At 46.2% G+C, this 72,089-nt stretch overlaps 2 protein-coding genes across 7 annotated transcripts in view; one reads left to right on the top strand and one right to left on the bottom strand.

Moving 5' to 3' along the window:
- Positions 1-10,262, bottom strand: part of LOC135908395 (uncharacterized) — a 16,227-nt gene extending 5,965 nt beyond the window's left edge. The window contains exons 1-3 of one of the 3 annotated variants that reach the window (XM_065440329.1): positions 10,110-10,262; positions 6,168-6,357; positions 515-838 (exon numbers count right to left, since the gene is read on the bottom strand). In XM_065440329.1, the coding sequence (XP_065296401.1) occupies positions 515-772 (258 nt within the window). In that variant the 5' untranslated portion in view covers positions 773-838; positions 6,168-6,357; positions 10,110-10,262. Of the gene's footprint in view, positions 1-514; positions 839-1,304; positions 1,580-6,167; positions 6,358-10,109 lie in introns of those variants that run through there. The other 2 variants (XM_065440277.1, XM_065440205.1) reach the window with 2 other exon arrangements.
- A 10,963-nt stretch (positions 10,263-21,225) lies between these two features.
- Positions 21,226-49,422, top strand: LOC135912435 (oxytocin receptor-like). 4 transcript variants are annotated; one of them, XM_070531745.1, is made up of 3 exons: positions 21,226-21,302; positions 46,876-47,763; positions 48,520-49,422. In XM_070531745.1, the coding sequence occupies exons 2-3, from the start codon at positions 46,945-46,947 to the stop codon at positions 48,928-48,930; spliced, it is 1,230 nt and encodes a 409-aa protein (XP_070387846.1). In that variant the 5' UTR covers positions 21,226-21,302; positions 46,876-46,944; the 3' UTR covers positions 48,931-49,422. The 4 variants fall into 4 exon arrangements, with proteins under 4 accessions (XP_070387846.1, XP_065301301.1, XP_070387845.1 ...); XM_065445229.1 differs by lacking the exon at positions 21,226-21,302 and adding an exon at positions 21,916-22,287; XM_070531744.1 differs by lacking the exon at positions 21,226-21,302 and adding an exon at positions 21,917-22,291.
- Positions 49,423-72,089: the final 22,667 nt, after the last annotated feature.

Here is a 72,089-nt window from a genome sequence, read left to right as displayed (position 1 = left end):
CTAGAGCTGCTTTTTTTAGGCGCCATGCGATCATGTCCCTCCAGCTTCCGTGCTTCACGCGGTATGTTTATATAAATGCATGTGACACCTAATGCTACTAGCTGATTACTTAGCCACTTTTCAAACTCCACCGTGAATCTCCGCGAAGCCCGAGCCCTTTTCTTGGATTGCCGCCACAGTCGGCTAAATTCCTTCGCACGCGTCGCCAAGCAACAGACAACCAAGTATATGGTAAGGTGCAGCTTGACTTCCCGAGATTGAAAGCGCGCGAACGAGATATCGCGGATGTGCGCGAGGTCGTCGCGTCGGCTCATCTTCAGCAGGGTATACATAGCTTATGCTGCACTTCTACATCCAGGCTGCCAGAGATAAACCGGAAATAAGCAGATCGAATTTAACGCTCAGCCTTTCATTTCGCGCTGCTATATAGTCCGCGACGACTTCAGCGCAAGCCGTCGATCCCTGACGTGCGACATCTCGGTCGCGCATACTTAAAGAGGAACTCGAGACCCACCGTGTCGTTGCCGCTGTCATCTTCGCTGGCCGCAAGCTGCGTGTAGGTGCCGATGTCCGCGGGCTCTCCGCTTTCCGCGACGGTGGCTGGCATCGCGCCCGCAGGCCGCGAAGGTGCCGCCGACTCGGCCGGCGGGGCCCGCTCCACTGCTGGCGCCGCTTGCACCGGCGGCGCGGCGGCCGCCGGCATCGACAGGTAATCCTCCTCCTGCGGCTCCGTGCTCGTCGTCTCGGCCGTGAACGCCGGGGTCCCGTTCATGTGCACCAGATTCAGCGCAAGCGCGCATCCGAGCACCGCCACCGCAGAGACCAGGAGCACGATAACCTGTCCGCCGAACCATTGATCGCGCTGTTTCAGCGTTACCGGGAACGAAAACTCAAGAAGTAGCGCCGGTAGTGACGTTGGTGACATCGGATGACGCTGTGTTTAGTGAACCAGGAATGAGCAACGTTCTCCTGTATTGTTATTGCAACGAAAACAGGAAGTATCGTGGGAATTAAGTTTTCATCGCTGCGAAAACCTTTATGCCAAGGATAACTATATACAGAACGTAATAAGGGGACCGCGTGGCTTAGTTGAACTGTCATTTGGCAGTCTCCTTTTTCCACGTCCAAAGGCACGCTGCACTTGACGCGTATTTTGAACCGATCTAATTGATTATTTCTGGCATTATTTAGGAATGGCGGCCTCGCGATATTTCTGTGTCACCGTGTGTCAGTACACTCAGTAGTCCTTGAAACAGCCTATAAACTGATCCGGCGTCGCTGTTTAGCGTGTCCGAGATTCTCACCTTCTTGCTGGTCAGGTGGAAGCCGGCGGACGACGCAGTGGGCAAGCTTTCCATTTGCACACGCCTGGGAGAGTCCTCCTCCGCGATCAGCTGCTGCTGCTCTATTACAGTGCCTAGCTCCATGGCGCGGTATCACTTGTCGAGGATCGGCGCTGTTCGCGACGTGTCCAGTATACGCAAGATGGCTACAGCATCTAACGGCAGCAACGGATGGCACGTGGATTCCGCGCCCGTGCTTCGACCACCCAACAGCTCGCGCCGGCGTGCACGCTTGCCAGCATTTTTCTTCGTCTTCGGCGTAGGAGCACGCAAGTTTACCACGATACCCGCGAATCTAACATGCCAAACTGCGCAGACTCAGCACACAAGATGCAGTGTTACTACTCAAACAAGAAATCGTCGAAAGCAAGACACAAGACAGCAAAGTAATTCTGGGTCTCTATTTACAAAGTGCATTCGACAAACTCAAACACTCAGCCATATTAGGACAAGTATCAAGACTCAACATGGGGGTAACGAGCTACAATTATATTCAAGACTTCTTGACACGGTGGAACTGCACGCCGGAGACCTCAAGCTCCCGGAACACAAGCTCGGCAGTACGGGTACTCCACAGGGTTCGGTCATATCGCCGTTGCTCTTTAACCTCGTCATGATCGGGTAGCGAGAGCAGTAGCGTGGACCACCGTCCGGCATACGATCTACACCGACGACATTACCCTGTGGGCGGCCGACGGCACCGACGCCAGCATCGAGCAACAGCTGCAAGCGGCGGTTACCGCCATCGAGCAGCACCTTGATGGCACAGGCCTAATGTGCTCGCCCGCCAAATCTGAGCTGTTCGTCCTCACACCGCTTCGACCGGGACGGAAGCGCGCTCCTCTTCGGGAGTGTAATCAAATCAAAATTGTGACTGCATCGGGGCAACGCATCCCCGAAGTTCCCAAGATCAGGGTCCGGGCCTGCTGCTCAACAAGAGTGGCCGCAACGACAAGACCATCAACAAGCTTACCACCAAGGCAATGGACGCCATCCGGCTCATACATCGAGTCTCTACACGACGGGCGGGCATGCGTGAAGACAGTCTCGTGCGCCTTGTCCAGTCGTTCGTGATCAGTCACATCGCCTACGTTGCGGCCTACCTTAACTGGCACGTCACTGACAGGACCAAGATCAACACGCTGATCAGACGGGCTTACAAGACGGCGCTGGGTTTAATGGAGACTACGAGTACGGCTCGGCTCTTGCAGCTCGGCGTCCATAACACCCTAGAAGAAATAGCCGAGGCGCAGCTCACCGCGCAATTCGAGCGCCTCTCTACCACCAAGACGGGCCGCAGTATACTGACGTCCCTGGGTTACAACCCCCAAGCTCCCAGCCGGCAACCGTGCGAGATCACAGATGAGGAGCGGGCCCACATTTACGTGGACCCCATCCCGAAGAACATGCACCCAGAATACAACCAAGAACGGCGGCAGGCGCGGGCCAAGGCCCTCACCGAACAACACGCTCAAGACCAGCACGCCCGGTACGTGGACGCCGCGGAATACAAGCGGGAAGGCTTCGCGGCAGTGGTCGTTGCGGCGGCTACCGGCATCAAGACAACGGCAGCGAGCGTGCGGTGCACGAACGCCACAGACGCTGAGGAGGTTGCCATCGCTCTGGCGATCACCGAGGCCGAGTGTCACACCGTGCTCAGCGACTCGAGGAATGCCGTGCGCAACTTTGTCAAGGGGCGAATATGCGCGCCGGCGGCCGCCATCATCGGCAAGCTCCAACTTCAAGACCGGGCAGGACCGTCCGTATCAAGTGGTTCCCGGCGCACGCCGGCGAGTGTGCATCCTCACCGAACCACAACGAAACGGCCCATTCGGCGGCGCGAGCGCTTACTTTCCGTGCCCCCGAGAATGACCGTTCCGTGTGGTGGTTCGAAAGCAAGGACAGATTGACTAGTTATGCCGAAGTAACCAAGTGTTACCGCTTAGCTCGACGGACAATGCCGCCTCCCCACCCGGCACTCAGTCGGGAGGAGGCCGTAATCCTAAGACAAATACAGACCGCGTCACTCCTCGCCCCCGCAATGCTGCACGTGCTTTACCCAGAGCTCTATCCGAATGGGCTGTGCGGTGTTTGTGCAGCGGATCCGACGGACCAATGGCACATCATGTGGGACTGTGCCAGGTTCCCAACGGCAGCTACCTCCAGGACTTACCCGCCAGAACTTCAAGGTGCACTGCAGTCTGCAGACAAGGACTCACAACTATAGGCCGTCCAGCAGGCCCGGGGTGCGCTCGAAAAGCACAAGCCTCATGACCCACTACAAACGCGCCCAACTGGGCTAATGCAGAGTAGGGTATAACCCCGGGTCGACGCTTGGCCAGCGTCACGACTCGTTAAATCGTCGTTTGCCGGCACTTTATTAAAGTTATCCCTATCCTATCCTATCCTGCGCAATTCGTATATTTAGCCTATTCTTGCTATCCCGTGGGCTCAGCTACAAAACAAAAACAAGATTGAATAAGTGAACACCGTGCCGTGTGAGCATGACGTGGCTGTGGAGATGTGAAGATGACGTGGCTAAATAAGCCGAGGGTTCAGTAAGAGAGAGAGAGAAATGAGATGGAAAAATAAGGTTTTAAAGGGGCCATGAACCGCATTTCTCTAAAGCCTCAAAACGCATTGGAACGTGTATGGAGCCTCCCAAGTATATATGACCGAAATAAGTTTTCAAAAACCCGAGTGTGAGCGCACATATTAGCAGCACAATATTTACCTTTCTCATTTCCCCTCAACGTGACCTCACTTTAATGTTGTTTCTTCTTTCAGTGGAAATGGAGGGGAGCTGTTGTCAACCCATACTTCCAGTCACTCTTCATCACTTTGCTTTACAGTGTAGTAGATGGCTGCGCGTGGCTGTTCCTTGTTTTTTTTTTTTTGTCGTGCTCAGTAACGTGATTAGCATTATTCCTTTCGCACTTATCTCTATACTGCAATCACATCATTTGCGAGGCTCGAAGGAAATGTCTTTATATACGCTCGTGCAAGTACGTCGGCAGCGCACTCATCGGCTCAGCGATGGATGCCGCACTCCAGGCCAAGGAAGTCATATAATTAGACGTAACCTCTTGGCCCCGGAAATGCCTTCGTCGCAAACTTGACCAGCTGGACGACCAACCGCTATCGGAAAAAGGAATTCTACACTATCAAAAGGACCTAACATCACAGAAGAAGGCCGTGCAAGCGCTGACGCTTTTTGCGATCTACCGGCCTTTGTGAACGTCTTTAACTGGAACGCCTTTTGTGTGTGTGTCTCCGTGCGTGCGTGCTTTTTGTGTGTCTTTTTTTTAGCATTTTCCTCTCTGTCTTCTTGCTAACCCCTATCTCCCATCCCTAGTGTAGGGTAGCAAACCGGAGACTGATATCTGGTTTACCTCCCTGCCTTTCCTCTTATTCTTTCTCTCTCTCTCTCTTTGGCCCCGGAACCGTGTTGAAAGGATTCCTAACGTTACGGGCTTCGACCATGATGGCGACGCATCTCGAAGGTGTGCAACTCAGAAAGCAGACGACCTGCTCCAATCAGACGTTCGCATCTATAAGGATGATAGCGACTCATAGTCGCCGACCAAGGGGCGGGAGGGGGGGGGCGCTCCGGGGCCCGAGCCCCCTTCTGAGTTTTACGGGGGGGGGGGCGCACCCCCCACCCACCCCGGCGGCGATGCCGAAGCCCACCACCCCCCTCACACACACACAAAGTGTCGTTACCAGAGTTTTGTCCCTCACATCACTTGAGGTTTCTTTTAACTTGCCTCGACCCTTTCACTTGAAATTTTATTAGGGCTAATAGCTTACTGCATCACTGCTGTCGCGGATGCGCACGGCTTTTAATCCATACTTTCTTTTTATTTCTGAAAATCCGGACGATAGGAGGACAAGTGCATTAGAAGCACTAGCGGCGGCTGCCTCATCCGTATTTTCTCACTTCAACATTGTTTTAAATTTCCACTATAACCACCATGCACATATACAAAATATATTTAAATATTTACACAGGACAAAGTTTATTACATTTTTGAAAGAGATGGAGGTAGCCAATTAAAAGTTATTTATAAAGGTATGGATAGCCTATGCCAAGAGAATTAACAGGTTGCTGCATGTTCACCTCGTTTCAAATTGCTTTGCAATTTGAAATTGACCATGAAAAAAACCTATAGACTTCAGTGACACCTTCGGCAGAGCCTTATATCAACGGCGTGTTTGATGGCTTTCAACGCGTTGTGGCCCGCGAGTATCGGCGCGTCAGAGGGAGCTGTTCAACGCACTGTTCATTTCGAGAAACGAAAGCGATGCCTGAATTCGCTTTCTACGCTCTCTTCAAACGCACTTCGCACCTCCAACCGCTCTGCAACATTGCTACAGACGGCCTGCAGTGACCCGTTGTAAAAAATGAGACGCGCAGCCAGCTTGCCGTGCTGTTCTCAATCAGATGCGTAAGCCCTAGTCATCCTTGAATTAAGTATACATGCACCTATGCCACCGAAACACCGGATTATTGTTATTAGAACTACACGCGTTACATCATGTTTTCGAGCATGTCAGCGCGTTACAAAGCGTCACAGAACTCAATACACGCGCTCTCTCTACACGGACTCTTAACTGACTCGCTCGTTGCATTGAGTGAACTAAAGAAAGTGACAAAGAGATTTCAAATCTGCCCAACAAATACATCAGCTAAGCAAGTTGTCTCATTTTATCATTACGGTGCACTGGATTCGACGACTCAGTGGAAGTTCGTTCAACAAACTGGCCGACCGAATGGCTCACTCACCATCTGTTTCTGACAAACCATCAGCTGGGCTTCCTTACCTTTGAGCTCTCCTCCAGGTCCAGATGCCTGTTCTCGAAGGGGCCACAGGGGCACTTTTACCTCCGGGTGTCTGCTTCCTTCTCGGCAACCATTCCTGGGAGGACGAAAGTTTGTCTTCCGAGGTTTCTTCCGGCTGGGGTCGCCCTGACACCTCCTGTCACCTGCGCCTGGGCATCTCCCAGCGATAACCTGGCAGATGCCCAGGTTGTCGTCACATATACATTTAGGTCATCAGTGCCTAAATGTCGCACAGCATGAGGATGTAAACTTGCTTGCCCTTGTATTTAATCAATAAGTGTAAATAATTAAACCGGTTTTAAATAAAGTAGAATATCGCACGCATTATGTCACTGTTCTCCTATAGTATACTTAGTTGAAACGATTAAAAAAAAGCTTTGAGAAAAGTATATTCCAACAAGTGTGTTTTTTGCCGCAATTTTAAGAGATAGGCCGAGTTCCCTGTAACATCACGCTTCCTTGTAACGCCATCGCGAACGAAAATAACTTAAGAAAAAATTATGCGCAGGACAAACATGTTGAAATTTGTGTGAAGCGAAGCTTCACAGAAGCGCTTCGTTAAACGCTATAGGACTGATGGTAACGCATATAATTTTTAATTTTATCCTCTGCAACGTGCAATGTCATGCATGCAATGTTTGTCCGCCATATAGGTCCCACCTTCAATCACGTGCGCATTTTTATGCAATGCATTGCCCATAAGTTTGTGGGCAATGCATTTGCCCATAAGAATATACCACTTGTTCAGTTGTTCGAGTGGGGTTACAAATGGCTAGGTCGCGTTACGGAAAAACCTGCAGTGTCGCCGGTTACCGAAGTGTTTAACTTGGGGTTGCTGAATCTGTGCGCTCTTTATTGCTATAGTAATTGCGCCGACGCTCGTGGCGCATTTCCGCCGTTGGCGCCGCTATCGCCTCCGCCGTGCTGTCTCGCTACCGGCGTCGCATCTTCGTAGACGCGCAGTGGGCTTGGCTGCAAAAAACTACGAAGCGAAGTGAACACACCGTCAAAGCGCCACTCAATCGGCCCGGTGACGGAGCTAGCAGAGCGTTCTGCCTCCCGCGCTGCACTCATGAGCATTGTACGCGAACACGCAATAAACAGCAGACCAACGTTCCTACTAAGCTGTTCCGTGCTTGCTCTGGTCTACTACGCACTAAACGTCAAGCTAGCGTTATCTAACACTTCACTGGTGGCTGACTAAGGCCGACGGGTAATGGTCGGTCGTCGAAGTGCAGCGCACACGAAAGACGAAAGGCAGAGCTATCAAGAGAAGGAGATTCTTGATGACGGGAAGGAAAGGCTGGGTTAAAGTGCAGCGCAGTAACTGTCTCTCAGCAGAGGACACCTCAACCGCGCTGCACAGGGGGTAGGGAATGAAAGTAGAGGGAGAGAAAGTGCTATCAAGAAAGCGCTCCGGCGGCGGGAGAGGAGGATGGCAGTCACGTTACGCCGGCGCTTGCACAACGCGCACGTTATGACGAATCGGCTGACGTGTCCGTCTCTACTGCAGCCCGCCACAGACTGTGCTGGCTAACGGCGCTGTTCTGCACGGTATTACGCAATGAAATAACAAACGCTACCTAATTAGCCTCACTGCAACAAATATACGCCTTCAAGGGCATCACTCGTTTAATAAAGCGAATAACTTTCAATAAGCCTTCGGCTATTCGCTTACATTTAATCTTCGTCGGTGGCATCTGCACAGTATTTTTCGCTTGCGCTCGGAAGAATAGCGTGCATGCCATGCTATTATCGCTACATAAGCGAAGTTTTGTTAAAGGCTTTGCCATTGCGCTTCTTTTCCTTTCTATTTATCGCAGTCCCGCTCTCAACACTAGAAGTGACAGTGCGAGCGACAACTTTGGCGAGGCCACATTCGAGCTCGCGCTCTAAAACACGCCATTGTTGTTGACGTATGCATGGTGTATGCAGAAGAAGGCGGCATTTGATCCATGCGGTTTGATGGAGATCGGTGGCAATATGTTTCCCCTCCCCACGTACAGTGCCGCTCGAATATATTGCGACAGAGGACTTTCCCAACACAGCTGCGAAGCGGTTCGCTTCATACCTCTTCAGTTTTTCTTCCTCTTGTCGACGTAATCCTGTTACTAGCTGTCAATATTGCCATTATAGAAGAAAATCATGGAGCAACGCTGCGCCCGTAGGGCGGAATCGCTTCTGGCGCTGTCGGCCGACAATCTTTCCCAGCCATCTCGGCTCAGTGTTGCGGAGACGTCCCAGGGGCGAATCTCCGCTTGGCTGCCATTGGTTGTTTTAATGCAGAAGATCTTTCACACTAGCGCCAAGGTCCCCATCAGTTACGGCCCTAGTAGGAGGGCGATACTTTGGCGAAATGGCGGCGCACACGATTGTTTACGTTGTCATGTCAACAGGACCGCACGGCGCCTCCTCACCCTAGCACAGTTCGTTCTTTTTTTTATTTTTTGTTTTTATCGTGACGACCCGCTTCGCTAGATTTCCACCCTTTCATAATCCCGCGCACCTTTACTTTTGCTTTCTTTTTGCCTGTCCGTGGTGAGTATTATTTCGCTTTTTTTTTCGTACCGCGTGCGCGCGCTACGCCAGGCATTGGCGCGCGGTGGACCGTGGATTCTATATGTGTTTGCACGCACGCAGTCTTGTCCATACTTTGAGTATGGCAGCATATGCCGGAACATATACAAACTCCAGTTCAAACACAACAGATTTTTGGAATCGTTTTACTGACATCCGTTTCCGAAAACAATTATTTTCGTATAGCTTAGTATGATACACGTTCAGAAAATGAACAAAAGTGAAAAATGCATGACATGTACATGTCTACTAAAGAGCACAAAAGTTCACAGACAGTGAAATAACAAAAACATAAGACTCAAGAAAACACAAAGGCCGTTTCATGTATACGCACATCAAAAAAGATTTTATATAATGCCCTAAAGACCAAAGTGTAGAAGAGCTTCTGATATACTCACGAAGATATTGCCCAACACTGCACGACGTGTATGAGATAGTCATGGCAACAAAAGGAAGGGAATATTCTTTGGTAATGGCAAAAGCAGTTACCCGCAAAATACCTCAAAAATATAATAAAATGCCAAGATTGTTTCATTGACAGCCATACGATAAAAAAGAAATAACTTATATACCTGCACAAAAGTATATGAAACGCGTGACATGCTTATTGCTACTAAAAAAAAATCAAAAAGCCATGGCAGAACAAAAATAACATTGTACTAAAAATGGAGATACACATTATCACGTTATTTTGCACTTGGCCCCAACTTGAGTAACGGTGACAAGGGAGAGCAGAAGGTAGTCAGCTTTTGCAGCAGTACATAAAAAAACATTCTCAGAAAGGCCTATTCCTAAATCAAAGACCAGGTGAAATAAGCCAACAACACGACTTTTCTTTCACCACGAATACAATGCTTAGCAGTAACATTACGTTACTTAAGGCACTAATTCATACCTACTGGGCACTCCTTTGTGTAACAAATACGATCTGTAAAAATCCGCGTATAGGACTCCTGCAATACCCATGCTTTCTAGAAAAAAAGCGCATCATGTCTACACATGAAGGTTGTTCGCGCCGTTTTCCCATCGGCAATTACTGAGATAATACATAAACACGAACAGTTTACTTTCAGCTGTTAGTACATTTGCAGAACGGGGACACCCAGAAAAGGCCCTGAGGGCGGAATGGAAAGCTGGGCGAGTTACTAAAGTTGCAGAATAAGAATTGGCCCAGAAAAAGTTCATAGACCAGGTGACAATAAGGAGAAACATCTGTCAGCTTTCTCTATTGGTAAGAGAAAAGCGTAGCACAATCAAGGCGCAACGACGTCCGGAAAGTCATGGCGCACACACATGAACAGGGCCCTGTTTGTGTATATGCACCTTCCGACGTCCTTGGGTCTCACCTGTTGTCTTTAGGCACCCTTAAGAACCTTGCAGGGCTTGTTCTTGGGGTATTCGTGCACTACTACACAATGTCCGAGCGGTGCGAGTCGTGTAACGGGTGAACCATCGCGAAGCACAAGCACACAGCTATTGAGGACCACGAAACCGGTGAAACTGCCCACGCCGGTCAACGCACAGCAGGGCAGGCTTCGCGATAACAGAAGATAACGAAACATGAACGTTCATGGAGCGAGCTAAGCTGGGCCGGTGAGCGCGCGTGGAGACAGGCGTAGGTGAGGGAATTGCGAGGGAGAGCGCACACTGATGTGCGCATGCCTATGCTGAAAAAGGTATAAATGTCCGGTGAATTTCAAATAAACTTCCAGTTGGCAGTCAGCGCTTGTCTGTGGTGTTTGCTTCCTTGTGTCCTCGTCTTTTTCGCCCTGTTTCACCTCAGTTCTAAGTATGAACCAACTAGCCCTCATCAAGATCTTACTAAGGGGAGTGCAGTTGGGAAGAGGGGCGAAAGGGCACATCCTCCTGGATCGACGCGTGCCCGCGCGCGCCGATCTAGGAGGCCACGCAAGGGAAGCAGATTTGCTTTCCCGCCTTCCTGATGGATGGCGCCAATTAACTCTGCCACCGAAGCGGCGGAGATTCCGAGGCCGGGTGACGTGTCATACGCAAAGCCCCCTGCTGCTCTGACAAGCATCGTTGTACAGCACTCTTTCTTATACGAGCGCCATTTCACGGGTTGTTAATAATATTGCTTCTTTTTCGTGCACTGTTGTACTCTCTGCGTGCGGATTATTTAAACAGAAAAATACCTTCCCACAGCTCCGTCTTCTTAACGATATTGCGTTCCGACTACGACGACATTACGGAATTTTTTTTTTTAGCTGCAGCCAATTTTTTAGATTGTCTATGGCAGATAGCTTAGCTCTAACTTTTTATCTAAATTACTTGACCAGGTAACAACTACTTCTACGAGAAATCAACAATTCCAATTTAATTATTAATTTCATTACACTAATTAGCCTTTAAATTAATTACTCTTCAGCACTTATTTCAATCTACAAATTATAGCCGCTGAGTTCGCATGGCGTGCCCACTTGGAATTATTTCTCTGGACAGCACCAATTCCGGGATATTAACTTTCAAAGTGTTCGTCGAGATTCATTGGTGTTCCAGTTGCTTTTTTGCTTCAGTTCACAAAACAGTTGTTTCCTATATATATTATCCAGCTGTCGGATTTGAACAGGCGACATTTAGTACAGCAACCCGATGTCATAACCACTATGCCACGGGCGCATTCCTCAGCAGGCGAAATGGCATGTCCTTAAACATTTCCTGCGCGGCAAACCATCTCATTTTATTGTCATTTCAATTGTATGTACACTCCAGACAAATCTTCGCCGTCGTCGATGACTGCATTAAAAACACTGATTTATTTAGTTTTAATGCGTTTTCTTAAAAAATGAACGGTCACTCTCTTGTGTGAGTGACTGTTTTTTGTACTATTACACGCTGTACGATTTCCCTTTGTCTCAGAATTTAGACACAGGTAAGGAAGTTTGTCCAGGTGCATTCCAATTACGGCAGACTGGTACAGAGAAGGTGCTGTCTTCTGAGACCGCAGGATAGGCGACTTTGTTTGCTGAAACTGATTATAGCACAGCCTATGCAGGCCCCCAATTGTGCCATCGCTTTCTCGCGCGTATAGTAGCCATAGTAGTACCTATCGGTGCTGTCTTCCTGCAGCAAAGCAGCGCGTTTCTCCCGCGCTGCATCGCAAATACATGCCCCAGCGTGAACGCCGGCCGAGGAGCTCCAGCGAAGCGCTAACCACGCTGAAGGAAGCCGCGCCCGCATACATGCCACGACGCACGAACATCATTTGTGCAGGTATGCGGGCCGTTCAACCGTAGACGGGCGTAAGGGTATAATTTATAAGCATTTTAACTCTTAAGGATGCTTGAGGGTGCAGATTGGTTTACAGTGCATGAATTAAATTGGATTAGATTGCAGGGTTAGATCTAGTACTCGTGCACGAATATATCCCAGTAGGTGGACGGGAGGACACGCGCCTCTGTAGCTCAATGGCTAAAGGGACACTGAAGAGAAACACTAAACCAGTTTAGTCTGGTAAAGTAATTATTTATTTTATCGTCGTAATTTTTTTTTGTGGGACGCTGATTCTAATAAGAAAAAACGAAAGACAAAAGTTTCATTCCTGGCATTTCCCGCCGGAAGCCCAGTGCCGGTATGCGTTAGTATCACGCCACTGATTGCAAATTATCTTCTCGTGTTTAGGCCATCGTGACTGAGTCCAGGTAATTGAAAGTTGCTAAGTTCAGTATTTGGGTCTTTCAGAATACAATGTAATCCAAGTACTCCAAGTCGGCGCCAAAGAGTTTCTCGGAACAGCGAAACATGCCCAGTCCCGCGTCTACAGTGACCTATGTCGCCGTGATAGAAGTTTGTTGAAGTGCGGCACGCACCCGCCGTGGTTGCTCAGTGGCTATGGTGTTAGGCTGCTGAGCACGAGGTCGCGGGATCGAATCCCGGCCACGGCGGCCGCATTTCGATGGGGGCGAAATGCGAAAACACCCGTGTACTTAGATTTAGGTGCACGTTAAAGAACCCCAGGTGGTCAAAATTTCCGGAGTCCCCCACTACGGCGTGCCTCATAATCAGAAAGTGGTTTTGGCACGTAAAACCCCATATATTATTGAAGTGCGGCACGTATATACGCATTGCCACCTACTCAGTGATCTAAGTTGGTCCGATGCTTTGTTTCGAATCCTGTTACCTCGGCACAGCAGCCTGATAGGCTACCCATTCGACTACTGACCGCCCAGGTAGGCGGGAAAACGGTTAGATACTAACAAGCGAACATACAAGCATGAATACGTACAGCGCTGCGCAGTATCGAATAAACATGTATTTTAGATACTACGTTAAATACTCTTGGCTATCTCGTATCTGTGTCATCGTACGTCTGGCAAGACGTGTATCAGTATTTGCATTTCCGATACAGGAAAGAATGTGTCCTGTATCTTGATATACAAGATACCGGCTGCTGCAACATCACCGTGTGGAACTATAAACGTTCACTGGCCTCCGCTTCTCAAGCTGATACTGCTGCCACTAAGCCACCTTAATTTCCACAGGCGCTTAATTTTCTATTGTCTGACATAACAGGTAAGTTGACAATACTTCATGCTTAAATGTCATAGCTATTAATGTGGCTGCATGCATCGTGTTTATACGTATTCACTGTGATTGTGTACGGAACCGCCTTTCTATTTTGCGTAGATATATATATATATCTCTTTTTTTATTTTTTAGCTCACCTTAAATTTCTTACAGTTACACATCACCAGATAATACAAGCCAGAAGTGGCAGTAGTGTGAACAGCGGCGATATCCTGCAATGATTTCTGCCACTGCAATAAGTATTAGATCTTTTTGGGCTGCACAAGCTTTCTCTCGGAAGAAAAATCGTAAAAGGATTGCACGTTAATGAATGTGTCGCTAACGAACACTTTACGCAAGCATATAAGTGGAATATGAAAGGTCATTGACACTTTATGTGCTTTCTGCATACACGATGCGTCAAAAACAAAAAAGAAGGAACAAGTCCCTACCAGCGTTCTCGCTCCTGTACAACTGTCCGGTGATACGGTATTACGTAAACGGTAATACGTTTACGGACAAGGTAAAACACCGCAGCGCTATTTGCGCCATAGTGCCGAGGCTTCATATTGAAGTTTTTGTAGTTAGATGGTGACCTCCTATCTGTTCTGCATGCACAGTAGCGACTACCATCAATTACAAACGCGACATGCAACAACCGCTGACAGCCCGGCGAATAAAGAGCTTTTACGTTAAGCAGCTAAACAACCCGAATAAATTGTCTTTTTTGCTCTAAGTATAGTACTTTCATTCCGAAACAAAGATTTTGAGATACTAGCAGGTATTTCATTCAACTGAAACAAGGTTGGTCTGGGTTAAGAAATTTCCAAGGAAACATTTTGGTGCATACGCGTTTGCTGCTACATTATAAGATCTACAATAAGACACTTGTGAATGTATCGAAGGATGTTAAGATAGAAATGGAAAGTATCGTATCGGATACAATAATTATGGTAGTATCTTGTATCTATATCTCAAATACTTGTTGCCTGAGTATCTTGTATCGTATCATGATACAATTGCAAGGTATCTTTGCCCAGCCCCGGATACGTAGATTAAAACATGAATGGAAGGAGAGATAGCACACAGAAAGGGCGCGAAGTATCCAAAGAATGCGAACACATTAAAATTCTTTCAGCATAGGGCCAAAAGCGTGATATTAAAGTTATCCGTTGTGTTTTCTATATTGAGTGCCCTAAGAGAACTGTTGAAAAATAGATTATTAGCTTTTATGTGTCGCAGCCACGACATAATAAGATTATGAGCCGTAGTAGGGGACTACGGAAATTTCGACCACCTGGGGGTCTTTAGACAACTTTAAGCAACCGTATCCCGTGCTCCCAGTGCACGTGACACGTTTCTTTTTTTTTCTTTTTTTTTGCATTTCGCTCCCAACGAAATGCTGTCGCCGCGGCCGCGATTATATCCCGCGATCTCGTGCTTAGTAACGCAATGCCATAGTCACTAAGCCACCAAGGTAGGCCTTATAGGAGAACTGTACGTGACACAGAGTTCGTATTTGTTGGATATGGGAGCATTGTTAGGGGTGATGTGACCGCGAAAGTTTAACACTTTGGGCTGAACTGCGATCGTCGCAAATGCTTACTATACACCCTGCATATATCTTCATATACCCAACCTGGTAACCTAGAGGCTGTGACGTTACGCTGCCGAGCTTTAGGTTACGGGTTCGATGCCGGCCGCGGGGGCCGCTATTCGATGGGGACGAAATGCAAAAGGCTCCTGTACTTGGATTAAAGTGCGCGTTGAGGAAGCCCAGGCGGTCAATATAATTCCAAGAACCCAGCTACGGCGTGCCTCATGATCAGATCGTGGTTTTGGCACATAAAATGCCAAGAATTTCATACGGAAATATTCCTATATTCACGTCCTTGGTAAACCAAACAAGTGATTTTGTTACTTTTACGTGGTACAGAGGGCAGGGTATGGGTGACGTATAAGCAGCCACCGAAGATACATTTGGTCAAAACCGGGGACACTGCATGGCTGTCGTGCATGCGAAGTTATAAGCTTGCGCTTGAAATACCGTCTTGGTTAAAAATTCCTTAAGCAAGTGCTTGATAGCGTTATATGCGGGAAACATTGCTAACGGCTGGGCGAGTCATACGGGAGTAGCGTTTTAAAGTGCGTTGCTTATTTGCAGGCAATGCAACTGCTCGAAAGGACCAACTTCGCTGGGCATTTGGCTGTGATTCAGCGAGGTCGCTCAAATCAGCAATCTTCTTGCGCGAAGTCGCCCAAGCCACGCGAGCAAAAAAAAAAAAATGATCCCATGCATTCCTATTAACCCATTCGTCTCACCTGTATTACTCAATGAACTTCTTGTGTTTTTTTTTCTTTTTTTTTCTTGCTTTATCTTTTTTTTTTCGACACCTTCGTTGCCCTTGGTCAGAGCAAAAGCAGAGATGCAACCGAACAGCCAGCGGCTCTACACAAAGTGACAAGCCCAAAAGCGCGTTCCTCGAGACGGCACCGACGGCACCAAGGCAGCGTGATCTTTCCATCGCGTGGCTCCATTGTGGGCGCCCACGCTTATCGGCGGGCCTCTGGCGAGCGCTCGCCGAACACCGCGTTAAAAGTGAAGAGCATAAACCTTCAGCCGTGCCGTCCTCACCTCGATGCTTCATGTCATGGCGAGCGCGAGCTGTCTATTCATTCCCTGATGCATTCGCTCTTTCTGCGACGCCTCAGAGCTTTCGCTCTTGAATAAAATTTTCTACGTCGATAAGGAAGACGTGTTGTAAACATTGCGGATTCGGTTATTTATTGTTTCTTTCATTTAAAGGAGACCGATACATTCAAGTTGCCCGTTGGAAGCGCGCCGAGCTTGTATTTTAACTTGGGGCAGCGGTGCCATAAGTGCGGTTCCTTCCCAAGCGAGAAGTCCGTGCGTCATTTCTCTAATGCTACTTTCAGAAGTTGCGTATTATCGCACGTCTTTTGGACAACCCTCAGACACTGGCGACTAACCTTGCTCGCGCTCTCTGGTGATAATATTTCAGCACTGGTTTGCTTGCTTGTTTTTTTTTTCTTTCGCGGTGCTGACGGTGCCATTTTTGTTGATCGAGTGATCCCAACATCCGCAGAGTTCCAACATAGGTCAAGAATAAAGTGTGATCGCTGGCTCATGACTCAAGTTGAAAAGTGTGCACAGCTGATTGCCTCTTATATACGAGACATCTGCGCTTGAAATGCAGAGGCACACCGCGTAGCCTTCGCAGTTTGACATACTGCATGGCGCGTATGCTGCTTCCACTTTTCGTTTGATAAGCATTCTTCGGGAACTTTACCCACATTGCTGCATGTATCCAACCTCTTCCACCATGGCCAGTGACCCAAGTTGTCTACTAGTATGTGCTACCATGTACGTGCTATACTGCTGTCTTGCGAAGCAGACAGAATGGGCCTCCACGTAGGTGGCAGAATAGACGAATTGCTGCTGGCTGTCCTGTAGCAGACGACTTCACTGGGCATGTGCCCCAACAGACAGGCCAATTCCTCGGGAAGGATTTGTCAAGGTGACACAAGTGGCACGTAGCCTTAAATATCGTTATACGATAGCGCCCTGATAACAACAAACACCTCGGCGTCGAGCGTGGCCTCTTGATGTTTGTAGTTATTGCAACAAATGTGCGGCCAGTATACTATAGGGTACTATACGCAACTTCAACTGGACTACAAAAGGCCACAAAAGCTCTGCAGCGATATTTGAAAGCTACTGGATTGGGTCAGCGTCTGTGATCCGGACTGAGTGACCGAACGATAGCCCCAGTAGACTTTCTCTCCTTCTTTTATACTTTCCGTACCCTTTTTCTTTTCCCCAGTGTAGGGTAGCCAACCGTGCTCAGTCCTGGTTAACCTCCCTACCTTTCCTTTATCATTTGCTCTCTCTCTCTCTTTCAACCGGGCTGCAGTGAATACAACAAAATATACGATGTCATGGTATCATTCGGCATTTCGGCCGGCAGCGAGATTCGCACTTTCTGTGTCTGCTAATATGTGCCCATAATATTTGGCGCTTCACGTATGACATGGGGATACAATGGTTATCGTACGACTTATCATAACATGTAATACACGTCATCACCAATTAGACTACCTATTATAAGAGAGATTGCTAGTAGCATTAACCTCGCCAATCATTTCCAAAGGATCGATGCCATTTTTTTTTTCTGTAATCGATATTTTGCCTCTGCGCTCATTTATGGTATCCACAGCATAGAAAAGAACGCCTGTCATCACTGGTGAATACAGAGAAGGTCCTTAGGCACTTGTTTCCTAAAGCTCTCGCGAAAATGAGAAAGTATCGAACAACGTAAACTCGAGCAAATACTCACTCACTCGTCGTTCAAATTCAAATTCAAATTCAAATTCTTTATTTTTCCATGAAAATACAATAAAAGTGTGTCCAATACTGTTTGGACCCGTAGCCGTAGGCTAGTTATGGGTCCAAGAAATGAAATTACATAATGCAGACACTTCGTCACATAAACAATAAAAACTTGGAAAAGTGGAAAGGGGAATATATACATGATACATATGACAAAAATAAGGCATAGCAAGAAACAGTTGATTCAATTCAAAAACATCGTGCACGCTATATATACTATATATAGCGTGCACATATATCCCTTCAATCTGTACATTATTAGACGCTTTGCTTTCGTATTCTATGTTCCTGTTGTTCGTAGTTTATTTCTGTCATGAAGAATGTTATACAAGGTGTTTCAGCTAACTTTAGTCAGAGTTTAAAAATCTGCCGATGCACTCTAAGACGACGCGACCAAGTGCATGTTGCTAACATTTGTATGTAGTGTGCCACGCTATATTTGGTATTTTGCTTAATTGAATAATTAGATCAGAATAATTAACCACCCTTTGTAGCAACGAAGCCGGGCAAAAATTCTAATTAGGAAGTTGTAGAGTGCTTTGCAAAACGTCCGATTAGACAGTTTCGAACTTTCTATCTATTAAGTATTAGTTTTTTCAGCTTACCACGGATGCCCACGAAATTAAAAAAAAAATATTACTTGACATACCCGCTTGCGCGCCGGGATTGCAGCGCTCCCAAACTGTCCGCGTACAAACGAACATAGCATGTAGCAGGGCGCTCTGCCGTTTAATAGGCAGCATCTCAGTGACGAAGGCGTTGGCTGTGCGATTTACGCCAGCGATGTGCTTCCCTCGCGTCGGTTCATGACAGCGATAAGCAGAAGCAGCGGCAGCACACCCGGCTAAATGCTATGTTCTTTTGTGTGCCGAACGCTTGGGAGCAGTGCAATCACGACGCGCAAGCGGGCATGTCACTGGCTATCATTTATTTTTTCGCGGGCATGCGCACTAAGCTGAAAAGCACTAACACTTATTAGATAGAAAGACAGAAGCTGTTCATTCCGACGTTTTGCAAACCGCTCTGCAAGTTGCTTATTGGTAAATTTTTTACTAGCTTCGTTGCTTTAGAAGTTTCTTAATTAATCTTGGCTAATTCTCTAATTAAGCAAAATGCAAGAATTAACGTGACACACTACATACAAAAATGAGCAACATGCATTTGGTCGCATCGTCTTAGAATGCATCGGCATATTTTTAAACTCTGGCTAAAATTAGCTCAGACATCCTGTATATCTTTAACACGTCCTGGTCACAAGTAGATGGAATCAATAATTAATTTAATTCAACCTACTTCTCCTACTTTGTTTATAGCAATCGTTCTACAATAAAACGTGGTAAAGGAGTTAGTTCTGTTGCCTCGTTCCTTTATCTGGCGCACACAAATTTTGATTTCCTGCCCACGTATAAGTGTTGTTTTTTTATTATTTTGGAACCCGCTGTGGTGGCTTTGCGGCTATGGTGTTCCGCTGCTGATCACGGTATCAAATCCCGACCGCGGCCGCCGCATTTCGATAGAGGCGAAATGAAAAAAAAAACGCCCATGTCCGGTGCACTTGGGGCACGTTTAAGATCCCGTGGTGGTGAAAATTCCACCGTTCCTGTGGTGGAATCAGATGCATACCATCTAATATGGACATGTACGGGTTTACAATCGGAACGCTCGCGTCTCCTACTGCAAGCCGGCCTCCGCTACAGTGTGACAACCAGCTATGACCGCTGGATACATGACAACAGATTCCACAAAACACTGCTTCAATTCATACACAACACAGGCCTCACAGCACACATATAATACACATATACGCTCCAAGAATTATGCCTTAAGGGCAAGCCTTTATCGCAATAAAAAAAAAGAAAATTAAGCCGCAGTCGCCCCACGACAGCGTGCCTTGATCATGATGAAATCGTGATTTTGGCACGTGAAACCCCAGAATTCATTCATAATTTCGGAAACTGCGAATGAATAAAAAATATGCAGATCCGACACACTTGCTAGAGTCTATTTAATGGAATGTTTGATGTATAATGGCGCAAGAGCCAGGTATAGCCAAAGAGCGCCATGCACGTGAAGTTGATGTGACGTGGCTCTAAAGAGGCCTTAAAAATGGCCGCTCTAATGTGCGTAAAATCTATGTGTAATAATATTATGGCGATGCGAAATGATGTGTACTATCAGCTTTAAGATGCACTACGAAAGAATGATACGATATACAAAAAAAATATGTCAGATACCAAAATTGACTAGAGCACCACTGCCACGTTAGAGCCCTTGAGACACAAGGGCCTGGAGGCATGTGCTATACAATATTGCTATCGCAGCGGCATCCTCTGAAGAGAGGAAGCGCTCCAAATGGATGGGACTAATAACATGTAAGACAACATCCTTCAAGAAACCGAGGGCTGCACTGCTGGTAAAAAGCGGTTCTTTAACAAGAAACATTGCCGGATGAAGTAGGACACAATAGCGGTATGCCAGAGGAAAATGTTTCTTTCTCTCAGCTTGGGCTTCCCGACACCCCAGTAAGACGTGGAGGACGGTCAGCCTCTCTCCGCATCTACGACGGCTTGGAGGTTCATTTCCAGTAAGCAGAAAATTATGGGCCCCAAATGTGTGTCCCATTCTGAGACGACAGAATAGGACATCTGTTCGCCGTGATTTTGTTGCGGGGGGGCCAAAAACATAACTGTGGCTTTATAACGTGCTGCAGTTGACTCTTTATTTCTGCGTCCCACATGCGTTGCCAGTGCTTTCGCAGTTTATTTCGTAGAAAGGCTTTAGATCTGTGACAGTCTAGGTGAAGCGGTAAATAAAGGCTTTACAACTAAAGGCAATGCGCACTATTTTGTTTACTTACAGGCTACCATACAGAAATGATATAAATGCCTATCAGTCGACCTTATATGTTCAGGTTTTATGTAGGATATATTTATTCGGCTACGCAGGACGGAAGTGCGCATACTTGGTCAGCATACAGGGTTTATATAAGCCATTTTTGGGCTACACTCATTTAGTATTTGTACATATATTCAAAAAGATCCTTGCAGAGATAGCGACTGACGCTCTGTTTTCCCGCATCTTGAGATGTGACTGTGGCGAATAGCTGACCACTGTTGATTTGACATGTTCTGAAAAGTCGATTAAGCTCCTCCTTCCGAACCCGCATCCACGCAGCCACGCCAAACCCTCGAAAGTGGGCAAACTTTGCTTTAAAACCGAGAAAATGAAGTGATATAATATAGAGCGCAGACAGCAACAGCGCATCCATCTAGCTAATCGCAAAGATGGTGAGGTTAATGCAGTCACAATAATTCGTGACTGAGAATGCTAAAGTACACTTAAGGGCTAAGAACAACCTTATGATAGGCCTAAAAGTTAAAGCACGCAAAAAAAAAATAATTGCGACAGTAAAGATGAATTTCTTACCCGGTCGCATTTATACACCCACTACCGAGGCCAAGTTTCCCGATCATGAGATCGCAGGAACTGACGTCGTGCTCATTAAAGCCCGAACTTTTCGCCACGGCGTGCCGGCTGTCAAAGTCGAACTGGAGACCAAAATACGAGTCACGAATTCCAAGCGAAAGAGCTCAGCGTGAAGAAAGTAAGTATACGTAGAGCCCTTGCGCAATTTCACGCAGCAGCCCCATGAAACTTCGCACTGAGTTTAAGCTGACCAGAAGGAAAAAGCCCTAGAAGAGTAAGGAAAGTTTGGCGCTACCCGACGACGTGCGTCAAATATTTATATACTCCCTCCAATGGCGAAGGGAAACAAACAGTGAGGAAAGTGCACAACCCACGGCACAACCACAGTGGGCAGCCCTGCGCAGGCAAAAAAAAAAATGAGAAGAGGAGGAGAGCGAGATGTTTGACACAAACAAAAGAGAAGGGGTGAAAAATTGCGCGCCCGCCACTTTCCTCGAGTCATCCGCGTGACTTCCTTCCTCCCGCGTGCGGTCATTTTACAGGCATCCTTTCTCAGGGCACCCGGGTGCGGAACGCCTGGCAGAACCCGGCGTCTTTGTAAGCGTTTCAAGCCCGCGAACAGTCGGCGCCCAACCGCGAAGTGATTCGGGCGTCACGTGGACAGCCCACGTGGCATTGCCCTCCGCGCGAGGAAAGGAGAGAAAGAAAACTAGCAAGAGGAGGAGGGGGAGGATCTGCGCGCGAAAGTGGCGACGTCGTCCGCAGGAGCCGGCGGGCCGAGTTCGAGCTCCGAGCGCTCGCTCTCGAGGTTACAACGCGCGCTTTGGAAGCGCCGAGAGTCGTTGTGCGTCCGCGTCGCTCTCGTCGGGTGGGGTGGCGCGCGCGAGCTCTTTTGTCCCGCAGAGACCTCGCGTGCACCGGCGAGGCGGAAGCAGAACCGCGCGAACCGCCGTCGGACACAGACCAGTTCCGGTGACCTGGTTCCGCGCTTACCCTTTCATCGTGCGGTCCTCATCCTGGTGGCACTGTGCCCGCGTGTACTACATAATTAGTGGACGCCACAGCGTACCGGACCCTTAATTGTGCGGTGATTTATGCCGAGTGATCTTTCTTTCTTTTTTTTTTCCTCGGAGGAACTAACGGGCCGGACGTCCAGTGAACCCGTGAGTACGTTAAGTGTGAAATGCGCTATACACTAAGGTGTTTTTGCTTCTTGTTTCTGGTATCATTGGCGTGGCTGTTTTCATTTTAGTAAGCGTGTCGAAGTCACCGTGGTCCCGTGTTACCTATTCCCCACTGCCTTCTTTCTGTCCACTCTTTTCTAAACGGCAGGAAGGCTGGCCCTCCCTCGTTTTCATTGGGCCAGTTTTTATGCTTCAAATAATAATAATAATAATAATAATAATAATAATAATAATAATAATAATAATAATAATAATAATAATAATAATAATAATAGAGTAGTACGAAGAAGAAGACGGCGAACCTGAAATTCACACCGAAGTATTTCTTATTCCAATTTCTAGATTATATTCCTTTAACCCACACTCTGCCATTGAAATTTAGTTTTTAATTCTGATAAACATACTTGAAGCCGCGTGCTTCTCGGCCAATCCTCCGCAGTGGGTTCGAGCCAGCATTTGGAGACGGGACAATGTGAGTACATTTTCTCACGACAGCGCGCGGTGTCAATTACTCTTCTACGATGCCGAATTACGCGCTTAAAGCTTCACATGAGAGCTCAGGTGCGGTTTCCTGTCGTCAACCATCTCTGCTCCGTGTGGGAGATATAGAATCCTCGAATCATTATCTCCTTTTCCACTGAAGGTGTACTTGTTCTGTCTTTGAAAAAAAAGCTACACTTGCTTTCTGTGTGCGATAACCCTTACACGTATTGGCCTTAGCCTGACGGCTATTGTTAATTTACCTTTGGTGGGAGCAGCCTGGATTGTGCCCAGAAGAAGGTCTCCTAGACTGTGCACAACAACATTGTTGCATCAGGAATGCTGAGGGAATCAACTTCTTTTTTCTTTTTCTTCAATATTATAACCACATTTCTTTGCGCCTTTCTTCTCCGACTCCATTATAAATCGACCTGTTCATTTTTCAGTGTCTTTATAATGTTGTTTAATTGTGTCATTTACTACGAGGTTGGCTGGGAACCACCGTGGTCTCCGAGTGGCTGCTACCGCGCTGCGTTGCTCAGCTCAAGGTCACGGGTTCAATTCCGGTCGTGGCTGCCGCATTTTGATGATCTTGAAATGCAATAACGTGTTCGTACTTAGATTTAAGCGCACCTTACACAACGCAAGGCGGTCAGAATTTATCCGCAGTCCCATATTGACGCCTACCTGCAACTTGCATTTGACTCTTACATTGTTATGTTCATAAGCGTATGGGACTGTGCTGTGGATTTCTGACCGTATGAAGTGATTTCTTTTCTAGCTCAGCTTTCTGTCGTTCTAAGCTTCATTTATAGCACTCAGACCACTTTTCCATGTGTTGTCCACTCTTGTGTCTTGTCTGCAAGCCTCAACTCTTTTTTGCATAATGATTTCTTTTCGTTTTCCTACATATTTTTCATATTGTTGTTTCCGCTACGAGAAAAGCAGTAGCCGTCAGCATAATAAGGTGGCTACGTATATTTCCTTTATTGTCATTACAATTTAAAAAGGAAGAAGCGTGCATGATAATAAGGTCATGGTTATGGCACGTAAAACCCTGGAATTTAATTTTTAAAGTAGTTTGAAAATACTAATTTTATTCCGCGTTGCTGTCACAGCCAACGTGCCAATTTAACCGGCAACAAGGGCAGCAACAGAAAGAACGACGGCAACAACAACAGGTCCATCATGTATCAGTTAATTCTAACTTGAAACTTTCCGACCATCTATTTTCTTTTGAAGTTTCCTCAAAATGATATTTTTCTTGAACCATTATACTACCCCATTCATTGCCGATTCCACGGGGTTGGTTGTGGGACATCATAAAGGAACAAACAAACAACAGATCTTGCGAATTGCGTGTAATGTGTTGTTGAAACCAGTTTTGTTTCGTTGTGCTCGCGATATATATATATATATATATATATATATATATATATATATATATATATATATATATATATATATATATATATATATACATATAATTATTTTCAGAGAATAATTGTTTGTTCTTTGTGATTGTGTTACAGTGAGCGTAGGCATGTTTACACCCATCGGTGCTTCGATTACAACGTGACAGACTCGAACCAAAATGATGTTGCATTTATGAGAGCAGCCTGCAGTGTGCAAGCAAGGCAAAAAATATAGGCCCTTGTCCACGTAAAAGGAGAGAAGTCTAATATCGGCATAACGTAATGATTACGTTATGCATTCGAATACTATTTCTTCTCGCTATTCGTCAGTGGCTCGAGTAATGCTCCTCCTAAGTTATCACTACCATCGCCCGGTCATGAGTGTTGGATGACAAGGAAGGAACGCATTCGAGCCAGAACAATGGCTCCACTACACCGGCCTAGGTTTTCGCAGGGCTAAATTAAATTGTGAGATTTTACGTCCCAAAAATGCCCGATGGTTCATGAGGGACACCATCGTGGAGAGCTTCGGATTAACTTTAAAATTAAATTAAATTATGGTGTCTTACGTGCTAAACTACTTTCTGATTATGAGGCACGCCGTAGCGGAGGATTCCATAATTTTGACCACCTGGGGTTCTTTAACGTGCACCTAAATGTAAGTACACCGGTGTTTTCGTATTTCGCCCCCATCGAAATGCGGCCGCCGTGGCCGGGATTTGATCCCGCGACCTCGTGCTCGGCAGCCCACTACCATAGCCACTGAGCAACCACGGCGGGTTCGGATTAAGTTTAGTGACTTGAGATAAGCGGCTGGTGTGGCCGGGTATCGAACACAAAACCATGCACTCAGCAGCGCAAGGCCATAACGACTCCGCTCTCACAGCGGTTTGCTAAAGCTTAGCTTCTTTATGTGGATCAAAGGCACTATGGTATGCGGATTCAGGCGGGTATATTCCGATGCAGCAAATTTTGCGTATCGACTTGTAATAGCCATGAAGTATACTTCATTAAAATCGATGAATTGCCCGAGGCTTTACGGACAGTTTGCACAAAAGCGTTCCTACGTCCGAACTGTTCGTAGGAGCAGATTGCAGCCGATTGTGATGTCGACATATTATTGAAAGCGGCAGACCAGTGGCATACAACACTTACGAAAGAAAAGCTTTTTTTAAATGGTCCCGTAAGAATGTTAAATGACGTAAGGCACTGAAATGAGAAAAGTGAACCGAAGTTAGCTCGATGAAAACTCTGCCAAGAAGAGCAAATCGATTATAGTAGGCCCAATAATTATGCGTCGACCATATTTGTATTCCACTTCCATGCTTTCATTTCATTTAGAGCTGTTCGTTGCCTTACTGGCACGAGTTTCGAAAAGAAATGTGCGTTTCTCGAAAATGTTCCTGAGTTTATTTGTTTGTTTGTTTATATTGCTTTATTTCAACGCAGCAATGCCTGCCTTCTTTATTTAAAGCAGGAACATGAATAAAATAAAGAGAACGTTGCACACGAGGTTCACTTGCGCTGCCGGAGGACGCTTGACGAATCTCTCTCGACCGCGCGAATTCCCTGAGCAGGTTTGGCTCGGATGCAGGACTATTTTTCACGTCGTTGGGTGGGACATCCGAGAACGGTATCTGCATTTCGCAGAAACTCGTGGTTGATGCGACCGTAAGATGTATTCAGCTCGTTTGTCCCCTCTCCATCGAACGGTTCGAGCGACGTGTCTCATCTGTGCTGGCGAAGTCCTCCTGCTCACCAAATAGTCGCACACACATGGGCGCACAAGCAAGCTCGTTGCTACGCAACTGACTCTTCAGACGACGAAGTCAAATATCTTGCAACGCCTGCTCTTTCGATTCGCAGCTACTTCGTGAAACCGTAGCTTGCTTGCTCAGTGAGCGATCATAATTACATCATGTGCCAGATCTGATCAACAGGCGCTGACAACGAAGCGCAAGAGCATTTCATGGAATTGTGCTTTGTTAGTTTGGCGCATGTAGAAACTACAGCCCACAGCTCATTTGCATGAAACGCGGGAGTTGTGCACTGTGGCATGCGTCAGTGCTGTTTCCAAAGCGCAATGCATGGTGCCAGACAGCTTTGGTTACTTCCATGCGCTACCAGATTAAGGCTCCTTTGTAGTCGACCGGCCTCCCTTGCATAATAAGTGTAAATCACCTGGGCAATGCAAGAAAGGACTCGCGATTTCTGAAGTACCCGCTTGGAGACGCCTACGCTGGGAGGCAAACAAATATCAACCCTGCGATGCCTCGCGAAGATCTAGTGGGGTGTACCGAGCGAGAGTGAGTGGCTGTATCATGAATGCAGTATGCTCGAGCTCAAGACGAGACAGTTATGCAGAATTAGACTTGGATGAGGCTTGTCCTGGATGCAGGGCCATTTTTCAAATCAAAATGTGACTTTTATATATACTTCAGAATGTCGCTATAGTGTCACGGCTAGTCCGTCGTGTAATAGGATGCATTCACATTACTAGGCTCCTTACTCAGCTGTATGTTTTTATTGCTTTCTCCGCTGGAATGGTAGTAGCGTATCATCGTCTGTTCTAAAGTTCACGTTTGCTCTACAAATAAAGATCGGCTCTAATGCATGTTACAGCGACTGCGGTAATGCCTGTGGCGGTGATAACCACGTAAACTATAATACTGAAACGATGATTAAGGAAAACCACTACGAATGTTTGTTACCGCGTGTTGACTGCCTGATCTGTTCAGGATCGTTCTTTTTGTTTGTTTGCTTGTTTGTTTGTTTGTTGCTTGCTTGTTTGTTTGTTTGTTTGTTTGTTTGTTTTTTGTTGTTGTTTGTTTGTTCAGACTGAAAGGTCTACGCTGTCTCGTCTCAATGATAGTTCTGCTTGCATTTCTTGTGAACTCCTGGTGATGAAGAATAGTGCGAGCGTGACGTTTACGGAAGGAGTTATCAGTTTCACTTTAGTACGATTCCCAAAGCTCATTTGTACTATATCAGCGTTCATCAACGCACGAAAGAAGATAATGAACTGAACAGTTCGTGTTTTTCTAACGAATCGTTGGGTACCCCTCCCGAAAAAAAAATCAGTCAGAAAGAGTCTGTATGCTTCCAAGGAACCTTAATGACAGCAACACTTTCATGTTGCATAGCCCTGAGCAAGATCGTTCTGTTCCGCACGTGTATCCTTAAAGGTTTGACAGTATAGTATGTGACAGAATCAACAGTAAAAGATAATTAGAGAATTATAAGAACAGAATCTGGATAGTAAAATAGGTAAACGGACCCAAACATTTAAGGCAAGCCACGGGATAGATTCACAAAAGTTCTTGTTCATAAGAATTTTTTTGTTGGTCGGCTTGCCTTCCTAATAATATATTCGCTGTCTGTCTTCGACCGTTTTTGTTCTCACAAACTTTATTAGCGTAAGAATGTATTTTGTAAAAACGGACCTAGTTGCGAGAATTTCTATCCTACATATGGGAGAGAATGTGCGTGAATATGATAATGTATCAAGAAAACAAGCAAGAGCACCGAAGCTGGACTGATTTTTCTTTCCGATACGGTTTCCCGTCTTTTCACGGGCGAACTCGGGAAACAGAAAAAAGTACATGTTGAGCCTCTCAAACCTATGCGTTACAACGCCAGGTTTAACGACAATTTCTGCTGGTGGAGCCCACGCATGCACGAAGTGCGAAGAATCGCCGTATAACCCGTGATGTCGCGCCCATTTACGTCTAGGGACAAAGAGTTCGAAGCGCTGCACACAGCGGCCTCACGCGTAAACGGTGCTCGTATAACACCGGCGTCGACACGGCTGGGCCACTCTGCTACGCCATCTTTCTCTCCGTGATCACCGCTGCCTCTCGCGTACGAGCGCCCGCTTAACCAGCGTCAAGTGATCGGTGCTCTGTTGTGTGCGGGAAACTAATATCCTCGCGAGTCCTCGGGACTCCGCTTTACCCGCATAAATTGAACGTTCTTTCACCTAGAGCATTCTGGTGAGAGATAAGCACGTCAAGCCTTCCTTTCTCTGCATTTCTCGTAAGGTTTGAGTGATCCCGTCCTTGAAGAGCGCGCTGTCGGGAGGCTTCTCTATTGCGGCAAGCTCTCAACCTAGAAATCCAAGGGGTGAAAAAAAAATGAGAGATATGCTTTTCTGCACTTCATATAATGTTTGCCCTTTCTTTTCACGCGCTTTGCTTATACCGCAGTTAAATAACTTTAGCTGCGTTAAAAGCGGTTATCCGGCACTAGAAAAAAGTGGAGGAATGTAAAGCATAGCGCTAACTTGAAAAGTAGGAGGAGAAAGAGGAGAAAATTAAGAGAGAAGGCAGGGATGTTAACCAGAAATGCGTCCGGTTGGCCACCCTACTCTGGGAGACGGGAAAGAGGGAGTAGAAAGATAAGATATGGAGAGGGAGGGGAGGGGGAGGAAAGCCGCGGTGAGCTCACGCACACACGCGGAGGGCCTGAGCGAGTCAAAGACGTTCACACAGGCCGGTCGCCCTGAAGAAAAGCGCATAAGTCATACGCCAAAGCCACCGTTTGCATATGAGGCAGACCGTATAGTGGAAGGCCCTCGACAAACAATTCGACTACCTTGGCTACTTTTTTGCCTTGCACTTCCATCAGAAAATGGCTGTCACCTGCAGCTGCGGAATGAACCCGCTACCTCGTTCTCCATAGCAGGACACCACAGCAAGATGTCGGACGTTGATTCGGACGAAGGAAAGGAGTACGTCTTCGCAGCTCGAGGACACAGAGGACACGAGGACACAGAGCTCGAGGACACGTGTCCGCTGCTGCACTTTTCGTCGAAATAAAATATATTTGAGCTTTCTTTCACTCAATTTCGATACGATATTCGAATTCGGAGGGTTGAAAACCATTATGTACACGTGTTCACTCATTTTTTTCTGTAAAACCTTTCAGCTTCCCTTTAATGAACTTGTGAGCGTCATTCATGTCACTGTCAAGACAGTTTCCACTTTAAATACAATAATAATTACGCGGAAATTACACTTTAAAATTGACAGAGCAGCATAAGATGCTCGCCGCTTGCGACAGGCCTCTGACCAACAGCGCCACGCTTGTCTTCATGAAGCAGAGAAGCACTGAACTGTGCTTGACGACCCGTGGTCTCCAATATTTCGCACGCACCTCCGCGCGCCATTGCGATCTCGCAAGCCACGCGTGACTAGCACATGGCACATCTACCCATCTATAGCCACCGTAACACTGTGTGTCAGTGCTTTAATCACGTCGTTATGATTTTCTTGTCTTGTTTTACACGGCAATAAGGGAAAGATAGGGCGAGAAAATGCAGGAAAGTTAACCAGAAGAAGTCAGGTTTGCTACCCTGCACGGGGGAAATAGATTTAGAAAGAGCGGAAGGGATAGAAATGAGCAGTGAACCGGAAACCAGAACAAACAAAAATGTTAGGGAGTGGTCACAACGAACATATGTGCTAGCTAAGGGCGGCTAGATGAAATTCTTGAAAAGCAATTGTTAGCAAAAAAAGTAAGGACGATAGGACGTGACGCAGAGGACCCACTGAATGTACCAGGCCAGCTCGCTCTGTTTACCGAACCTTTGCAGTGTTTTAGATAGTCGGAGAAAAGTAACGTAGAAGTAATCGATTACTTTTTAGCAATTCCTGAATCACTTTCGTGGGGCAGTGTGTTATCACTGTAATCAGTTACATTTTCAAATGAAGTAATTGCAATCGATTAAGTTTCTTGTAACGTCTACGAATCTGGCACTGAAGGATAGCCAACTGAATCTGATCCAGATAAGGTAGCACAGTAAAAGAGAGCACAGCGTGATCTTTAAATGCCATGCCGACAGCGGAGACATCCACATGCATCTTGATGGGTTCGCATGGACTGTATGTCGCAAGATTTGCGATGGCTCTGTTACACAACAGGGCACTTCGTAATGACGTCCGTTTTTTTCCCGGTATATAACATTACACTTGATGTCTTCCCCATATGTCACCCTCTGGCCCTATAGGGCTTAACAGCGTCCACAGACAAGGCAGGAAAAAAATCTCGTACGCAGCATAAAGCAATACCAAAATATTAAGCAGAATCGACCACTCAATGAAGAAGCGGATCAATCTGTCCTGCATTAGTGGCAGTGAATCCTAAAGAAGTAATGGGATGAGCCCATGAGCCTGGGATGAATGATCCGCGTGCGAAAGACTTTAACGCCAACTGCCGGCGGATTCGCGGATGTTTCAAGGCCATACACTATGTTACACCACACAGTATAAATTACCGTCTTTAGCCATACACGTATACTTCACGCCGGTCGTTGACTCTCTGGCAACTGTAAAACCTCGCTTATATTTTTTGTTCGCCTAAAAACGGCTGCTGGTCGAATGGTCATTATTTTAGAAAAGACACATTTCTTCCCGTTGCGTCAAGGCCGCCTGTTGCGTCACTTCTCCCTCTCCGGCCGTAAAACTGTGGCGCCGTTGCTATGGGTATTTTCATTTCAACGCTTGACTGTGCATTTACATGTTTCCTTAGTTCATTGGCCTACGTGGGCATTTGTTTCCCGCTCTTCTTTTTATACCAAATTAACGGCTTATGAACGACCTCCAGTAGTTATTGCTTGAGGTGCAAATTATAATTACTGCAAGTGCTTGACATTTGTTGCAGGTGCACTGTAGTGACAATAACGGCAGGCACAAAAAACTGTGCAGTATGGTCGAGCGTTAAAGACAACGCCTAATTAGTACTGCAGCATCGATTACTATTCACATTAGGTAAGGAAACGTCCGAAGCAATCACTTATCGATTTATGTCTACCTAGCGCACAATATCAGAGGCTGATTTTCATCAGTATGCGAAGACTTTTCAAAGTGATATAATACCCTATGCTAGAGAGAGATAAAAAACGTGATAAATGAAAGGCAGGGGCGTTAACCAAGACTGAGCCCGGTTGGCTACTATGCAATGGGGAAAAGGAAAGGGGAGTTAAACGTTAAGTTTCGTCCACTGTGGATATCACCGACGTAGTAAAGGTTTTCTGCTCTATATCGCAGACGGTGCTAAATTCGTGTTCCCTTAAGAGGAAGCTTTACTACACCTATATTTACTGACAGTGCTTCAATTAAACTGGTTACGTCCGCTCATAGGAGAGAGCAGGAAATGGGCGCTGCAACACAGCTACATTACAGAAAGGAGATGAGCTACGTGTATTTCTCACTACACTCTCAGCAGGCGTTCTTAATACTTCCCCTTCTCAATACGCAAAACAAACGATCTTAATGTGCAATGACAGCCTATTTGTCTATGTGACATTCGCTATAATCCAGGGCTCTTGCTTCGCCAGAACGTTCGCGGAAGACGTGCTTGAAGTTCGCGAGTAGCAAGTGCATATATATATATATATATATATATATATATATATATATATATATATATATATATATATATATATATATATATATATATATATATATATATATATATATATATATATATATATATATATATATATATATATTGCCACCCGGTGTTTTGAACCAGCGAACATTCAGCATTGCGTGCCCAGCAAAACGGCGAAGAAGACGACGAAGTCGAAGATCCCGCGCCAGCTGGAGAACCGTCGCTCAGTGCTTGGCATTTTTCATCTCTGGCTGATCCTACTGTCACTTATTCTTGTGTTAGAGCGTGACAAACTGGTGGAGGTGCGGGGTAATTTAATCTATGCACCACACCCCTCCGAGCAGTAGGAGCTCCAGCCCCGTACCGGTGGTTACGCCTGTACACCGCGCCAGCAGAAGGATCCGTGGACAAGCCCCTGAGTTTGGCCTCCTCCCAGAGAAAATGGCAGCTCCGACCACGCCAACAGGTATGGAAGGCCCAACGCCGATTCATTGTACGCTGCTGAACCCGCGAACGCCAAATCCCTTCCACGGCGCCATACATGAGGATGTTGAAGACTGGCTGGTCCACTATGAACGTGTTGCCGCGTTCAACAAGTGGGATGACGCAGAGAAACTGAAAAACGTATATTTCAGCTTTAACGATGGTGCACGTGTTTGGTACGAGAACCGTGCAGATGCCCTAAATTCATGGGCAGAATTCAAACGCCGGATTCTTGAGACGTATGCGAGCCCTGATCGCCGGGAGCGAGCTGAGCGTGATCTTCAGTCCCGTATACAAATGCCGAACGAAGGTGTCGCAATGTACGTCGAGGACATGACGCGTCTCTTTCGACGAGCCGACCCCAGCATGTCGGAACAAAAGAAGGTGCGGTACCTGATGCGCGGAGTGAAAGAGCAGCTGTTCGGCGGTCTCGTGCGCAGTCCTCCCAAGACTGTGTCAGAATTTCTTTCCGAGGCCGTCACCATTGAACAGACGCTTCGGCAGCGGGCACCATCATACGAACGCCAAGTGAACGCTGCCTCACCTACAGACTTCTTCGGAGCTCTCGGGGGCCACGTCGATTTCTTTCGAGAGCTCATTCGTTCCGTGATCCGCGAAGAACTCCAGAAGCTTGTCGGTACCCTCACAGCCGACGCTCAACTCCTTGTCCAGCGTTCTCCGTGACGAAGTCCAGCAAGCGCTAAGAGAACCACCCTTCAACACCGAAGCTCGACCACTAAGAACTGACAGCTCCCGCATGTCGTATGCGCAAGCTTTGAGGCAACCTGCCCCACCTCCATCCCCGCTTCTCACCGCGTGCCCGGCCATGCTGCAGCCCGTCCAAGCGGCTTCGTATTACCAGGACCACCGACAGGCCCCAAGGAAATCAGACGTGTGGCGGGCACCTGATCGCCGTCCCCTTTGCTTTCACTGTGGCGAAGCTGGGCACGTCTACCGACAGTGCTCCTATCGAGAGCTCGGACTACGCGGATTTTCAGCAAACTCGCCACGACCTAGGTTCGGCCAGCGTCCTCCTGAAATCGAACAATACGTTGCCCAACAGTGCGGATCCCCATCAACTCGACACCAGTCACGCTCCCCTTCGCCGCGGCGGTTTTCTCCGACTCGCCGTACGTATTCGAGTGTGGTGCGGGGTCGGTCGCCCAGCCCGCGCCGGGAAAACTAACCACAGCGGCCTTCGGGGGCGAGGCCGCTCAGTCTGGACGTGCTCAAGGACCCCTACTGACGCGTACGCGGACCGACGATACATCGACGACGACGGTACCTGCTGATTACAGAAAAAGAATTTCCTTGGACATTCCTGTACTCCTCGACGGCCGTGAATTGACTGCTTTAGTGGACACTGGAGCGGATTATTCTATAATCAGCGATAAACTGGCCACCCTTCTGAAGAAAGTGACAACGCCTTGGAATCAAGCGCCAGTTCGTACAGCTGGCGGGCACATCGTCACCCCACTCGGCATGTGCACGGCAAGAATACAGATTCGCGGCTCTACGTTTGTTGCCAGCTTGAGCATTCTCCCTCAGTGTTCTCGAGACCTAATCATCGGCATGGACTTTCTCAGGGAGCACGGAGCTATCATCGACATTCGCCAACGCCTCGTCACTTTCTCGACAAAGAGCGCGGCAGCGACGACCAACACCATCCACCCTCGAGCACCTCTTCGTGTCGTCGACGACGCTGTCACGTTACCACCACGTGCAAGTGTCGTGGTTCAGGTGGCATGTGACAGACTCTTACATGGTGAAGCGGTCGCAGAAAGCAATCGCTCTCTCCTGCTTTCTCAAGGTGTTTGCGTAGCAAGAAGCCTTATTGATCTCCATGATGGCCACTGTGAGGTTCTTGTCACGAACTTCAGCTATGAACACCGGCACCTTTTCCCCGGTACTGTCATCGCCTACGCCGACCCGATCGCCGACGTCACGGAGTGTTTTGTGTCCGAGACAGTCGACAATGCTGAACCATCTATACGCAACGTCGACATTAGTCCTACGCTTCCTGAAGAGAACAAACAACACCTCCGTGAGCTGTTGCTCCAGTTCCACTCTTGCTTTGCACGGTCGTCGAAGGTACGTCAAACGTCGCTTACGAAACACCGTATCATCACCTATGACGACGTGTCCCCCATACGGCAACAGCCTTATCGTGTTTCCCCGCCCGAACGACATGCAATTCAAACGCAGGTGAAGGAAATGCTTCAAGACGGCGTAATACAGCCTTCATGCAGTCCCTGGTCATCGCCAGTCGTTCTCGTTAAAAAGAAAGATGGCACGCTTCGGTTTTGTGTTGACTACCGGAAGCTAAACAACGTCACAAAGAAAGACGTGTACCCATTGCCTCGTGTCGACGATTCTCTGGATAGACTGAGGCGCGCGAAGTATTTCTCCTCTATCGATCTGAAAAGTGGCTACTGGCAAATTGAAGTAGATGAGCGGGACCGTGAGAAAACTGCGTTTGTGACTCCGGACGGCCTTTACGAATTTAGAGTACTCCCTTTCGGCCTCTGTTCCGCGCCAGCCACATTCCAGCGAATGATGGATACAGTTCTCGCTGACCTCAAATGGAAAAGCTGCCTCGTCTATCTCGATGATGTCGTTATCTTTTCGGAGACTTTTGACGAGCACCTTCGACGCCTTCGGAATGTACTTGAAGCCATTCGATCGGCTGACCTTACACTCAAGCCAGAGAAATGCCATTTCGGTTACGAGGAACTGAAGTTCCTTGGTCACGTCGTGAGCGCGGCAGGTGTTCGGCCCGATCCCGAGAAGACTGATGCCGTAGCTGCTTTTCCCACTCCAACCGACAAGAAAAGTGTCCGACGGTTTTTGGGCTTGTGTGCCTACTATCGGCGCTTCATTGAAAATTTTTCGAAGATTTCAGAGCCGCTATTTCGTCTTACACGTGACGACGTACCATTCCTCTGGACTGATGAACAACAGACTGCCTTTGCGGAGCTACAACGTCGATTGTCTTCTCCTCCCGTGCTCGGTCACTTTGATGAGGATGCTGACACAGAAGTACGCACTGACGCCAGCAATATCGGTCTCGGAGCTATCCTGGTGCAACGGCAAGACGGAACTGAACGAGTTATCGCCTACGCGAGCCGCACTCTGTCACGGGCAGAGTCCAATTATTCCACCACAGAGAAGGAGTGCCTTGCGGTTATTTGGGCTACTACAAAGTTTAGGCCGTATATCTACGGGCGGCCATTTAAAGTGGTGACCGATCATCACGCTTTGTGCTGGTTGACCAACCTCCGAGACCCTTCTGGACGATTGGCACGTTGGAGTCTGCGACTCCAGGAATTTGACATCACCATCGTATACAAGTCCGGTAGGAAACATGAAGATGCTGACACGCTATCAAGAGCACCTGTGGCATCTCAGAATCCTGACGAGGAAGACGACAGCGCCTTCCTGGGAGCCCTCAGCAGACCGGACCTGCTCGCTAAACAACGATCGGACGCTGAGTTAAGGCCCATCATTGATCACTTAGAAGGCGGCATCGCGCCCATTCCTCGCCCACTTTCGCGACGGTTGTCGTCATTTTGCCTTCGAGAGGGCATCTTATACAAAAGAAACACAGGTGCCGGCGACAAGCCACATCTTCTAGTAGTGCCTCAAGCCCTTCGCGACGACATCCTATTAGCCTGCCACGACGAGCCGACATCTGGTCACTTGGGTTACTCAAGGACTCTGGACAGGGTACGGCAAATGTACTACTGGCCTGGACTGACTGCTTGCGTCAAACGCTACGTGAAAGGATGCCGTGAATGCCAGCGCCGAAAGTCACCACCCTTCAAGCCTGCAGGCCTTCTACGACCCATCGACCCTCCGTGTACGCCGTTTGATCAAGTTGGAATGGACCTTCTTGGACCATTTCCCTTGTCTTCCTCCGGCAATAAGTGGATCATTGTCGCAACAGATTACTTGACGCGTTACGCTGAGACAAAGGCACTACCACGCGGGACAGCATCGGAAGTTGCCCAGTTCTTTATGCACCACATTGTGCTTCGGCATGGCGCACCATCATTCATTATCACTGACCGAGGGACGGCATTTACGGCGAAGCTTCTGGACGACATCTTGAAGTTGAGTTACACGACTCATCGAAAGACCACTGCATACCACCCTCAGACTAACGGCTTGACAGAAAGACTAAACAAAACACTGGCAGACATGCTCTCTATGTACGTCGATGTGCAGCACAAAACGTGGGACGAAATCCTGCCGTACGTAACGTTTGCGTACAACACTGCCACACAGGAAACTACACGATTTACGCCGTTTCACCTCGTTTATGGTCGAGAAGTTCAAACTATGCTAGACGCCATGATTCCATATGAAGACATTGATCAGCTCGACCAGTTAGCTCCTGGCGTCGAGGAGTACGTTCAACGTGCCGAGGAAGCACGTCAACTGGCCCGTGTCAACATAAGGCAGCAGCAGTGTACAGATGCCATAAGCCATCTTCATAAGCCATCATAATGCCATCTTCACCATCGACAAGTTACCTATGAGCCTGGTGACCAAGTTTGGGTTTGGACCCCCGTTAGACGGCGAGGCCTCAGCGAGAAACTCCTGAGCAAGTACTTCGGACCATACACAGTACTAAGGCGTGTAAGCGACGTGAACTATGAAGTGATTCCAGACGGAGACCTACCATCGCCCAAGCGCCGTTTACCACGCGCAGAGACTGTACATGTCGTCCGCCTCAAGCCGTATTTTGCACGGTGATGTTAAGTCTACTGGTGAAACAAACTCTTGTTTTTTTGCTGTCGTCGCGTCGTCCTCCAAAGAACTGCGAAGTGATTTTTTTTCTTTTTTTTTTGCTCCCGCCGACAGATTCCATTTTTTTTCCCCTCGTGTGCATGCCCGTATGTGTGCTAGCGCGTTTCCCCCCCTTTTTTTATGTCCTACCTAATGCGCGTACCTTTCGTGTACGTCTTGTGTTTGAGCATCGAGTCGATGCTTCATAGGGAGGGGGAATAATGCCACCTGGTGTTTTGAGCCAGCGAACATTCAGCATTGCGTGCCCAGCAAAACGGCGAAGAAGTCGACGAAGTCGAAGATCCCGCGCCAGCTGGAGAACCGTCGTTCAGTGCTTGGCATTTTTCATCTCTGGCTGATCCTACTGTCACTTATTCTTGTGTTAGAGCGTGACAATATATATATATATATATATATATATATATATATATATATATATATATATATATATATATATATATATATATATATATATATATATATATATATATATATATATATATACACAGGTAGTACCCAATTCTAGTGCATGAGGTGCTCTACTCGAAGAGGCATGCAAAATCGACTAATACAATCGCGTATACCCATGGATGCTATTCAGTCAGAACTCCAAACCTTAGCACTTTAGAAAAGGATGTAAAGGATGACTGGCCTGGAAATTTGAGTTAGACACGCCAAATGGGGGTTCAGAAAGATTCACTGATAACTATCTAAGCCCCTAGGTGTGCAAAGATGCAGCCCACAGCACGCGTTGTCTCGCTTACAACAGCGATCCGCACCGATGCCAAAAACCCGAGAGACCCCTCCATGCGTGACGCAAACGCTGTGTGACAAATGCGGGGTATTCTCTTGAGTGCAGCCCGTTGTTTGCGCAGCTGTTCGATTCCCCAAGCTGACGCCCGAATTCCCAATTTGTCGTCAGGTGCGCGTGGGTCACGTTTCTCTGGAAAAGCGAATAGCGTTTCCAAGTGCACACACAGACAGGGGAAGAACTACGGAATTCGCGCTTTGCCATTTCCTTTGGGATGTATGTGATCATACCTGTTGCAGGTTTACTACTGGGGCTTTGTGATTACCTTATATCCCGTGGTCTTGTTGAAGAACATAAGCGCAGTCTCAGCTGCGTTTCCGTAGCAACAGCGCTTTGTTGAGTGGCGCATATCCGTGATCGACTTTCACGACAACACGCCTTTCAACTCGTAACACTGGGCCGCCTTTTTCAAATTGCGCGACGATAGTTTGTGAATGTAGGGTATCACAGCTACCCTCTGCCTACGCTGTGCGAGTGTCGCATGTTTGCGGCTTTGTGCGCATCTTTTTGAGAAGGCCCTCTGCGGCCGAAATGAAGAGGTGCTGAGGATACCCGGCGCTCAGCAATCTTTCGTCTTGATTATTGAAGGTATCTGGGATACAGTGCGGGCAAGATTTACCAAGAGCGTGCTTTAGGCACAACCTTACAATAGGTCGTTTAATGAACGTAGTCTGAGCGTACTCGAAAGGCACAAGTGGTTTGTTGGCTCGCCGTTCAAAGGTCCAGCAGACGCCAACACATTTAAACCGGTACCAAATATCTCAAAATCTGATTTGGCCATTGACGGGGAGTTCGCGCGTTAGGCCAAGCGAGCTCATAGCATATTTGAACATAGCCAACACCTTTCTGCTTTCAAATTCAATTGCCTGCGCTTCACAATTTAAAACAACCAAAGAATCATAGACAAAGCTGAACACCTTCACCATCAGCTACAATCGTGCGTCAAAGGCACAGTGATATGCGTGCGTAACAGCTATTTGTCATTGTCAATCACCAGCGCATTGACAGAGGACGAAGGTGAAAGACGCTGTAGTCGAAACTCTGGCTTGTTTTGTCGATTTGGCCGCTGTTAGACTGATGAATACTGTGCTTTCAACAAACCTGTCCAGTTTTGTGAAGCGGATTGTTGCGAAAAGGACGCTTCAACAACGAATAAAGAGCTATTACAGCCCGGACTAGGGAGAGAAAACTGGAGCCGAATTCGGACAGCTTTTCGTTTGGAAGTGCTCTTTGCAAGTGGCTAGCCAACAGCAACGTTGCTTGCAAAATTCTCTTACGAATAATACTAGCGTAAAGTAGTTGTTTGAATGCCGACCCAGTTTCGCCATTGCTTAGTAGCGAACACAGCGATGTCAGAGAGAGAGTTGATAATATCACGCCACACACAAAAGCAACTGCGTACTGCTTCCAACCTCTCCATTTAGTCCCCATTTAACCTTATCTACAAAAGCAACTGCATAAACTGTTTCAGGCTTGTCGGCGACACGTCGGTATTATTAGTAAACCTTGCAATTGTGAGATTCTGAGACTGTACTTATGATCAGTCACTTTGTGGGACATCAGTTTTACTGTAGTAGTAGGCACAGTATCACTGTTGACGGTGACAACGACACGAACGCGTTGAGGGAAACAACCCGCCCGTCGACAGAAATTGTCTATCACGTCATGAGTTTGCTGCTAAACACCACAAAGGCGGTAGCTTTTTCCTTTCTTTCTTTCTTTCTTTCTTTCTTTCTTTCTTTCTTTCTTTCTTTCTTTCTTTCTTTCTTTCTTTCTTTCTTTCTTTCTTTCTTTTCTTTGTCGAGACGGGATTTGACCATAGACATACGAGTTGTAATCAGCTCTCTTCGGTAGTGTCTCGGGAAGACGTCCTGCCTCGGCTGTTCACCTCAAAGGACCAGATGCAGATGTCGCCGCCGTTAGCGGGAAGGTTCACTGTCCGCTGTAGAAGAAATTATTAATCTTATGATACGCATAATTCTTGGACAACACTTGAGCGGAACGCCCATATATGATCTAATGTATTCATTTGCATGTGGCTTGCTTTACCTTTTCTCTTATTAGTAGGAATCCTACACACATACCTACAACGCTTACTTCAGAGTAAAGAAAATATACTGCGGTTTATGCATAGAATTAGAACAAGAAAAAGGTAAACCGGGGATGGCTGTACGAATATGTGCAAACATTCAATTACAATTCATTTCTATGTCTCCCATCGTAAGCGATGCAAGAGGCAATGCGCCTACGTGATCACCAGCATTGGCCAGTCGTGACTGATGGTTGATAAGAACGGAATAAAACCGAACGAAAGAGATCGCTACATTAAACCGCCCCTGTATAAAAAGAGCACTGATTTCAACGATGGCAGTTAGCCCGCGTGTTAAATGCACGGAGCTTAACTGCAGATTCTTGTTCCACACTTCTCACCTTGCTCTACGCGTTTCCTGAAACTTCCTTTTAGGTGCTTGCTGTTTGCATGCCTTATGTCATACACCGAAGGCATACGCAGATACCATTTTATTTTTGAACTTTCTTTATTTTTATCGGAACATGTCTGAATGATTTGAAAGTTCTCCACACTGAATGGGATTTCCGGGGGTGATAAATGGTCGGCGCAGAATACGTTTGCCGTTTGAAGCATGGCCCATTCTTCAGCTCCATACGCCCTTTTACTGTAAATACACAAAATAAGGCAAGAAAGAAAGCCCGCAGAATAAAGAAGCGGTTGACCATATGCAGTGCTTTCTCCTGCCACGCACCCTGATTTAAGTAAAACTCTTGCTTGGGCTAGTTGGTTCATGCTTGAATGAGTAAAGGCAAGGCGCAAAACACCAGGATTGAAGAACACAAACTACAGGACCGGCGCTGGTCCTGTCATTTCTGTTCTTCTTCAGTCCTGGTCTTTTGCGCCTTGCCCTTACTCATTCAAGCATGAACCAACTAGCCCAAGCAAGAGCTTTAGGCGCCGGTTCTGTCTTTGTGTTCTTCTTCAGTCCTGTTCTTTTGCGCCTTGCCTTTACTCATTCAACTCTGATTTTATTTCTTTGTAGTGAGTGTTTTTTCTGCACAAGAACATTGTTTGTTCAAGAACAATGCCAACGGCACAAGACTCGTTGAAGTATGCAACAATACGCACTTCATGAGTATTTTATGGCGTTTCCATTAAGCTGTCACGTTGTATCGCATTCGCGATGCATCGGCATTCGCAGTGAATTGAGAATGCCGCAGGGCACTGGAGCGCATAAAGAATGCTTGCGGTCAGCTATGCATGCTGCATTAGCAGGAAGTCTAAATATGCTTCGTAAAATGGGTCACGCCGGACCCATCAATTTTGTTTGTGTTATTGTTTTGTTTTTTCCCCGCATAGTCTGCGTTTTATCGCCTTGCACGTTGTGACAGCAATGCTGCCACTACATTATTCGAGCATCGAATGCAGTATTGAAAGCTTACGTGTCGAAGCTTTTGTATGCTTATTCCAGGGTTAAATGTTCTGAAGTGGACAAGTGCGCTTCGGCCTAAAGTATGCGCACTTCCACGCGGCGCCATGTCTCTGTTATGCGCAGCGAAAATTAAACCCGTATATTAGACGCATTCTTTACCGCTTTCCGCTGCACCCCGCAGCACAAACTCCCCATGCGCAGTGGGCCTGAAAACACAACGTCACCATTACAACGACCGCCCTGTTACTTGAGACCATGCGAAAATTTATGCACGTCTGCAATGACAGCTTTTTTGCCACCTGCAGGAGAAGGCTCACTGTCTCGACTAGGTGCGCTGTATTAAGTACTATATTCCTCAATGATGTCGACAGATCTCTGGAGCGCCATCAACCATTGTTGATTATTACTTAGTGTTTCTGGGGAAAAAATATGATTTCAGTGCCAGGGTCCTGGCTATTTTTACTCGTAAAGTGCTTAACAATGCGGTCTTGGCCTGAAGTCTACGTGTGAGTTGCCTAGAAAGCGAGTTACGATTCCTTGATTTGAAGCTGATGTTTATTAATGACCATAATTGCTGGGTGTATTCGCCCGGCTCAAAATCAAATACGCTTTTTAATTATGCGTCTACAAACTTTACACGACAGACATCCTCTATGAAAATAGGCAGGAATTCACGAGGCTTGTCAGATTGCGCGCAGTAATGGTTGCATTAGTCAGGCCTTCCTGCCACGTTCAGGCAGAGACCTGCAATATCTGTCCAAACTGCATGTCTAAGTATACGCATGCTCTGTTGAATTCAGTAAAGCTACTTCCTTAGGCGCTAGATTTTAATTGAGGGTGATGTATTGTGTGTTTATCTGCCGTGTGGTTGTTTTCACACGTATGTACGACATGATTTCCCTTAAAAACTTCCAGTTGCGAGTGAGCGCTAATCCAGCCTTCATGTGTCCTTGTCCTCCTTGGTGTCCTGTAAGTTCATCGTGAATGAAAATGAACTTGCCCAACTTGCTGTACTACTTTGCTCTTGTTGTAAAGAGCCAGAAACACTTTATAATTTTTATAATTTTTTTCTATCCTGCCGCCGCTTATTATTCTTTCGATTATTCTTCGTAGTTTTTACTAGTAATCTAGATTTTATTTTATCGACGTCAAATAAATTGTCTTTTGGGATATGTAAGTTGGGTACCATCCACAGGTTTATTGTAGCAGCTCTGCCTAAGTTCACTGAAGCGTCCGTCTGGGGTGCTGATCGCACTGTACTTAAATATTTCGGGGAAGCATGCCTAATCAAAATACTGTAGGCCTTATGTTACCCAGTGCTTTCTTTTTGATTGTTTGTGTGCTTAATTTGTCCATGGCATGTGTACTTTCCATCAACTTTAGTGTTCCCAATCCCCTTGTGAGTATATAGGCCATGTGTTTTGATGCCAAAACGAAAAAACACTCACGTGCCAATTATGTGGTACATCGAAGTAATGCTCCACACCATTATTACGCAGTAGGCGAGTAGGGGCGATGCGTATGCTGGTGTGGTATAACATAGCAATTTAAGCGCCTACACATTTCCGGACATGTCAAGAACGTCGCCTTTATTTTGCTGTTGTTGTTTTAACCGACACAGCAACGCAGGCACAGTCCACTACTCCTATACTTCTGAGTGTACACTCGCGCACTTGCTAATCCATTCGTCATGCTACACTCCGCGAAGCATCGCTTGCAGGGCGTCCAGGATGCAGGCCACTGTGTAGGGAAGTGTATCTCTGTCTTGCGTGGCTTGTCGCCTCCCATCTGTAATGAGAGAGTTCGCACAGTTGACAACTAGTGTCTAGTCTTTCGATACTAACCCGAGCTTACTGTCAGCCGCAGTCTTCGCCGTAATTCTGGGAGAAGCTTACCATGCACCTAAAGCGGGCAATTTTCGTCACCAACTTCAATTGCATGCTGTATGCAGGCTTGTGTGACAAACATTACAGGAACTGACCTAAATGACTAAATGACCTAAAACATGGCGTGTACTCCTTCTTTGAAGGTGTCCCATTCCCACGAGTTAAAGAGGCATGCATTCGCTACGAACCTTGTCTCGGCGTAAGCCTTAGCGATTGCACACGAGAAATGGCCCAGTGTGTGTGTCTCCTTCTAGGCAGCTCCGGCCAACCAGACCAACTCAAGTCACCTCTCTCTAGTCGTCTCTTTGCGTTGTCATTGCAGCGAGTTAGCGAAGACTTTATTGAAAAACAAGGTGATAATGTGGGTGGCCTTGTGTTCATTAAAAATATTTCAGTTGTAAATGATTGCGCGATACAGGCTGGAAGCCGATGATGATTATTTCACTGAAAAACTTACCTAGCCTGTCCTAGTCGTTCCAGGCCTTCTGGTGTAGTGTCTGAAGTGAGTGACATTGTGATAATGACGATAATGGTATTTACTGTATGATATTTACTGTCGTCCCCTATGAAACGGGGTAGCGACAAATAGTCATAAGGCATGCTTGAGCTATTCAGGTTTTACTGTAGGTTTTTAGTAGGCTAGCATTTTGCTTATATCTCGTTAATGTTTTCTGTCTTCATTAAAGCATCTATGTATGTACTGTACAGCTACTTATGTTTCTAACAAACCCGACTCTATCGATCGCTTCCTAGCTTTTGCCTTTTTTTTAACATCAGTAATCTAAACGTCTACTCCTTATTTCGACTTCTGACCTTCCTAGCCCTTCTAGAAGGTGGACGTTCCCTACAGTTCTTGCTGGATTAATATCCTGGCATTCCACTACGCTGTGCTGAATCGTCTCCGGACTTTTTCTGCAGCAGGCACATTCTTCATAACGTTTCGAATATTTTCTCCGGTATGTTATTCTTTTCAGGCATCCCGCTCGGGCCTCAAATACCAAGATACTGCCCTTTGTGTTGTCGTGCAGATTTTCTCTCCTGATTTCTCTCTTGCCGTGTATGTAAGTCTTCGTGGACTTCTTGTTTTCATCATTTGTAGTGAATGTACCGTCTCCATTCCTTTCGCTTTTCTATTTCATGACACCGAGTTGTCTGTTTGCCTTTTCAATTACCCTGTACTTGGTTGCCAACTTTCTTGATCACTTCCTCCCTTCCATCACATTGTGATTTATGGCGAGTTCCTTGCATCCTGACGGGTTCTCTTCAATAATCATTGAACCTATATTGTATCTCCAGCAGCAAATATCAGTAAAAGCAGGTGAGAAGGATTTTATGTGAACACGTACCGTTCGCTGGCGCTGCGGACACACATCTTAAGGTTCAGGACAATGGGACATCCCCCCTGGATCCGCGCATGATCTCGTCAGATATATTTGCGGACACTGCATACACGTCGTATGTGCGCCGGATGCAAGCTTCAGCAAAAGGGCTTACATTGTTATGGTGCATTTGGAGAGGACCATGTGCGCAAGAGGGAGACGAATAGGAAGTGGTAGACTGTCTACTGAGCTGTGACCTTTGTACCACCCTCAAAACGGAGCTTTGCAGTGACCGCCGCTTAATTCTTCGCCGATTTCGCAGGAGATGGTGCCTGGTCCGGCAATGCCTGGGTCGACTGCGTCCACTCTCGTACTCACGCATCCGCGATTTCCGGAAACCTTCTGCAGCACCGATGGCGCCGACGTCGACGACTGGCTGTAGATGTATGAGTGGATGAGCAGCCATAACAAAGAAAATCTCACAGTGTTGCAGGCGAACATAATTTTTTTACTTGGCAGGAGCAGCGCGAGTGTGCTTTCTATATCACGAAGCAGAACTCCGTGACTGGGAGACCTGCAAGCAGAAGCTGCGAGATGTCTTCGAAAAACCGCTAGGCCAGAAGGTCATGGCCAAGAAAGAGTTGGCATTACGAGTTGAAACATGCACCGAGGGTTACGTCGACTATATACAAGACGTGCTGGCATTCTTCCGCAAAGCCGACGCTGAACTGCCCGAGTGTAAAAAAGTCGGGCATGTCTTAAAAGCTATAGCCGATGACGCCTTCAATCTACTGATATGTAAGAAGTGTACTTCGATTATTGACGTTATCAAGGAGTGCAAGCGTTTCGAGCAGGTAAAAAGCCCTTTGTACCTACCAGTTATTTGCACGGATTCCCAATACGGGTGCAACATTTTGGGTCGATAGGGCGATTTTGTGTCGACTACCGTCAGTTCAACAAGATCACGAGAAAGAATGTACGCCTCCTCCCGCGGATTGAAGACGCTTTCCGACTTCCTATATGGATCCAAATATTTCTCTTCAATCCACCTACGGTCCGGTTATTGGCAGACTGCTGTTGATGAATTCGACCATGAGAAAACCGCTTTCGTTACAACGGATGGCCTTTACCATTTTAAGGTTATGCCTTTCGGACTTTGTAATGCTCTAACAACTTTAGAAGGAATGATGGACTCTCTCCTTCGGGGCCATAAGTGGTACACCTGCCTATGTTACCTGGACGATGTCATCGTATTTTCCCCTACGTTTGACATCCACCTGAATCGCTTGGCCGCTATTCTTGAAGTCTTCAGGAAGACTGGCCTTCAACTTAACTCTGCTAAGTGTCATTTTGGACACCGCGAAGTCAAAGTTCTTTGCCACCCTGTCAGTGCTGCTGGTATACATCCTTAGCCTGATAACATTCACGCAGCCAAGAACTTTCCTGGGCTCTGCACCTCCACCAAATGTTACGAAGAGGAAGCCCGACGCACAAACGTATCTATAACTATTTACATAGGAAAACGTTAATGGTAAACGCGCAAGCGTTTACCATTAGGCGACAAAGGTCACGGCTAAGTAGACGGTCTACCACTTCCTCTTCTTCCCCCTTTTGCGCGCATGGTCTTGTCCAAATGCACCGTAACAATATTATCCCCCTGTATGGCTCACTGATAAAGTGCTGCCAGTGAGTACACTTCTGTCCACCGTAATAAAACAATATATCACATTAAACCTGTTTATGTGATGCCGACTGATAATTATTCTTAAACTACAGTCATGTTTCTAGAATACCTACGTTATCCAATGGCTTCACTTATATGACCATTGGTTATGTGCCAATGGGTAGGTGCCCGTTCTTTGACAATCCTCCGGAATGCGCTTGTGCCAGAGTAACACAAGACATACACAATCCTTAAATGGACCTGGATATGTGTTGTACTTCTCTATGCATACAGATGTAATCACCATTCTTTCATACAAAGCCTTCGTCCTCATGAGATCACAGCGTTGACGCCTCAGACAGTGCATCCGCCTGATTTGGTGTTTGTATTGTGACACAGCTTGTGAATGGTGTAGCGTATACATGTAAATATTACACGGGATTGCACGTTGCATAAAAATAAACATAAACACGATTGTTTTTAGTTGTATAGCGCTGAACTACTTGCTTTTCTTCAAATGAATGTCATCATGTGCGTTGGATCTGCGTATTTTTTACTTTAGCACTACAGCAATTTCTGCGGAAACCAGATGTATCTTAACCTGTTGCGCAGCAAAGCTCTGAATATCACTGCTTCTGTGGTTCTTTACGTACTTACGGAAATAAAATTGTTGTCAAAAGCTGCGACTGCACAATTTTTTGATTTAAAAGATAGGCATTCGCGCCATAATACTATCACTGCGCTCACGCGTATGGCTCTCAAGCCGTGTGTCGCGGTCTCATCGTGCCGCATTGCTCGAATAATGTGCGGTATAAACATCGATTCTTTTTCATGCGCCATACTAATTCTGAGCCACTGATGCGCTTTTATTCCTTTTTTTTCAGCCCTTCCATTTGATCTCGCAGTCAAGACGGGAACTTCAGCCAGCACCAAACTCTGGAATTATAGGCCCTATGGTGGGGAACGAGAAGCAACCTTGCGCGATGCCGGACATCTCCACAAGGACCTCCAGCCATGCCGCCTTGCAAGACAGCGCAAGGAACGCCACCTTTAACTTATCATCCCTGCAAACCACCGATATTGGAAACAGTAGTGAAGAGTCCGTCTTCGGTCCTCAGTACCATAGTCATGTGCGCATCACTGTTATTATAATCATGGTCGCTTTCTCAATCGCTGGCAACTGCGTCGTCTGCTGGCGGCTGCTACGAAACCATCGCCGCAGGCGCTACCAGAAAGCGCACATACTGTTCTTGAACCTCGCCGTTGCCGACCTTCTTGTTACAACCGTGACGATGACATCGCAAATGGTGTGGGAGATCATGGGCCGCGCTTGGATTGCCGGTGACGCATTCTGCAGAGTGTTTAAGGTTCTCCAAACTTTCGCACTAGCGTCTTCCACCTACATGATCGTGAGCATAGCTCTGGACAGGCACTTCGCGATCGTGTACCCGCTCGCCGCCTGCTTGGCGCCGTCACACCTGGCAGCCGGGTCATGGCTCGCCTCACTGATCCCTTCTCTGCCCAATCTGTACATGTTCCGGCTCGTTGAGGCCAGCGAAAATCTCCAATACTGCGCGTCGGTTTTCTACGCCCGTAAGGCAGACTCGCCGCTTCCTCGCCAACTGTACATGACCTTCGTTTTCCTCAGCGTGTTCGTACTTCCCCTCATTCTGCTGGTTGTGCTTTACGGTCGCATCCTGATCGAGATTTGGAAACAGAGCTCGGCGCTCAAGAATCGACACCAGACTGCCTCGCCTTTCCCAAAGGCCAAGGTACTCTTCAAGTTTTGTTAAGTATGTCCGATCTGCTTGGGCACTGAACTGCATGGGATTGAGTACAGATACCTCAATAATAATACATTCTTGAAATGGTTAGGCAGGAAAGTTCGCGACGAATTATTGTCCAAGGGGCGCTAAAGTCGAAATATATGTTTATAGGAATGAAAGTGCAATTTACATAACGTAGCACGAATACGTGAATACGTAATGCAGCGTGAAACAAAGAAAGATTGCAAAAATTTCTCATTATGTGTGAACTGCAGGCCTAATTGTTACTTTCGGCCTAAGAAAAGTTACCTCTTTTTCACATAAAATATGGACCTTTATTCAGAAGTGTGCAAACAGGTGAGATATGAGCAGTTCTTCAGTTGTGCGGTAGGGTATAATATGGCTGCAATCTCTGTCCAACGCCATAGTTAAATGGCTACGAAGGTTAGCTGCTGTCACGTAGTGTTTCATTTGAATTTTGGAAAATGTATTACGTATTTACAATTCTTAGGGAGTTGTTCGACCCCGCGAGTAGTCCGGTGGGCTAATTTTGTGCTGGGTAAGTTGCATCATCCACCGCCGAACGCAACAAACCTTTAGTTCACAGCAATTTTCTCCCTGCTGCAGACATTTTTCCAGCCATTTGTCACTAAATGATAAAGTATACGGTTTCCTACTCTTACGAATGGTTACTCCCTACAAGTTCCGTTGTGAATATTGGTCCCGATTCTCAACTCACTTTCTTTCCTTTCTGCTTTGCAGGTGAAAACCATCAAGCTCACTGCCGCCATTTTCATCGCATTCTTGGTGACGAACGTACCCTACATGGTACTGGAAATGGTCCTGGCCTTTGCCGGCACCGGCGCCTCTCTGGATCAAAACATGGTGGCGCTGTTCGGCGTCATCTCGGCCTCGAACAGCACGGTGAACCCCTACATATTCCTCTTCTTTCAAAAGAGCAGCGAAAGTGCCAAGCGGAAGCGATTCGTGATGCCCTTCCGTAAAGACGCCGTAGCGGAGCTTCCCGATGGCCGCTCCAGTTGCCGTAACGGAGGCCTCGAGCTGTACCCGGCTCCGGGAAAATGCAACTCGCCGCCCGTGTTCACCCTCGCCCCGAGGGAGAGCAGCGTCGCCTGTTCCTCGTGTCTACCCACCGAACTCAGCAGCTTATGACGGTTCGGACCGTCCCGCCGCTTCCGGGAACCTTCTATACACGCTGGTGGCGAACAGTGACATTTTATGGTGCTCCTGCAAGCGGGGATCGGTGGCAGCGTGTACCTCCTGTGCTGCTATGCGGCTCATCGGCCCGTTCCGGACTCTGACGACTTTAGCTACATCTGGTACCTTATGAGCGGACTGCGTAAAAGTCGGAGAACATTCCTGTCGGCTTCGATCCGCAGTTATATCTCTAAGTGAGCGTATTTATATTACCTTTCGTGGGCGCACGCATTCTGTAAATGACATCGCGAGTTACTGTGCTGCCGTGCGTCCTTTCGAGTATTACGCATCTTGCGCGCGTTCTGTGCATGCGCGTTTTCTTTATTTATCACTTTGTTATCGTCTTTTTTGTTGTATTTAACTTCTAGCATACTCATGTCAAAAGGACGGACTGTCACTACAATATTGTTACTATACAATCTTCGTTATATTTTCCAATAAAAGAAAATGCCGATATTGTATCAAAATAGCTATAGCCCCAGGTAACCCCGGGTAACCAGGTGCATCGGTGATTAGGTAAGTTAATACACGTTAATGTATAAGTACAAATACTGTGGTGGTGTCGATGATGATGGTGGTGGTGGTAGTGTTGGTGCTGGTTTATTGGATTCCACGAAGCACTTTGTGCTGGCTTCTGTGACAAGAATGCGGCATTTTCTCGGTGAAATATTACGGGCAAAATATCTTTCTCTTGCAGCCGTTTTCTTTTGAACGTCTGGCTGTCAATGAACATAGGAAGTTGGTGGGGATGCAGGGTCTTTCTTTATTTTGCCATTGCACACCAACTCAGGTAATGGGTGGTCCTGGCCAAGCAGGGAATAAAAGGAGAGCCAATGTGCGTAACAACACAAACGCGGAATAGAGCATTTCGTGTGTCTCAAAATTACGAGAAGAAGGGCGTGCTGGAAATGACACTAGAACATGGTTCACTGTAGCGTAAACAGCCATAGCCCTCGCAGTGCAGTACCAGTAGATGACGCGAGTTGCCTTGACAGGTACACTAACGGAAACTCTCTTGCTTACCAGAGGAGTCCATAAAGATAGAACTGGAGAAAAAAAAAGAAGCAGGCTTCCTTCGCTGTTATTTGATAATGCAAGAGGTAGGATCAGCCTCCATCATGGCACATGAGTAAGTACAGTCGGCATTCTAAAAGTGAAGCTGCTCTTGCCTTTAAATGCGGTGAGACATTCCACTCGAAACGTCCCTTCCAAACGTAGGCCAAACTAACTTGAAAGAAATCTCAGGAGTGTGGCGAGTAATAATTTGCGAGCAATGCTAAAAGAGGGTGACAGGATTAGTTGTGACGCAACATGGAGAAATTTTCAAGATATAAATGATTCGGGTACCCCTTAGGAAAACACCGAAGTTTTTGTAATTTGAGTTGTCGGCGCTTGTCGTGGGATAAAATGCTTGCTTTGTGAGAGCACCTGGGCACGTCGAGGTGAAACTTCGAAACATTAGATAAAACATTTTAGAATTTTGTTCAGCTGTGCAGGCACGTTGGAGGCATAGCCAAACAGCGACAGTGCCATCGTAGTCACGAAACCTTTCTGCGAACAGACATTTAAACTTGGAGTGGTTGCTGTGAGCCAGATGCTGATATGGGGAACATTCTCACATACATAGGAGATCCTCCACACTTGTAATCAAGAGTTGTAACTACGTTCATAAGTACATCTTCCGGAGCATAAACGTTATGTGGCAGTGCATTCAATGCCATCGGGGCAGCAGCTGTGCCACGGCACAGCACGCAGTACAGATGCGTGAGGAGGATGCACAGGTGCTGCGAAAAAGAGGAAAATAACCGCGACTTCAGACGGGGCGCAACGAAGGAGTGGACAGGAGGAGCGGACAAGCTCCTTCGTCACGTCCCGTCGCGGTTCTTTTCCTCTTTAAACATGTCGCACCAACTGGCCCTAAGTTCCCCCCTCTTGATGCTGCGAAAAAATTTCACATGAACCGGCAATAGCTGCTCGCAGGAGAAGGAAACACTCGGGAGAAATAAGACTTACCACTGCAACCTTTTTCTATAGAACTACCTTTTCGCTAGAATGTCGGCTGCGATTCTGTAAAGTCACAAGAACATGCCGTATTTTGAAAATATGATGACTTTCGAGTTGCATTCTTTTTTATTGACGCATCGTCTAAGATGCTGTTTCATAAAACCAAACTTTACTGAGCCTCAAGGATTGCGTAAGCCAAATCTTCATTATACGCCTTTTCTGAAAACTCAGGCAATGAGAACACCGTAGAAAACATCAACGGTGTCGTTGTAGTTTTGTAACTGACGAACAGTAACTGCTAGAATTAAACCGTTCCATATGATAGCCCTGCCGTAATCTTCAATTGCAATAATTCCTGAAGTCAATGCGTGCCCAGTATTAGAATGTCGAGCACACGGGCAGCATACATCCTCAACAAGGCACAATCTATCACAGTTTTGACGTCAATCTAGACACCTACGCAAAATTACTGCAGCAGTTACCATCTGACAATAACACTTGACATTAGCTGTGGCTACATGGAAAGTAGAGGGCGCTAAGACAGGCATCAGGAATATTGCTTTGGTAGGACAGTGAGAGCATAGATGCATCTTTGAACACATTCAAAATCGTATCATACCTTCAATCTGTGCGGCATTTATTGCGTTTAAAACATTGGTGATAATTAATTTCCGGCATTTTAATGATTTAGGTTCTATGCTTATCGGCCTTTGCTTGTAGGTATGTGCTCTGAAAGCTTCGGTGTTAGCAGTAGCAAAAGGTAAGTGCAGCGCATGGCAAGAAAGACGGTAAAGCGTGCAGTGTGCGGGGGTACCTCAATGTAGAAGAAGAGAAGGACGAGAATGGAGAGTAAATCGAGACAATTGGCAGACGCTGTGATTTCGATGCTAGAATAACGAAAATGGAGGATTTCCAAGATTAGCTCGTGAGACAGGTCGAAGAGCTAAAAAAATGACCGAAATATGGAGCATGCTGCACGAAAGACATTGGAAAAAAGACTTCAAGTAGCTGAGGAAATGCTGAACATGCAGGGCCGCCATCATGAACGAGAATCGTCGTGACGATGGAACGCCGTTTCCAACGTGACAGGATGGAGAGTGTCAACAAAGCACGTGGAATGCATGCAACGGGGAGTGGGGGTAGCTGTAAGGAGCTTCAACTACCTTGAAAAGCGGGAATGCAGGGGTCAATGCCCGTGTAAAAACCGAATAATGTGGAAAATGATGGGTGCAACAGAACTAAATCGGAAAGAAAGGGAGGAGGAGTCGGAATGCTAATATATCAGGTGGCCAAATGAGAACGAGTAAATTCAATATGTCAAGAGCACCTTTGATTATTATGCACATTATGTGGAAAGAAAACTCGGCAGTGCGTAACGTATAGTGTGGCCCGGAAATAATTGCGAAGAGAAGAATCAAGAGCTAGTGAAATGCCTAAGTGCTGATATTTCGGGCTTCGGCAATTACGCCGAAATTATCTTATCATATGACGTGATTGCCCACATAGAGGATCTTTATGATTATACCATCAACAACAGGAAGTCAATGCTATAGATCTTTGCGAGCAACATAAACTCTTATTCTGAATACAGGGCTTAATTGTGATGGGCAAACCAAATGGGAAGTTGAAAACCGGCAATCGACCACTGATTACTGTCTGTTGACAGAAGGAATTTGTGATAAGTTGAGAGAAACGTTCACTGACGAGAGAGAGAGAGAGAAACAAAAAGGAAAGGTAGGGAGATTTACCAAAGTTAACCAAGCATAGGGAGTGAACATAAACGCATCATGTTGAAAATTGGATATGTAGTTGTGAAAGAAAGCAAGGAGCATGGAATGGCCAGTCCAAATTCGAACGCTGAACAAACAACAAATATAGTCGCAAGAGCCGAGGAAGAACTTAGCAAATGACCAAGCAAACAGTGGGAATATGGTGAGCTTCTAAGTGTAATTAGGACAGAAATACGGAAAGAGAATTGCAACACGTTCGTTGGAAAGGAAAAAAGAAACCAAAAACGTGGTGGAACAGGGAGATACGAGAAGCGATCGTCGAATTGCAGCAAGCATCGCGACAGTATAGGGAGGGAAAAAAAAGCAGTTGCTGTAGGGTGAAGTAGCTAGAAAATGGGAAATATACAGGGGGGAAAATCTATCCTTCAAATATTGGTTCCATCAGAGATGAAAGGTGAAAGTGAACGTTGGTTCTCAGAAATACGTGAGAAAAAGAAGGCCGCAGCAACAATATTTTGGAACCACATGCACGTATTCCGCAGGATGTCTGGAACAAAAGCGCAACATATCCTAGACGAAGGTTCAAACAAATTGGAAGAGGACGCGGCACTATATTACATCTGAAAAATAACAGCTGACTCTTTCCGAGGCAGTGACGAGGGTGTATTTGAGGAAAAAAAGAGCATGAAAGAGAACCAGATGGAAAAGGAACTTGCTGAGAAATTTCAACTGGAAGAAAGCCGAGGAGGAAATCCCTAAGCGCACAGCCACACGGCTAGACGAGGTTCCCGTTCGGTTTGTCAATTAACTAAGACCAAAAAGTAAAGAAGCTTTGTTCAAAGCAGTATGAAAAACCTTAAAAGATAGACAAATATCAGCCAGTTGGCGACAGAGTAGGACGAATTTAATTTAGAAAGGTAAGGGAAAAAAGATTGAATTCACTCATATAGGCCGTTGACCATTACATTCGTAATATAAAGGTTAGCAATGCAGGAGATTAAATTAAAGCTGCAAACATGGACAGAGAATAATGGCATATGGGAAGAACTTTATAATGGTTTCAGTGTCGGGAGGCGTCCAGATTATAACTAATTTGTCTTTACTCAGTGTATTGAAGTACCCAGTGAAGAAGCAAGACCGCCATATGTGGCATTTTTCGACATTACCGGAGCATATGACAACGCAAACCGCAACATATAGAGAGATATTGTAGAAGGGGAGTGCATAGACAATGACTGTGTACAGCTTTTGACAGATATATACCTACAAAATACAGTTTGCGCTGAATGGGTAGGCATGAGGAAGGAGGAGCAAGTTGATGTCAACAAGGGACTGAGACAGGGGTGCCCTCTATCCCCGCTGCTGTTAATGATGTACATGGTAAGGGGGAAAGGGCACTAGAGGGAAGCAATATCGGGTTTGATTTCTCATACAAACAGGCGGGTGCAGCAACTTTCAGCTTTGTCTTATGCGGTTGATATTGTGCTTCTGCGCTTCAGAAGGACAACGCGACCTGCCCATAGCTCCGCCTATCAAGGAGGCCGGGCAGATACCAATAGTACCACCCGGCGGCAGACCAACTCCATGACGTGAGGAACGTGTGATTCCCTCGCCAAGAGCTAGGCTAACCACCTCCCAACCCCGCGAAGACCGGCATGCCTTCGTGGGGGTGGCAGGTAGGAGGATATCGTGTCATTAACTAAGAAGCAAAGTGATATGAAACGTCTGGCTAATATCTGCGGACAGGAAGACGAGAATTCAGGTATTAAATTCAGCGTTAAAAAACTGGTGTTATGGTATTCTATCAAAAGAGTGAACAGACAGTGTCAATACAGGGTCGTTTGTGTTCTTCTTCTTGAGTCCTGGTCTCCTGCGCCTTGCCTTTACTACTTCAAGGGTGATATGGGTTGGACAAGTTTTGAAGGGAGGGAAGCTCAGAGTAATATTGATTATGAAGAACGACTGAGGAATATGGAAGAAACTAAATGGGCTGAAATAATAGTGTTCAAATATTTGTACAGAAAAAACATTGATTCACAGTAGAGTAAAAGATCTAGGAAGCTTACGGGCAATTATGAGACCGGTATGGTGACCAACATGTCAACAAATAACGTCAAACGGAGTCCGCGAGGTTGAGAAAATCTTATGGGTGGCGGCAATGGGAAAGAAACCTGCTATCAGTAACTAATTAGGAGGAAACAGCAAAACCGGGAAAGAAACTGTTTATTACAGCTCAAAGGGAAGCTCTTTAGTCACATCAATCAGGATCAGGATTCACATCACATCGCATCAATCAGGAACAATCAGGATCAAGATTCCCAATAACGTGCAAAAGCGAGACACAACAAGGAAGGAAAAGCATGTACTTGCTGCGGTAAAGCTAGGAAAACGATAGAGCATGTTTTATTAGAATGTGAAGATATGCACCTCTGGCCTCCTTGAAGCCCTTGGGTTCAGCCATAGCAGGGGGGAAAGTAAACATGCCCTCAACAGAGATTGGTAAGAGGCGTTTAAAAGATTGGTGGAAGAAAAGTAGGGAAACGACAAACAACGGAGACGTACAACAACAAAGTTCCCAATAGTGGTCCAGAAAGTTTGGTGATAAAAATGCCGTGCGGGGTTTTTTTTCTTTTTTTTTTATATAGGTAGGACATTAGGAAATATAATAACAAGAGTTTGGTGGTGCAGTCCAGCGCTCCGTTTCAAAGGAGACGCTCATAGCAACCATGCATGGTGGGCTATTATGAATTGCCGCGGCGTTTCTTTGTCCCTATGGTCAATATTTACTGTTACAACGGCTAATATTGCTTTTAAGACTGTTCGCGCGTACGATATTTAGTTGCCTTACTGCTTCCTCGAAGTTCTGCGGATAATTCAAGCGTTGTAATTTCAATTTGCTTGTCTATGTGTTTGAAGCAGGGCAGTAGATACTCAAGAGAGAAATTGAGTGCATAGGACAGATACCAGAGAAACCCTACGTTGCTTTAGTAATCATCTTCATGCCTATCATCGCCAGTTTATGTTTATGCGCCCTGTAGGGTGAAGACTTCTCCCTAGAATTCTCCAATTATACACCCTGTATTACTACATACCACCACATAATCCTCTGTCGTAATCGACTGCGCTTCCCTGCCCTTGGAGCTAATTCTGTAACTCCTGCCGGAGTTACAGCATTACAGTTACAGACCACCAAGTATTTGTACTACGCTATAATTACATGACCTTCTTAACTTCATTTTTTCTTCATAATGTCAATTAAATATCGGCTAACTCCGTTTGCTCTCTAGCCCACATAGCAGTCTTCCCCACAAATTGGGCCCCTCGGTTAACCCCCCCTTTCTTGTATTTGGAAAGATTGGTTGCGCTTTCTAGACGATTACAAGAAAGAAGACAGGACCGGCGCAAGGATTGCGCCTGTCCTGTTTCATTTATTTATGTCCATTTATTTATTTATTTATTTATTTATTTATTTATTTATTTATTTATTTATTTATTTACACAATACTGCAGGCCAGTAATTTGGCCCTAGCAGGAAGGGCTACAAAGATACATACAATGTAACGAAAATCAACAACAAAAATCAAGGGAACACGAAGACCATAGCAATGTTCAACCATCGAAGTTCACAATGTGAGACTCGAGTACCTTCATAAAGTCGGCGGATTCAAAAATCTTTCGGGGCAAAGAATTCCACTCAGACACTGTTCGGGGGAAAAAGTGTACTTGTGTGCGTTGGTTCTAGCGAAAATTGGCGATAAAAAGTATTCATGGCTATGTCTAGTTGTCCTTGTAGTTAAAGGTTTTATGGAATTGGGAAGTATTAATTTAGTTTTCCCAGCAAGGCAATTGTGAAAAAACTCAAGACGACAAATTTTCCGACGAGCCTCGAGAGTCGGTACATTGCACTTCTGCACAAATAAGGATAACGAATCGTGCCTTCTGTATCTATCAAACATAAATCTTATTGCCTTTCTTTGGACTCTTTCGAGTTGCACAACATCCTTCTTATGATGGGGATCCCAAACTTCAGCAGCATACTCTAGTTTTGACAGAATACATGCATTGTAAGCTAACATTTTGGTACTAAGTGGAGCATGTTTAAGTTTTCGTTTAAGGAACCACAGCTTCCGCAGTGTTGATCAAGAAATGTCCAATATATGCTCTGACCAAGCAAGCTTATTAGTTATAGATTCCCGCCTAAGTACTTATATTGGGAAACTTGTAATACAGGCTGGTTATGGAGTTGATAAGAAAAAGAACTAGGACATTTCTTTGTGAGAAGTAAAAGTACAGTTTTCTCCGAATTCAGCGCCATACCCCAACGCATACACCAATCATCGATTGCCAAATGACTTTTGTGCAACAAGAAATGATCATTTCTGGATGATATTTTTTTAAAACAGCACAATCATCAGCAAACATTCTTATGGATGCATCATTAGGTACTACGTCCACCAAATCATTAAAGAAGAAACAGTAGCGCACCTAAAACACTACCCTGTGGAGCGCCCGAGTTGACAGCGCCCTAGACGGACAATGATCAATTTCTACAAACTGCTTTCTGTCGGTTAGGTACGAGGATATTCACTGAATAATGTACAAAGGTAACCCTATACACTCCAACTTATACAATAATTTTTCATGAGGCACTCTATCGAAAGCTTTCGATAAGTCTAAGAACAAACAGTATGTCAATTTGACCGGACTGGTCAAGTACACTCGATATCTCGTGCACCGTCGAAATAAGCTGTGGGGTTGTAAATAGACCCTTTCGAAAGCCGTGCTGATGGGGAGACAAAATATTGTTTTTAATAACGAATTCCTGAATAAAACTCACGACTATGTGTTCCAAAACCTGAGAACAACTACTAGTAACAGAAACAGGACGGTAATTTTTAGGAGCAGCCGGTCACCGGCTTTATGTACAGGCGCCACAAGAGCTATACGCCAGTCAGCTGGTACGACACCAGAAGTTATCGAAAAGTTAAACACTGGGGTCAAAAAATTTGAGATTTGTTGAGCGTAACGCCTTAAAAATGCATTTGACAGTCCGTCAGGGCCGGGGGACTTCTTATCATCTTGCTTAAATAGCATGGCAAGAACCCCTTCACTAGTTATATCCAACTCACTTTCTAATACAGGAGAAACATTCGGCAGGTTATACTCACCATGTATTGAAAAACAGATTGAAAATACTGATTAAACGTATCTGCAATAGAAGTTGGGTCATCGAGAATTTTATCATTAACTTTGGCTTTCTTAAGCTCCTTTTTACTTTGACTGAGGTAGCACTAGACTTTCTAGGATCACTTTTAATGAAGTCGGCAATAGTGTTGCTAAAAAAGTTGCTTCTTGCTTGTTTTACTTTACTTTGCAGATGATGCTTTAGCTCCATAAATTGTGGAGTGAATTCTTTGTGCTTCTTTCTCAAACGCTTAATTTTTCTTTTAGTTTGTATCATCTCCCGACTAATCCAGGGGTCTGTACGGTGCTTTTGCAGTTTTTTTGACGGTATGAAATGTTTAATGCAGAACGTAACTGCAGTATAAAACTGTTGCCACAAACTTTCGACATTGTTTGTGCTAACGAGAAGATGCTCATCTAAATGATCGATTACTGCTGTGTCATGGGCTCTATTATAGTATTTTGCTGTAACTAGAGGAATTTTTTCCTTTTGCATCTCCATATATCTAGTCCAGCAGAAATATATCAGGTTATGGTCAGAAATTGCAGGTTCGACTTGCACCTTCCCGAGGTAAATTTTTCAGAAATAAATATGAGATACAAAATTGCATTTCCACAGGTGTAAGCTCTCACAATCTGATCAAGATTAAAAGTAAGCATAAGAACAATTAGAGCGTCAACCGCTTCAGAATATCCATACTGCGCGTTATTCCAATCAAGGGATGGCAGGTTAAAATCTCCGGTTATAATTACGTTTTTGTCCCGGTATTTTAGCAGGTGATCATACAGCCTGCTCAAAAACAAGTCATCAGGATTCGGAGGTCGGTAAACAGCGCAGACAAAAAACGTGTTACCTTGTAGTGACACCCTTAGAAGTAGTCTTTCATGATCACAGACTTGGTCAGCGACAGTAACTTCGATAATATCATTTGTTATCACCGCAACGCCGCCACCACGGGAACCCCTATCACGTCCGCACAGCTTGTAGCCCGGCGGCGCAACTTCATCATTTCAGTTTGCCTCAGTTTACCTGTCGCTCCTTAGGTTAGTTCTCACGCTGAACTATTTCGAATTCAGTTCTATTCAATACCTGCACACTTTCGGCACTAGCATGGGAACACCATTCGCTCCCACGTATGCAAACATTTCCTTGGAACAGCTTGAAGCAGACCTGTTGAAATCCCACCTTCTAAAACCGTACATCTATCTTCGTTACATAAACGACATATTTATAATATGGAAACAGGGCACTAGCGTGTTAAGCGACTTAATTAGCCATTTCAATCACTTTCACCTGAGTATTAAATTTACTGCTCACCACTCGACTAGTCAGATCAACTTCCTCGACACGACGGTCTACATAGAAAACGGAAAAGTTAGAGCAACACTTCACTGGAAGCCTACGGTTAGCCAGCAATACTAAGACTACAACAGTCATCATCCATGACACTCCATGCAAGGAATTTTTGTCGGACAAGCAAAATGAATAAGAAGAATCTGCAGCGAAGACCACGATTATATTCCCCACCTAAATGACCTTAAAATAACGCTAGCAGAAAGAAACTATCCACAAGCTGCTCTCGATAGAGATTATGATGTCGCGTCAACATTGGAAAGACAGTCGGAATTAGCGAAAAAACAGCCTACACCAGAATCTGACAGACCGCCAGCCTTCATAACAAAATATTCTAATGCACTCCCAAACATAAACAACATCCTACGAAAATACCACCCAATATTATCAAGTAACGAGCGTCTGAGAAAAGCGTCCCCGTATGTACCAAGGATTACCTATCACCGCAACAGGAACTTTAAAGGCATGTTAGTGCACGCAAAAGTCAGCCAACCTCAATAGCCTGTAATAAGAGCATGTTGTTGCCCCAGGTTCAAAACCTGCAGACACCTTCAAAGTGACATTAAAATTAAAAGCACCGCCAATACTTACATACGAAGTCAAATCTAGCTTCACATGTACAAGTTCGGACGGGATTTATATGCTTGAATGTTCCTTCTGTAAGATACAATATATCGGTGAAACGGGACAATGAATGAACGTCAGATTAAACGGACATCACGCGGACACAGCTGAAAAGCTTCCCGAAGCCGTCGCCTAGCATTTCAACCAACCAGGTCATAACTTTGATGAATTTAAACTCTACATCTTACAGTCCAATTTCCGTTCTGAACGAGAAAGAAAATACAGAGAGTCATACCTTATCTATAAGTTCAAGACATTGCCACCAATAGGCATAAATGTTTCAAAGGGAGCTTTAGAATCTATTCGCTATGCTAAATTGCAAGCTATAGGCAACAGCACTTAGTTTGGTTTCTTAGCGTTTTTTTTTTCTTCTCCTTCTTGCTTCCGTCTTTCCCCTTTTATTTATTTATTTATATTTATTTATTTATTTATTTATTTATTTATTTATTTATTTATTTGTTTGTTTATTTATTTATTTATTTATTCCATTTCAGTATTTCCTTTTTTTTCCTTTTTTTCACGAGCACCTGTTTCTACCGCTCCTTCCTTCTCTGTCAGTGACACGATAGCCCACGACCACCTGCGAAACAGGTAATAGAGGGCTTCTGTGTACGACGTTGACACGCCGGCTGACACACGTGCATTGAGCATTGACACGTGATTGACAGAGGGCCGTGTCCCTGGCCTTGTGCGCAGCACACCTTTATTCTCAATTCGACACCATCACCGCTAACACATCTTCGCTCGTTGCCCCACACACCCTCCTTACGCCCTCTCCCCTTTAGAAGAACCCCACCTATATATACTGTGGCGAGGAAAGCATATGTCCTCTTGAAGAAGACATGCCCGCTTGTCGAAACGTTGGCGCCTGCTTTCACCTTGTTTTCGTTTTGCTCATCGTCCACTACAATTGTGTGGCATAATTTTCAAGCCATCGAAGTTTAGTGCCTTTGCTTTATCTCTCCGCTGTTCTTTCCGTCTACCATTTCTCTTTACCCTGTCTCCGTGCAGGGTCGCAAACCAGAATATATTCCAGTTCACATCCTTGCCTTTCCCACCCCATTTCTCTCTCTCTCTCTCTCTCTCTCTCTCTCTCTCTACTCATCTCAAAAGAAAGGACAGTTCCAAACGAATTCGTTTACGCGCTAGTTGGCACTTTTATATTGAAAACTGAGTTTGTGCAGTGCAAACAGAAACGAACGCAGCGCCCGTATAACTCGTTTGTGTTTTTGTACGTCCTGTCCATTTGCGCTGAATAAACTCAGGAGAGGAGAGAACCATTAAAGTTGAACATCAGATAAAAGAAACGAAAAGGAAAAATGAATGAAGTAAAGCGTTGACAATGAATTGAGTGCGGCATGCAGTAGAATAAAAAAAATCGCGGTGCCTCCCTAGCTAGCGCGATGGCGACGATGGCGACACTTCTGGCGACGATCCGGGAGATGGCGCTTTCTCCCTTGTAAACAGTTTTTCCATTGCCTCCGTGATGCTGAGCGGTTATTAATTGGTAGGTGTCTGCAGAAACGTGCTACTTACTCTATTCTTCGTTTCGGGGATAAGAACAGTGTAAATCGAGATACCGTAACCATGCATCAGCAGGACAACGTAGAGTGGCCCGACTTTACTCAAGGGCTCAATCTTTCGAGTAGCATCAAGAATGGCCAGCGCCTATATGAGACAACCTTTTAATCTAGTAATAGAACACACCTTGCTTTAATTTTCATAAACATGTCGTACCTCCCCTTTCTTTCCTTTACTGGCACCTCTGCCTACCTTGTATAACTGACGTAAGCGTGTACACTCTCTGACATTATTCTTAGTTTGTTAAAATGTCAGCACGGTTGTGAACAGATTCAAGGGCTTTAGTGAGATTAGTTTGGTAAGGGTCAAATACAGCACATGTTTTCGTCGCACGAGAGTTTTATAGGCAACTGATTTCATGGGTGGTTGTGCTGTGAAGAGCTTTGGGCGAAGATATCCAAGGATTTTGTTAGCTGAGTTAATTATGCGGCTTACATGATCTGTCCGAAGACAAATGTTTGCACAGAGGAATTCCTAAGTACTTAAAGGAGTCGGTGGTAGATATTGTACAGTTGTTGTTGTTGTACTTGTTCGTGCTCGTGCTCAGCAGCCCTACACCATAGCCACTGAGCAACCACGACGGGTTGTTATTTTCTCGATAATGTTTCCATGTGGCTTGCAGAGCAGAAGCACAAACAGCAGACTAATTTGGTTACACATCATTCTTCCCGTGTAATTGAAATGTGTGGGTAAATTACTGCTCGTAAATTGCTGGTAAATTATGCCTCGAGCGGAGAAATGGTACAGGAGGAGGAGGAGTTGGTAACGAAGAGAAAAGGCGGGGATGTTAACCACGTCTGGTTGGCTACGCTCTTCGGGGGCACGCGAAAAAGGGAATAAAAAGATGAGATAGAGAGAGGAAGGGAAGACGCGGTGAGCTTGATAACATACACGGAGGGCCTGAGCAAGCTAAAGGCGTTCACATAGGCCAGTCGCCCACAAGAAAGACAAAAGTGCCTTCACGGCTCTCTGGACCGACGTGCGATAGGGACGGTTTTCAAGTCGCACCTGCACAGACAACAGCCGATCGTCATGTCGTCGCAATGCGATAGGTCTGCATATCACCATTTACGGCGACTGGCGCGAAAAGTTTATGCATGCAACTCTGCTCCTCCGCTTCCCTCCATTATATTCACGTCGCCTGCATCGCAGTGTTTCCAGGTGAGGAAATTTGACTCCATGGTTATATTTTCCTTTCTGCATCGTTTATGGCTGTGTCAAGGTAATTTTGTGGCGAGAGACAGAAGTTTGTCGCTTAGTCCGTCGTTCTGCCGACTTTTCGGCCGCAATCATTTCTCAATACGTCACGCTTGGGCACCAGTGTTGAAGGAATCTTTTTTTCGAAGCGATTGTCCCATAGTGGGCACTAGAGCCAGATGTAAGGGCCATTAAAATCTAATCACGGGATTCGCTAAAGCCAATAGCACAAAGGGAACGATTGTACATAAAACGATTGCGACACTTGAACAAACCTCTAGAAATTTTAAGCAGTTACCTCTCTTCTTGTGCAAATGAGATCTATTCATCCGATCTACAACTTTGCCGTCGGTTTGTTTGTGCTTGCCATTTACAGAATCTTCAAGACAGAATCCTTCAAGGCGATGCTAATATATGCCAGTTTTCGCGATCTATTTCCTCTCCGTCTAGAACACATATGTGCCTGCATTATAGCCAGTGATCAAAAGGATATGCGGGGCGAAATCTTAGTCTTTCTGCGAAGGAAATCGATCTTTCGCAACTACAGTAACGGAAAGTTCAAGCCTGTCCGTATTGAGAAGTGTCAGGGAGACGGGGTTTTCTTACAACTCGATATTGCTGGTCATTTTCGCCATAACCACATAATTTCTTAAGGCGTATGATGACACTAATTACTTTCTGAAGCAAGTAACCCACGCAAACGTTATCAAGCTATAGAATTTATGTGGATTATGATGATTTCGAAGTTTGGAGCCCGAAATAGATGGATTTCAGAATCTCTTACTGGCTCTTTTGAACGGCATATTGGCGGCTGCTCTGTCACATGCGAATTTAGGCTGAACAAACGCATGCAGTTCAGAACTAACCTTATAATACTGCGCAGTTTCAGTGCCCATGATTAGATGCCCATCACTCCCACGTTCCTATTTCCGAAGCCAAACATTGTTGCCAGGCAGCCATTATCCCATCTTATAGGCTCTTCCACACAGGGAACGCCCTCGCAGACACCGTGACAGTGCCTACGGAAACAGTTCTGTATCGTGTGTATGTATGTCTGTGTTTGTGTTTTTTTTCTTTAATTCTTTTTATCTCTCTCACCTATCGCATCCATATGCCCCTCTCGCGGTACAGGGTAGCCAACGGGAGATGATGTCTGGTTAACCTCCCTGTCTTTCCTTTGCCTCTCTCTCTCTCTCTCTCTCTCTCTCTCTCTCTCTCTCTCTCTCTGTTCCACAACATCGAAATGCAATCACGCGAACAGATTTCTAGACCTAGATTACGAGAACATGCTCCGCTCAAAGAGAGAGATAATGAAATTAAGGACAATGAAATTAACCGGATGATACTTCCGGTTGGCTAGCCTTTAATGAAAACGAAAAAAAAAGCAGATAGGAAAGATGAGATATAAGGAGGGAAGAAGGGACTACCTGAAGGTTATACTAGTACGCGCTGTCATAGAATCAGCCAAAGTGACACGCACTCTCACACACAGAATATCCTAATGTCTTACAAACAGATATACGTGGGCATGACGATAATCATAATATTAAAGTCACAACTTTTTCATTTCTTTATTCATTATTATTGGTTTACTTGTTTATTTCTCTCGGTGAAATTGAGAACTGGAATAGCCGTGAGTCTCTTGAACTCAGTCTCTCCGCTTCAACTAAGCTATTACAGAACAAGAGTTTGACACAGCAGGATAGCACCGCTGGAGCACCTCAAATGCTTGAACAGGGAGGAGCCTTGCTCTAATTTTTGGCTACGGATAGTGCAGATTCCCTCCCAGCAGGGATGGAAGCTCGCCGAATGATGCACTGCGCCTGCGTCCAAGTTTGAACCGCGTGTAAGCCCATTATCAAAGCGAACAGTCTTCGGCTCTTTCGCCCGTTTCCGTGGCGTTCGGTGGGGGTAAAACTTTCACCGCCGACGCAAATGCGTCAAAGCAAAGGGCAAGTGCTTTCGCAAAACCGAGTTGCGGGACGCGTTCATCGGCATTTACGCCAGCTATTATATCTTTTTGGAGACGCACGAGCTTGATTTAGCGCAAGCGCTTTGGGGGAGGTCCGAAGGCTTACACAATGTGATAGAGCGCCAGGCAAGGACAGCGCACCTATTTTCGCGCCGGCCACTCTCCTTGTGGCAGCTGCGTTGTATAGAGAGACAGAATGTGACTGTGAAGAGAGGAAAACCGCGGCAACTGTCTCACGCACTGGTAGACACTCCAACCGCAGTGTTGGGAGGAAGAGAACGGAGAAAGAAGAAGAGAAAGAGTAGAAGGAGAAGGGTAAAAAGGTAAGTGCGACGCGTTGCCAGTTCGGCCACAGGAAAGAGTATACGGGCCGTGCATTCACCGTAGGTAACGGTACACTACGACGGTGGTTGCGCAGGCTGCGACAACTGCAGCGGTGATAACGACCCTCGAGTTCACGTATAAACCCTTTTCACCGGGGAGTGGCTCATTCTAAAGAGATGGCTCTTGTGCCGTGCCTGGCCATTTGTTGCCTCACGTAAGGTATGCGACCGCGATAGTTGGTGTTGATCCATCACGTTTAACAGCGCGAACTCAAGGCCGGCAGCGTCGCCTTCTCGGCGGGCGCATTCCGATAGCGGTGGAATGCATAAATTGCTCCGGTGCTTATGCGGTTGTCGTATGAGCACGTTCTATCGCGCTTGATTCCTATCGGGTTCCATCGCAATCGGAAGCGCGCCGTGTGATACGCGTATTATATTAAAGTGTACGTTAAAGTTCGCCAGGTGGTCGAAATGAATACGGAGCTCCAGAACTACCGCGTACCTCAAGTTCCACTGCGCAGGTTGAGAACACCGAAACGCACCTCCTTTCTTCTTTTTTTTTATCTGCTAAATATGCTTTGCGCGTACACACTTGACTAAAGCTGCTTCCTATTTTAATGGATTGGCGACTGTCGCATTCGCACCGGGATATTTGTACTATAAAAGCTCGCAGTGTTGTATGTTCAGAATGGAGAAACATCGAAAAAAGTGTATCACTCGTTAATGGCGTTCTGCTAGCTCTGCTTTACTGTACCTACTTCCCTCCAAAGTTTTCTTCGTCCTTGTTTCCTTGCGCCAAAAAACTATAAGAAAATGTCGCACTGTCATCTAACTCATACCAATGTTTTGCTGCAGCGGCATCACTTTTTAACCAAAAGTAATGTTCGCGGGGAAATACGATAGCCAGGCAGCACAGAAAATTTAATAGACACTTCCTTGCGCTTGGCAATATTATTTTTCCTGGGAATATTTCTGGGAAATATTATTTTTCTGGGAAGCCGGCCCGCATTCTCCAAATTGAACATGGCAATATTTGCCTCAAAAACGACATTTACCTCGCATGGAACCCCACCCACACAGACCCTGCTTTCCGGGGAAACGAGACGGCCCATGCCGCGGCTCGAGGACTTACATGCCGAGCCGCGGCGCCCGCAGGCAATCCCGCCGTCTCGCCCTCCACGAGAGCGATGCGGGCGTGGACGGGGGGGGGAGGGGGGGGAGGGGGGGGGTTGCATGACCACTTTCATAGACACCACGCAACTTTACAGATTGAACAGATGCAAATATCCACCACCGCACGCCAAACTAAGCAAGAAACAGGCGGTTGCCTGGAGGCAATTGCAGACCCACACATATCCGAACCCGGCGATCCTTCGCCTCTGCTACCCCGACATTTATTCGTCCGACGATTGTAAAGCATACGGAGCCAGAGCTACGCTGCAGGACATGCTGTGGGAATGCACCGGTAGCGAGCACCAGGAGTCCCCGACGAACGGGGTAGACATGGCAGTCTCGAACCGAGGGGCGCGCTGGCAGGCGCCCCTGCTCAGCCACGACCTCGCTCATCAACTGTGGGCCATCCGGCACGCCGAGGAAACCGCCCGAGTCCGAGGACTCGAGGCCGTCACCTAGGCTGGGGTGCTTATAGCCACACCCCGCCCAAATCGCCAAACATTTACAATAAAGATTTCACTCACTCACTCTGGTCTCAACTAACCTCAAGCATCATTTTCTGAAACTAACTGAGGCTCACAGGCACGTATTACAAATGAGTGCAATCAATGGCTATTAGGCCGACTATTGAGTGATTTACATGTCTTACATAGGAATGCTCGAAGCTGTGGGTTCTTTCGTCACGAGTCCCTACTTAAAGCAGTGACGAACGATACTATGATTTTTTTTTGTAAGCTACTACAATACGTCAACTCATGAATCTCTTGAGTTCGGAGTGCCGCATAAACAAATCTAGCGCAAACAGCCCGTTAACCAGTGGGCACGTAGGAAATAAATAATGTAATGTCGTCGTACCATAAAATATTATAGTGAACCCAAAAACATCACAACCAATGGCATCCAACTCATTGGGGAGAAGTGAAGAAAAAAACGAAGAATGAATGACAGTAACCCTGATTTAATACAGCGGCTGAAACGACTGACCACTGTGTCTTTAAAAAAAATATATATGTATAGTCTTTTAGGAGAGCACGTTGTTGGGCGAGTCGGTCGTACATACTTAAAGAAGGGAATTGAGCTAAAAAAGACACGGACGAGTAAGGACGTGGACGGGCGCTGTACGGCTGTGCTCCTAGCCTTTGAACAAGGCTTAGCGAGCACAGAAGGATAGCTATACGACAGTTATGTGTCTTCTGAAGCTCTGGCCAATGTTTCGTGGCAATTTTTTTTAATGCGAGGATAAATGCCTCAGGGCATACAAGGGTATGGGATGGGGGTGAATAAGGATGATTAAAGGAATGAAAAAAGATTTCCTGACTTAATGAAGTCCAAGAGGGATCGATAATGCGGTCCCTGCGTCCAAGCAGTGTAATGACTCAGATTATGCCGCGAGAGTCCCCCTGCTGCGAGGTGCCGGAGCCTCGTCGGTTTCAGTGCAGGGCAAACCCACAGCAGGTCGTGGCAATTATTGTTGGCGACAAACGCCGAAACAGTGGCTTACCACATCGCACCCGCGTCGTGGGCTGCCGTTGTAAAGAAAGAGAGGCAGCGGAGGCCGGCTGAGTCAAGCAATGGACGCGTCACAACGTAATCAAACATGGTGACGTCCACGGGAACACGGTGAAAAGGGTTTGTAATTGCTATAGCCATAAAACAGTGAATAAGTTCATCAGCGCTGTCCGCATAACGAGCTCTTTTGTCTTGGAAGAGCTGTTTTGTCTCGGAAAAGCGACCCGCTCTACTTGAGCCGCTCGCTCGCTGAATTCTCAGCTGCGTGACTGGAGCCACAAGCCTATACTGAACCAATCAGCGGTGTGTGTGTGTGTGTGTGTGTGTGTGTGTGTGTGTGTGTGTGTGTGTGTGTGTGTGTGTGTGTGTGTGTGTGTGTGTGTGATTAAGGTCCGCACTGCCTTAATCATACTTTGTCTGTACATTTAAATGTAATCGAAATACGATTGTCAGCAAAACACCAGATGCGAGCAAGAAAATCATAGATGTTTCTTAAAGGAGTTTGTCATAGCTGACACAAGCCCGCGTGTGACTTTCCGGACTGGAATAAAATTCATAAAGTTTCCAACAGTACCAGCTGTTTCTCATTATCCAGCTCCATTCATTAACTCCTTTCTGAAGAATATAGAAAGGCGTAGTGCCCTATGCGGTGGCAGTGGCCCGCCTGCTCCTCGCTTTACCTTTCCTGTCAAGTGTACATATGTTTTAAAGCTAAATAATAATAATAATAATCAGAAGAAGAAGAAGAAGAATTCCATTAATGGTAGTCAAACGTTACCATTTGATAGCACCTGCTCTTACGAATATTTCTGGCGTAAAACCGTTTTGTGAATGCGCTCCCTGAATGGGTGACATTCTTACCGTCTTAAGGTAATCTAAACGTGTAAAGACACGTCTCTCTCTCTCTTTTTTTTTTTTGACGTGATGATGAAAACGCTCCCTTTATTGAGAAGCTGCACATGTCATCTTACAGCCTCCTGGCTTATGGCCTAGCATGCCATTCCAGCTTGTTACTCGCTGGGACGTGTCGGCAGGGGATGATGGTATGCGCCGTGATGACACCAACAGCGCATGCTTGCACAGACGCAAGCTTTCCACAAAATCTTGTAAAGGCCTCAATATCTTTAAAAAAGGACAAAGGCCGAATTCGCAAGGCTTTTCTTCTGTAAGCGAACTTTGCCATTGACCGGCTGCCTTCGCTAAAATTGCGCCCAGCCTCAGGGTTGACTGACTAGATTTTACGCTTGCAAACTATTCTAGCGTGTGAGCTTTTTGTGATTGCAGGTTCATCAAACGCCTTCGTAACGCGCACCGCGCTAGTGGTATTTCCTCACAGCTGGAGAAGGTGCTGCTGCCTCTTACCTTCTGCGCTCCCACAAGAACCAATATCTCACTCGACGCAAAAGCAGGCGCTAAAGCCGGCGCGACAGCGCAAGCTACTTCCGAGAATTTTCATTTCGAACAAGGCGCTTCTGAGTTGGCGGTACACATACGGCTTGCAGCGGAGAACGCTGGCAGGGACGAGCCACAATTTCGTTGCCAGCCGCAGATAGTCCAAGTCTGCCTTCCTTCTCCATGTCTTTCTCCAGCTCTCTCTTGTCAATCGCTACTATAAGTACATCTTAAGGCGTGAAGGTCCGTATTCCTCTAAATTCTCTTGTAAAAACATTGTGAAACATTCCTATAGCTGGAATTCCGGCGTTCCCACCTTCTAGCGCGCCGCCTTACTGGCCCTAGTTTCTGGTACAGCGCAGATGGCGCATATGACCAATGTGGCGCAAATGCGGAGGAAAAGTTGGAATCGGCGATCAAGCTGTATCTACTCGCTAAGAACGCAGAAAACTGGATCTCTACACGAAACGCAGTTTGTGCTGTAGAGCGGTACATAATGGTACCTACAATTTGTGATACTTAATGAACGTATCATTAACAACGGTGACCCGCCAATGGCAAACGGTCCTGATGAAAGGAAAGCTCTGTGGATTCAGCACCTGGGGCCGGATTCAGAAATATTTGATTTCGCAAGGGCTGCTTGCCAACAGCCAGTCGTCATTGTAAACACGTCCAACATCACTATAGGATGGCGTCGGCTCTCACGAAAAGCAGTGGCGTATGCATATCTTCATGGATACGGTTCCTTCTTCAAAATATCTGCCTGAAGCTGGGCCACGAGATGTGCTGTTGTTAAGGGCCGTGATTTTCAACAGTGCATTAAGGGGACCTTTTGAGAAAACTTTGCATGGGATTTCGATGATATGTGAATCTTCGTGTAAATGTATACCGCAGAAATGTACATCCTATAATTGGTGCCGACGTCAAGCTCCCTAACAGATGTGCATGCCTTGATCGTAGGTGCGTCCGATTGCAGTCTCGCGTCCAGTAACGTTCTTTAATGAGTTACCCACAGAATTCCGCGCCCTATCAATGCAATTAGTGAATGTAGCACAATGTCTTATGAATTTCACCACAATTAGTGGGCTGCCGAAAAACAAAACAAAAACTCCATCTGTATCAGTTATCGCTTTCTTTAGATATTGTCTGAGGCATTTGTCAAAACCTCAGAAATTATGGAAAAAATATTAATAACTTTCTGCGTTCCCTCAGATTATTACTTTCCATGAAAGATATGTCACAGGTAATGTAAAACCGTCAATTTCCAGAAATTTAGAGAAGAAAATGTTCCGTTTTTTTCATCTGCGCCTCAATTCTCTGCGCGGAATCGTGCACTGCCGATGAAATTGCACTGCGCAATGAGAAATCGTTCCGGTGAACTGCGTCGTTTCCGAATTTAAACGAAAATCACATACGTCGCATATGTGCCATGTTGTATCGACCTTTTTGTTTCTTTCTTTTTTCTTCTGGTGGGGTTGGGGAGGGAGGAGCTGTTTAGAAAGCTTGAGGTCGGCCTATCCCAAGTGTGTACTTTGCGTTCAACTTCTTCAAAACTTTTTTTTTATTTCACTTGAGATGCCCAATAGTAACACAGCCTTGCTCGAGAGCACATCTCTAATAATTCAATCTGCCTTGAGCACTCCTCGCTCACAATTAATGAGTAAAGCCCGCTTTCTGTGGTGCGGACCAAACTGTCAACAAGGCGATGCTTAACCTTCTGCTTCTCTTTTGTGTGCGCGCACTTGTGTATGTATCTGGCTCTGCGCACGCGTGTTGGTAGCCGGCTCGCGTGAGCCTCTGAGCCATTCGTCATACATGCCAATATAGATGGCGCAGCTGACGACGGTAGGTTGGTGGTCGTAAATTGTCGCTCACATTTTCGGTACGGCTGGTCAGTTCTTGGTCGAGCCTGAAGAGAAAAGCAAGCGCCTTGTTAAGCGCCGGTTGCGGTTGCATCTTAGCTGACCCGCCGTGGTAGCCTAATGGGTGTGACGCTGCCCTGATACGCTCAAGGTCGTTGGTTCGATCCCGTACGGGGCGCTTGTATTGAGGCGAAATGCGAAAGTCCTCGTGTGCTTTTCAGGTGCACGTTAAAGAACTCGAAGTATCCGTAGTCCACAACTACGGTGTTCCTCCTAATCGGATACTGTTTTTTGGAGCTAAAACCTCACGGCTCGTATTCACAAAAAGCTCTTGCGCTAGAACTTACCGCGCGAACAATATTCAGCCATTCTTAATACTGGACATATCTTTAGCAAAAGCGGCAGACCAGTGCAGCAAAAAACACTTACGAAGTAGAAGCTTTGGGAATTCGGCCCCGGAATTTCATTCCACAAAGGAACTGTGAAGGGCAACTCCGCAATGGTTTTCGTGATGTGGCAGGCCACGGTGTGGTTGATATCAAATGTAAATGCAACGAAAAGTGTGTTCGAGCCCCGAATTCGCTTTTGAAGTGTAATGATCAATAACTATAAAATGAAGTTACCTTGTCTATACCTCATTAAAATAAAAAAACAACCTGTATGCGCAGTTTTCTAACTTAAATGTAATTCGTAATGGTTGTTTCTCGCGACACGTTATACCGGCTCCACTTTACAGGTTTGCTGGGAGCTTGTACGACTTCCACGGTGAAAGCCGCGGAAATATGAGAATGGGCTGCTTTTATGCTGCTACATTCGCCATACAAGGGCACAGGACTTTTCACGTAACCAGCTGTGGCTGCGTCTCTGATACAGCCTACCCAATGTTTTTGCATCCTAACTGCAGCACTCCATCTATTATAAGTGATAACATACTTGATAGGGTAATTCGTTCAGTTTAAAACTAGTGCAGCTGGCTCAAAAAAAGTAAAGAAAACATATCTTCCTCTTGTCATCGCTACTATCAATGCGTTTGCCATGCTCTGCATTCTAGTTTTCTTGAACGATATCCTTCACTCCGTTTTCAAAAACAAGGTTTCGCAGCTTGCTTTATTTTTTTTTATTTTAGTGATAAGATATTTTTTTAAATAAGACGACCTGGCTTCATGGAGCTCTTCCTAATTGTAATGTTGGGTTCTCCCACTAAGTGGG

Source organism: Dermacentor albipictus, chromosome 1, assembly GCF_038994185.2.
Source record: "Dermacentor albipictus isolate Rhodes 1998 colony chromosome 1, USDA_Dalb.pri_finalv2, whole genome shotgun sequence".
NCBI classification, from domain to species: domain Eukaryota; kingdom Metazoa; phylum Arthropoda; class Arachnida; order Ixodida; family Ixodidae; genus Dermacentor; species Dermacentor albipictus.
The sequence above is the reverse complement of the archived record's forward strand: the minus strand, read 5'-3'. Positions and strand labels throughout refer to the sequence as shown.

Excerpts from the sequence above, each read along its gene's own strand:
- LOC135912435 (XM_065445229.1), top strand. The coding sequence starts at position 22,219 with ATGCCGAGTGATCTTTCTTTCTTTTTTTTTTCCTCGGAGGAACTAACG. Across the intron at positions 22,288-46,875 it reads GCCGGACGTCCAGTGAACCC|CCCTTCCATTTGATCTCGCA; the intron begins GTGAGTACGTTA and ends CTTTTTTTTCAG. Across the intron at positions 47,764-48,519 it reads CGCCTTTCCCAAAGGCCAAG|GTGAAAACCATCAAGCTCAC; the intron begins GTACTCTTCAAG and ends TCTGCTTTGCAG.